At 40.3% G+C, this 61,457-nt stretch overlaps 2 protein-coding genes across 4 annotated transcripts; one reads left to right on the top strand and one right to left on the bottom strand.

The window, feature by feature from the left end:
* Nucleotides 1-9,113: 9,113 nt before the first annotated feature.
* Nucleotides 9,114-19,934, top strand: LOC131440391 (uncharacterized). Of its 3 annotated transcripts, none has more exons than XM_058611650.1 (7): nucleotides 9,114-9,341; nucleotides 9,400-9,518; nucleotides 9,750-10,182; nucleotides 10,236-10,618; nucleotides 17,273-18,971; nucleotides 19,029-19,132; nucleotides 19,188-19,934. In XM_058611650.1, the coding sequence occupies exons 1-7, from the start codon at nucleotides 9,270-9,272 to the stop codon at nucleotides 19,792-19,794; spliced, it is 3,417 nt and encodes a 1,138-aa protein (XP_058467633.1). In that variant the 5' UTR covers nucleotides 9,114-9,269; the 3' UTR covers nucleotides 19,795-19,934. The 3 variants fall into 3 exon arrangements, with proteins under 3 accessions (XP_058467633.1, XP_058467635.1, XP_058467634.1); XM_058611652.1 differs by having other exon boundaries at nucleotides 9,324-9,341; nucleotides 9,645-10,182; XM_058611651.1 differs by lacking the exon at nucleotides 9,114-9,341 and having other exon boundaries at nucleotides 9,575-10,182.
* Nucleotides 19,935-24,148: 4,214 nt separating this feature from the next.
* LOC131440392 (uncharacterized) lies at nucleotides 24,149-60,646 on the bottom strand. Its single transcript, XM_058611653.1, has 9 exons — nucleotides 59,803-60,646; nucleotides 51,829-52,142; nucleotides 51,167-51,755; nucleotides 49,812-51,098; nucleotides 49,044-49,749; nucleotides 42,216-45,896; nucleotides 41,527-42,117; nucleotides 41,024-41,468; nucleotides 24,149-25,309 (listed from the first exon to the last, which is right to left on the bottom strand). Exons 1-9 carry the CDS (start codon nucleotides 60,339-60,341, stop codon nucleotides 24,609-24,611), a joined length of 8,853 nt encoding a protein of 2,950 aa, XP_058467636.1. The 5' UTR covers nucleotides 60,342-60,646; the 3' UTR covers nucleotides 24,149-24,608.
* Between the last annotated feature and the right edge of the window lie 811 nt (nucleotides 60,647-61,457).

The raw sequence follows: 61,457 nt of genomic DNA on the forward strand, positions 1-61,457 counted from the left end.
ATGAGCCGGGACATCACACGAATGAAATCACGACCCACATTCATCCCTCTGAACCAAGGTTTCGTCGATACCTTCGGGATAATGGAGTGTAACCATCGTCCCAGCTCCCCATTACTCCATGAAGTTTGCCAACTTTCGAGAGTCCTTCGACGAGATATACTGAAAAATTCGTTGAAGCAAATTGGTCTTTCGTAAATTTCACCATCTAATGCTCCCCAGGAAATATGGGGGATGCTTTTCTGGCTTCATTGCCCGGAGAGCCTCTATTGAACTTAAACTGTCCGTGACAATGAAGTAATGGTCTTCGGGCAAAGTTTCAATGATCCCAAGGGTATACTGAATAGCAGCTAATTCTGCGACGTAAACTGAAGCAGGATCACTGAGTTTGTATGAAGCGGTGATGTTTTTGTTGAAGATACCGAAGCCCGTGGACCCGTTGAGATTTGATCCGTCAGTGTAGAACATCTTTTCACAGTTGACTGCTCTAAACTTATTGTAAAAAATATTGGGGGCCACTTGAGGGCGTACGTGATCCGGAATTCCACGAATCTCTTCTCTCATGGATGTGTCGAAAAACACAGTTGAATCAGAAGTATCCAAGAAATGAGCACGGTTAGAAGCAAGCGAAGAAGGATTAATATTCTGAGCCATGTAATCAAAATACAAGGACATAAAACGGGTTTGAGAATTAAGCTCGACAAGCCTTTCGAAGTTTTCAATCACCATCGGATTCAAGATATCGCATCGGATTAACAATCGATATGAGAGATCCCAGAATCGGTTTTTCAACGGTAAGACGCCCGCCAGGACTTCGAGACTCATCGTATGAGTCGACTGCATGCAACCTAGGGCAATTCGCAAACAACGATACTGAATTCTTTCCAGTTTAATGAAATGGGTGTTCGCGGCGGATCGGAAACAGAAGCATCCATATTCCATAACGGACAATATCGTTGTTTGGTATAGCCTGATCAGGTCTCCTGGGTGGGCACCCCACCATGAACCAGTTATTGTACGAAGAAAGTTGATTCTCTGTTGGCATTTTTGTTTCAGATACCTAACATGACATCCCCAGGTGCCTTTGGAATCGAACCAGACCCCGAGATATTTAAATGTGAAGACCTGAGCTATGGTTTCACCCCCTAGTTGAAGCTGTAATTGTGCTGGTTCTCGCTTCCTTGAAAATACAACCAGCTCAGTTTTCTCCGTAGAGAAATCGATACCCATTTGAAGAGCCCATGTTGACAAGTTGTCGAGAGTATCTTGTAATGGTCCTTGGAGATCGGCAGCTTTGGGTCCTATAATAGACACAACGCTGTCGTCGGCAAGTTGCCTTAGCGTGCAAGGTGTGTTGATACATTCATCAATGTTGTTCACGTAAAAATTGTATAAAAGGGGGCTTAAGCATGAGCCCTGAGGAAGACCCATGTAACTGAATCGTATTGTCGACAAATCACCATGCGCGAAATACATGTGTTTCTCGGATAATAGATTAAACAAAAAGTTATTCAAAACTGGCGAAAGACCATGCTGATGCAACTTCTCAGACAGGATATTTATAGAAACTGAGTCGAAAGCCCCCTTGATATCTAGGAAAACTGATGCCATTTGTTCTTTACGAGCAAATGCCATTTGAATTTCTGTTGAGAGCAACGCAAGACAATCGTTCGTTCCTTTGCCCTTGCGGAAGCCAAATTGTGTATCTGAAAGCAAGCCATTAGTCTCCACCCAATTGTCAAGACGAAAGAGAATCATTTTTTCGAACAATTTCCGGATGCAGGAAAGCATAGCAATCGGCCTATACGAATTGTGATCGGAGGCTGGTTTCCCTGGTTTTTGAATGGCGATCACTCTCACTTGTCTCCAGTCGTGTGGGACAATATTACCCTCTAGAAACTCGTTGAATAAATTCAGCAAGCGTCTTTTGGCGGTGTCAGGCAGATTTTTCAACAAGTTGAATTTAATTCTGTCTAGCCCCGGGGTTTTATTGTTACACGAAAGGAGCGCAAGTGAGAGCTCTACCATCGAAAACGGTGTTTCGTTTGTATTCGATGTCGCGACGCGGGAGATCTTCTGTTCCGGAACAGAATCGGGGCATACTTTTTTTGCGAAATCGAATATCCAGCTGTTAGAATATTCTTCGCTTTCGTTCGACTTGTTTTGGTTGCGCATTCGTCGAGCAGTGTTCCAAAGAGTGCTCATCGATGTTTCTTTTGTTAATCCGTCAACAAACCGTCGCCAGTAACTTAGTTTCTTTGCTTTAACTAAGTTCTTCATTCGCTTGTCTAGCGCCGTGTATTTCCGATAATTATCAGATGTTCCGTTTTTTCTGAACTTTTTGAATGCTAGAGATCTTTCCGCGTTCAGAGATGAGCACTCTTTGTCCCACCACGGGTTGGGAGGACGGATGTTAGTTTTCGCGCTTGGTACACGTTTCGTCTGAGCTTGAATCGCAGTATCGAGAATCAAGCCAGCCAAAAACGTGTACTCTTCCTCCGGGGGAAGTTCTTGTGTTGTTTCTAGTTTCTCAGATATCAAGATTGCGTAGCATTTCCAATCAATATTTCGTGTGAGGTCATACGAAACATTGATTGTCTCCAATGGTCTCAATCCTCTGGCGACTGAAATTACGATAGGTAGATGATCGCTACCGTGGGGATCAGGGATTGTCTTCCACTTGCAATCTAGCCGCAACGAGGTCGAGCAAAGGGATAAATCCAGCGCACTTGGTCTTGTTGGTGGTGGAGGAATCCGTGTCATTTCTCCCGTGTTCAGAATAGTCATATTGAAGTTATCGCAAATATCATAGATCGCGGTTGATCGGTTGTCATCGTGAAGACAACCCCATCCCGTACCGTGAGAGTTAAAGTCTCCTAAAACTAACGTCGGCGCAGGAAGGAGTTGCATGATATCGCTGAGCCATTGGAACCCAACCGAGACTCTTGGGGGAATGTAAATGGAAGCAATGCAAAGGTCCTTGCCTTTGATTGTGATATGACTTGCGACCACTTCAATACCTGGTATCGAGGGAAGGTTAATTCGATAGAAAGAATAGCACTTTTTGATCCCTAAAAGTACTCCTCCGTAGGGGTTATCTCGATCCAAGCGAATAATGTTAAAATCGTGGAAGTTGAGGGAAATATTTGAAGTCAACCAGGTTTCACATAATGCAAACGCGTCACATTTCACACTATTTATTAAAATTTTGAAGGAATCAATTTTCGGGATAATACTTCTGCAATTCCACTGTAAGACAGTGATTGAATCCTTAACCCCGTTCGATGAGTTAGCCATCGAAGGATACAATCACTGAAAGGAGGGGCCATGTAGCAGTCAACTGCTTCAAAAATGTTCTAATTGTTGGCATAAATGTCATCATCATACTTTTAAGAGGATCAGTGATATTGAAGGTTCTGAAAATCCAGTCCACAATATCAGAGAATTTCAGTAGTCCAGCACTTGATTGATTCTCTAGTTGAATTTTGGGGGTACTGGGGGTTTTTGTTGTACCAGGAAGTGTTGGAAATTCTTGGTCTGATCTTAAGTTTGCCAGACCAGGAGCCTTTTGCTTCGGTTTCTGTGAAGCACTTCCCCGTGTTGTAACTTTGTTGATCCCCGCAGAGGACACCCTTGGGCCTTTACAAGGCAGTTTAGGAGATGAGGTTGGCTTTCTTTTCCTAGAACCGCTAGGCATAGCAAAGGATGTTCCCTCTTGAGGGTCATCGGAGTCAATCTCGTCAGAAGGCAAACAATCATAAAGGTTTACCGATTCGACAGGTGGCATGGCGTTCTTCAGCATTTCTGCGAAAGTGCGCTTGGAGCGTTCCTTAAGAGATCGCTTCAATTTTTCCCCGCGCAGTTTGTACGTGGGGCAAGAACTCAATTCATGTGGATTTTCCCCACAGTAAAGACACTTTTCAGCTTTTTTACCGCAGGAATCATCCACATGGTCTCCTCCACATTTAATGCATCTCTGTTTATTGCCGCAATAGGTGGCTGTATGGCCCAACTGCTTGCAGTTAGTGCAATTCATCACCCGCGGCACAAAAAGTCGAACCGGTAAGCGAACTCTGTCCAGAAGGATGAAGTTAGGAAGAACAGATCCAGCAAGAGTCACCCGAAACGAGCCTGATGGAGAATATGTTTTTGTATTATCCTCTGCAATTTTTATTGAGTTCAATTGCTTGCAGTCCAATATTTTTACCTTCTGAAGTGTAGGGTCCCTGAAACAACCAACCCCATGCTTCAGAAGGTCTTCGCAATTCAGGCTCGCTTCCGTGACCACGCCGTCAATTTCTACTTCTCGCGCTGGTATGTAGACTCGATAGCTCCGTGTAAAAGCATCGTGGCGAGCAATCTTATTCGCCTGCTCTATAGTTTTTACAACCACTTTCAATTTTTTTGCTCGAACCTTTGTTATCTGAATCACGTCCGGATAATGTTTAGCCAGTTCGCGCGATATTTGCATCAAATTAAGCGGTTCATCTTTTTTGGACCGGAAATATACCACATAAGGCCCAGCAGAACCGATCGGCCACACGCGAGTACGAGATGGATTATCAGAGGGAGGAAGATCATCTATACCATCCATATTGATGAGGGGTTTATCATTTGAGGGGGAAAGGCCTCCACCCTCGCTCATAATAAGGTGAGGGAAACGCTTTACAAATATATACTAGCGAGAAGGAACAGAGAGAACAAATACTACAATAATACTTAGCTTGATATAACACTGGTTCACTTCAAGGTCAGCAAAATAATCGTCTCTGCTGCTGGTGTGCAGAACGCTACTCAAGGTAACATATAATCTGCACAGCAACCAATGAACGCTGACCACGTGTTTGGTTGCACGATGGCGGTGGATGCTAAGCAGTATCTTCAGGCACACTACTACTATCACACACGTCTTCACTGCACATATACAGTATTGCCGATAGGCTATCAATTTATGTCTGGAAGGCTAAGTCCGAGCTGGCTACCGTCCGGGAGGCAGAGCTCGACCTTGGCAGCCAATATGCAGATTCGTTGCTGTAAGCACGTGTTATCACGATTTTTGTGGTATCGAATAATGCACTTTTTAACCGTACAACGGATCGAATTTCACTTGATCGAGATGGATTAGCTCCGATCCTAAACACTGGTACTGAAATTACCCGTAACAAAAGGTTGCAATTCACAAATTGGCACTCTACGCTTGGGGAGATTCTAACGAAGCGACCGATTTGAACGATTGTTCGATACGAACTGTATAAAATAAATCGGAAATAATAAAGTATCAAGACGCATGTGAAATCTGTTGACCTTTTTTCGGTGATTTAAAATGATTCTATAATAACTGTTTGGACTATGTCAATGCAATGAATCAACTATTTTGTCTAAATCCTATTCACTCGTTTATTTTGTATCACATAATTTCATTTATAAAAAATACGGAAGTATAGTATTGAAAATTTTTCTTCAGTTTCGTCGAACAAGAGATGTGAATCAAGACTTCCCGGGACTTCAATAGGATATAGGATATTGCTGAAACGTTCACTCAGGAAATCAGTGAGTTTAGTGGTGCATCCGAGCATCTCGAAACCGGAACATACCGAGTCGCGCCCAAATAATACAAATACTGAATTTCTACTAACAAATATCCTTCTCCTGTGACACTTGTGGAGTGCGCAGTAGTATATACGGCCTCTAGTAACAACAAGTGTTGGACTAACATCCCTTCCCATTCCTTAGACGATCTACGTTCGGGCCTTGCCGGCGCCGATACTGATCAATGAATTCTGGGATTACTAAAAGATGTACATTGAAGGATGATTTACCAGTCCCGATTACATTGAAGAAAAATGTATTGTAATATACTTGAATGGTTCGGAATAAACAAAACTGATTAATTTTACCAAAAATACGTTTTTTGAGGGACTCAAAATGTGACGAAAATCGGTTGAAAAGTTTTTGAGATATCACGTTCGCTGCACCAAAATTTTTCAAAAATTTCTGTTCCGAGATAAACGCGATTAAAGTTTTACCCTGCATATGACTGCGGATGAAACCAGCGCGCTAGAAGCTGCTGTCACTTAAAATATAGCGCTCCGATCTGGATGACAGCTATTTTCAAAAATAAATACTTTCGGAACATGCAGTGAAAAAATCGGACTTTGTAAATAATCTTAAATTAGAACTTTATACGAAAAAAAATCGATTCGAAGATGATCACCAAAAATTTTGTGTGTTATTTCTGTTCAAACTAGAAAGTATAATATTGTGATTCCTCCATCATTTCTTCATGAAACCCCTTCTTCATAACCTAATGAGATCTGAACATTGGATTTTTATACGCATCATTGGATTTTTGCCGTTCATGGTGCTGACTGTCCAGATACGCAAATAAGCAGGTTCTAATAGGGTCCTAGGTTCCAAGTACCGAGTTTCTAATCAGGGGCCGCATTAAGAAACTCGAAACTAACGTTTTTTTGTACGAGTGCTTGTACAATAAAGTCTATTCGAGTAGGTTCCATAATGCCACCCCAGATTTCTTCAAACATTCCCGTGTCGGTTGCACACTTTGTGCTTGTAGGAAATACGTACAGCAAATAAAAACACTCAACTCTCTAGATAACGGTAAACATTCATTATTTCGGTTGGCATTCTCATTTTCATGAGAACACTTATCGAACTCGAATAAACTGCGTACGATCCTTAAAGCAATCAATATACATATAGAGAAAATGCTTCAAATATTCAACGAATGAAAACATATATCCACACAGTCAAAAAATTATTTTAAAACCAGTGTAAATGCACAAATACGTTATACTTTGAAAATATAGGGTTAATCATAGTCCGCATTAAAAAAACACACATATGATTATTGTAAAAAAGCTCAAACAAACAGAACAGAAACAAATATTAATATTGAAATAGTTTGATCTCAATGCTGACTTAAACAGTGAAGACAGAAATCTGTATTAGACAATTTTTTCCGTTAAATGTAACACAAGTTTCCGAAAATTCATTCGCATATTGATGTTAAGTATGTTTCCAATCAATTTTCCATGCAGCATAAACTTTAAAATAGAAAAAAAACTCATTTCTCTGTCCATCAACTGTATTTTACGTCATGACTGATTGATATTCACATCTTTAGCATGTAATTTTCACTTACCGCTTTCATACGGCTAACGAGAACGACTGTATGGATTTATATGTACCGTTTACCTGGCCAGCAGATATATGTTTCTGTAATTCAATGGGTACACGGTAGAGATGGTCGGGTAAGCAATTTCCAAAGCCCGAACCCGACCTGTAAAAAACTTTTACTCGTACCCGACCCAACCCTGAGAATAATTTTCAGAACCCGACGCATTCCCGATAAAAAATAAATATCTTTACCCGAGTAACAATTTTTGTTACGCTAGCTTATTTATGACTAGTTTACAACCAGAAATTTGAGTGATTGTTACTAATTGACTCCATAGTGTGTTCGCAATATTCAAGCCAACAAAAGTTTTTTAGGTTACATTTTCGTTATCATTACGTTGCGAAAACCAACCGATAGCTATCTGAATCAATGAAGAAATTGTATGTTATAATCTTGTAATATCTACGTAACTACTATATCAACTCACAGTAACGATTTACATATACGCTTACGTGTTTATAATTGATTCGTAACGAAAATAAACCTTTTTTCAATTAGTAGTTAAAAGCATAGCTGTGACTAAAGATATGTTAGAATTGAGTAACGATAACTTAGAAATGATAGTTAGTTCAATGTTTATCTGCTGTCTATATTTATATTTAACTAGTGTAATATAAAAAAAACAGGTTCGTGCTCTTATTGCAACATAATTGGGTTAAGTGGTATCAGAACTAGTTACATGGATGCTACTAATGAAGTCAAATAAACTTATTTTCAATAAAAGCTAGAAGCATAGTTGTGATTGATGATATGTTTGGATTAAATAACGATAGCTTATAAATTATAATTAAATCAATATGACAAAAATATGTGGTGATTGAGAACTCAACCAACTATTTCGTAACTGGTTATGTTATGAAGAGCATAAAAAGCATGTTCGTGCTCTTGTCTCTTGAAAACACGTGTAATCGCATCGAACTTTCACGTCACTATAGCAGAAGTATTGCACAATTTTACTATCGATTCATAGAGGAGATCGGGGTTAAATCGAACACTTTTAAGAAATTAAAAAAAAAAACATCATTAAAACTGGGTTTTACCCTAATTATCTCTACCGCGTCATCTCAAAGCGCTTTTACAAACAGTCATTTTGGTTTTTGTACCGATTTGTGCAGAAGTGCACATGACTGTTTTGATTATTTCACGTTTCGCATTCAGCTCATCAGTGCATTAGCTGATTATGTTGACTGCTAATGCCACCTCGCGGATCAACATAATCCGCTAAGCAGACGTAAAGTCATTACTATTTACAATGCACTTATTTACACCGAAGCCATAAAGTCGTAAATTCGTTTTCGCCTGGGATGTCAGGATAGACATAGCACTTCGGTGTAAATAAGTGAGCTGAATGCTTTTACAAAGTTAATCCATGAATCGAAATAATAGCAGGTTTAAAAGATATTTAATCTGTCCAGTTTAAATACATATCCGGTGTAGCCTCTGTCTCTCCTAATAATTGTAGGCTGAATCCCGGTTGATTGTGGGCCGAGTAACAAGAAAAATAATATGCTGACTCGGCTAATGAGATGATTATTGGTGAAATTTCCCTACAAGTTTGCTGTACACTGTATGGTGCTATCTTTTGACAGTAGCGAGATAATCGATCACAGTCTCAATTAGTCAAAATTCCTTATTCTGTAGATCGCCTTATTGACGGATACCTTTTTCGCGCCCTCGGTAAACCGCGTTGTAGGAGATCCTACTGTATTTGAATCACATGATTTTATATAATCATTCTGTTTCCGAAAGCAATTGTGTCATAGAATTTATGCAACTTCAGCAGATCAATACTATGAATCACTAACTATCATCACGTGACTACTTCGTATTGGGCTCTAACAGGTGTTACGTCACCGTTTGCGTTTACTGTAATTAGTAACCTGGAAGAGGTAAAAGTACACACCCACAGAAATGATATACATATCACAATGCTAGGGACCTATAGTCAGTATTCGTGGATAGAATTTCTCACTAGGTGTCCAGTAAAAGTTTACACTCTGACTAAAACGGATGTAAATAGGTATCGTTTTGTACTACAGCTCTGCGAAATAAGCGTTGAATAGTAAACAAAATAATGCTTCAATATTCGAATACTGTTATCGTATTTGTGATACTATTTTCAATATTCATTCAAACAACGATTACGGTGAGTGCCGCCAAATATATCAATAGATTCGAGAAGTACTTTTAATCGTTTTTTTTAGCTGGAACCAGAGTTTCGCATCCTTGCGCCTAAATTCATATGTGGTCAATTACAAAAACAAACTACATCAAGCAACCACTCGAAACCAAACAACACCAGCTATCACCAAATAACAATTGGGTAATATTTAATTCAACAAAATAGAAAAGTATTTGATTCCCCTCTTATTTCTCGAGACTCGAATAAGTAGTACGGCACACGCATAGGGTTATCGATTTTTAACTTCTATGATTTATTCACATTCAGTAATAATTACGAGAAGCACGTTATGAAAGTCGCACCGTACCTGTCCCAGTTAGTGATGGGAAATATGGCATAAACATTCCGTTTCGTTCTCAAACACGCACGCAGCCTCCAGACAAAGGGTGGCCAACGACTTCACTACCGAGTAAGTGTCATGTTCAACCTTCTGGATGGTTTCATTAGTCAAAGACACACGCTCCAGCTCTGGCGAAGTGTTCGACTGCTAGAAAAACGGTTACACAAAGAATCGGACCAGATCTCGGATAACAATCGGATCATTATTGCGGATGGAGAACTGGTTGCCGCAGTAATCTATACGTTCAATATAGTTGGTATAGATGCCGACGGAACGAAGAGTCAAGGTCAGAATTTCACGATAATATACCGAGGAAAGAATGCTCGATCTTCTGTCGATCGACCGGGATCATCGTCCAGTAATGACGTGTCATTGATTCTGCTTGGCGCAGAAGTTAGCTATTCGGATGTGCCATTTCTGATGACTGCAAAGCTGATTTTTTGTAACCCTAGAAACAACTACAAGGTGTGTATCTATCGGTTTACATTAGATCAGTTTAAGAAATTTAGTTATTTCAGGTTCAATGGAAGATTCCCGGAGTGATAGATACCTTCAAAAGTCTCGAAACACAGTCCAATATGCTGGAGATCCCTGCTGGAATACTGTTTCCGAACTCAAGCTACGAACTGATTGTAACGATTTTCGACACAGACAACGGTGAAGAAATTATCGGAGCCACAATGAAGCTATCTATACTTAAACGCGCTACAAAAGGGTTTCTATATCCCGTGGAAACTCTTTCCGGATATGCTAGATCAACAAAAATTAATTTCGCCTTCAACAGGGCCTTTGATGGGAATTTTTCATTAAACTGTGTGGATGGTAGTGGAGATGATAGTTGTTCTAAGGATCTGGTAGTGGCAGGAAATTCAATTCATTTGCCATTGAAGAAAGTAACAAGGTTAGTGGCTTTTGAAGTTGATTTGGTTCGGAAAAAGGAGAAGAGCAGGTTAAAACTAGCACGTAGCATGGCAAAATGGCATTCCTTTGAGCTGATTTTTCACACAAATTTTCGAAGATCCTATTATTTCCTGATTGATACGAGTAATTATATTCTTCTTATTCCCAAGTCAGGGCCGGTGAAAGAGGTGGGTACGGTGGGTAGTACTACCCACCCGAAAATGTTTAAGAAGGGTAATTACCCCCCTGAAATTTCGAGCAATCCATTTTTTTCAGAAATAAATATGTAACGTCACTTATATGTCGGTAGGTACGATTGACGAAAAAATTTGACATGTTGGTTGGTACTTTCGAAAAATGAGGTTAGTTTGACATTACAAACGTCATCTCTGGCTCAATCCCGGAAGTAAGTTTTGAACAATGTGTTCAGCGGTTATTTGTAGATTTGTTTTGTGCGCCGTTCGATTCTCACCAGACACATTTTGATCGAAAATTCTCAAAGAATGATTTTCGAAAATTCGCAGACACAAATAAGTTTTTGCGGAATACAAAAGGCTGCTACCTTAATATTCAAAACAAATATTGGCAGTGATTTTGAAACTATGTGGATAGTCAACGTCAGCAGTGAACTATGTGGCAGTGATTTTGAAACTATGTGGGTTGTCTACGTCAACATTTCGAACAACCCCACAATAGTTTTATGTCGTATTTAGCCCTTAAATACGCAATTTTGTTTCGAAACAAAGTACGGAAAACGCTTCGAACTTCTAATTCACGCGATTTACGCGTAAAGTGATGTCGAAACAAAACAATATAAAAATCGACCTTGCGCTTTTAAGGGATAAATATTATTTCAATAATATCGTTCCTCCCGGTACGAAAAATTACCCACCTGGGCATAACATGTTTCACCGGCTCTGTCCCAAGTAGCACCTGTAATGAATAAGTTACAGGTGCTACTTGGGAAGAAGAAGAATATAATTACTCGTATCAATCAGGAAATAATCGGAAAAAGAAAATAAAACATATGCAGAAACAATTGGTTCAAGTTGTACGTTCCGCTAGTTATTTGGGGAATTGTACCTTGTCGTGACATATCATCATATTTCTGATGAGAAGGGAAGGGAAAAAGGAACATGGAAGGAAATTGTGAAGTGGAGAGCACAAAACAAAAATAAACAAATCGTGCTGCATCCCAGTAAAGGAATGAAATGCTGAATGATCTGCAGATACATATTAAATAAAACCGTCAACCTTCGAGAGGATTTAGAGATTTTACAAAATCGACACTGTTCTGCATTCCTGGAACAATATGTAAATAGATCAGTCGGTGTTGAACAGTCGTTCGCACCACACGCATATAGCTCCTGGCTCCTGGAATTTTTTTCTGGCTAGGTAGAGTTTCATTGATTCAAGGCTTCAGTCTTTTTCAAGGCTACCTGAATCACTAACAGTCTTTTTAAAGACTAACAATTAGTCAGCCTTTCTCAAGGCTATACAAAGAGTGATATTTGAGTGACTAAGTGATACAAAGAGTGATATTAGAGTGACTAAGAAATTAATCAGCCTTTTTTACGGCTAGCTATTCAAAGAACTATTCTTCGAACTAATCAGTCTTTATTAAGACTACCACAAAATCAGTCTTTATCAAGATTTTTCTAAACTAGGAGTCTAATCGAAGACTAATTTAGCCTAGTTAATTTAATTTAAAATTTCATCCATTTCAAAAATGCCTGCGTCCAACCGGAAAGGCAACAAGTCTAAGGCTAAAAATAATTCAATACGGAATAAATCACAATCCGTTATTCAACATTTTTCTAATAACATTCACGATCTTATAGAATCTGAATGTAAAAATAAAAGACAACGGACGACTTTCCCTTCCGTTGATTCTATGCCGTCTAACAATATTTACGAGATTCTTCCTGAATCCGATTGTAGCGACATAGAAGAAAATTCTTCAAAAATTCCCAAAATGGACGCTTGTCGTTCTGGGAAGAAACAACAATCTATGCCACCAGTGACGGTGATGATTTCCGACTTTAAAGCATTCCGCACTGAGCTTTCTACTTTTCTCCCGGAAGTAAAAGTCTCATTTCAAATCGGAGGAAGAGGAGAATGTCGAGTCTTGGTTGATGGATTGGAAGATTACGAACGTTTTATTCGATATTTGTCCGAGAAACTTCATAAATTTTATTCATATGATATAAAATCAGACAGACCCTTCAAGGCTGTCTTGAAAGGCTTATCAAATGATCAAAGTATTGATGAAATTAAAAATGAACTAAAAGAAGTGCTTGGTTTTGCCTCTTCCCAAGTAATACTTATGAAAAAAAGAGCGAATGGTACTTCTAAACCACGCTCTGGAATTTCCCATGAACTTTGCCTAATACACTTCAATCGAAGTGATGTAAACAATTTGAAAACTTTAGAAAAAGTTCGTTTCATTTCCCACATTAAAATTCATTGGGAACATTATAAACGGCATAATCGTATTGCAAACTTAACGCAATGTCGTCGTTGCCAAGGCTTCGGTCATGGAACCAAAAATTGTCATATGGATTTACGGTGTTAGAATTGTGGTAAATCGCATTCAAAAGACGTTTGTCCAATGAAGAAAACCACTGATAAATTTTCATGTTCAAATTGCAATGGAAATCATAAATTCAATTATTTGAAATGTCCTGTCAGGGAAAAAAATTTAAACGCTCGTTCGCTTAGACAACAAGTCAAATCAACGACCTTAAATTTACAGAACATACCTGAAAATCAAAAAACCGTTACAAATGCCACGCCTAATTCTTCTAAGGCACTGATTTCTTCGAATTTAAAACAAAAAACAGGTACGCCTTCCAATTCGTCTTCTAACGAAAACAATTTATTGACAGGTAGATCGACCTCGTCATCATCTTCTTCTAATGTCAGTTATGCCAGTATAACAGGTATAAATCTACCACCTATTTCTTCTAATGTAAATAATCAAAACACAGGACCGCCTTGCAGTTCATCTACTAACGAAAACAATTTATTGATAGGTAGATCGGCCATATCATCTTCTTCTAATGGCAGTCTACCTACAAATATTCCTTCAATGCCATTCGCTTCTTTAAATGAAGTTGATTTAGGCGATATAACTGAAAATAAAATGATCTACCTACAGGATCAACTTTTTCAAATGATCATCCGAATGAATTCGACTTCATCACTTTTTGAAGCATTTCAAATCGGATGGCAATTCGCAAATAATATTATAATGAATTTAAAATTTAACAGAGATGTTAAATAATTATTTGAATATTTTAAATTGGAATGCTCGATCTTTGAAATCGAGTGAAGATGAATTTTATAATTTTCTCAAAGTTCACAAAATTCTTATTGCCATTGTGACAGAAACTTTTCTTAAACCTAATGTCAAATTGAAAATTAATCTACATTATGTGGTTCATCGATTTGACAGGTTTACTGGAATGAGTGGTGGAGTTGCCATTTTTGTCCAACGGCAAATTGAACATCGAATTTTACCTTCTTTCAATACTAAAATTATTGAAAGCATGGGAATCGAAGTTGAAACCATTCATGGAATTTATTTCATCGCTGGAGCATATTTGCCATTCCAATAATTGGTGAACAATTAAATTTCTTTAAAGGCGATTTGAAAAAACTTTCAAGATATCGATCGAAATTTTTCGTAATAGGGAACTTAAATGCTAAGCATGTCCAGTGGAATTGTAGGCAAAATAACAGTAATGGTAAAATATTTCATAATCAACTCTCAGCTGGTTACTTCACAGTTCTTCATCCCAGTAATCCGACTTGTTTCTCTTCCGTGAAAAACCCATCTACAATTGATCTGGTTCTAACGGATCAAAGTCACATTTGTAGTGAACCGATTACACATGCTGACTTTGACTCAGATCATCTTCCTGTAACATTCAGACTTTCCAACGAGGCTATAAATAATCCAATTAGTTCTATATTCAACTATCATAGAGCTAATTGGTTGGATTACAGATCTCACATTGAAAATCATGTGGATCATGAAACTATTTTAGAAAATTCTGCGGACATCGACACAGCAATTGATCATTTGAATCATTACATTATCGAAGCTAGAAATTTTTCAGTTCCCAAAGCTCAAACTAAATTAAATTCTCCTATCATCAATGACAATCTTCAACTGCTCATTCGGTTGAAGAATGTTCGTCGACGACAATATCAACGTTCTCGTGATCCTGCTATGAAAAACATAGTTAAGGATTTACAAAACGAAATTAAACATAGATTTACTCTTTTGAGAAATGAAAACTTCTCTAAAGAAGTTGAACAATATAAACCATATTCTAAACCCTTCTGGAAACTTTCTAAGGTTCTTAAGAAACCTCAGAAACCAATTCCTGCTCTCAAGGAAGGAAATCAAATACTTCTTACAAATGGCGAAAAAGCTCAAAAACTTGCTCAGCAGTTCGAGAGTGTACACAATTTTAATTTGAACGTTATGAGTCCTATTGATAATTAAGTCTCACTGAAATATGATCATATTTCAACTCAAGTGTTATTACAAGATGACATTATTGAGACGAATTTGGATGAAATTAAATCAATTATTAGGAAACTTAAAAACATGAAGGCTCCTGGTAATGATGGAATTTTTAATATTCTTATTAAAAATCTTCCCGATGTTGCCTTGAGACTCCTGGTTAAAATTTTCAACAAGTGTTTTTCATTAGCTTACTTCCCAAAAAGATGGAAAAACGCTAAAGTAATTCCTATCCTCAAACCTGATAAAAATCCAGCAGAGACATCAAGTTATCGACCAATTAGCTTACTTTCTTCTATCAGTAAACTTTTTGAAAAAATTATCTTGTTGAGAATGATGTCTCATATAAATGAGAATTCAATTTTTTTACCAGAGCAGTTTGGATTTCGTCATGAACATTCAACTAGTCATCAACTTGTCAGAGTAACGAACATGATAAAAGCAAATAAATCTTCTGGGTTATCCACTGGAGTTGCTCTTCTAGACATAGAAAAAGCATTCGACAGTGTTTGTCACAAAGGTTTAATAGCAAAAATGTCTGATTTCCAGTTTCCATGTTCCAGTTCAAAATGATTCAAAATTATTTAATTGATCGTACTCTTCAGTTTAGCTATAAGAATTGTAAATCTGAATTGCTACCCGTACGAGCCGGTGTTCCGCAGGGTTCGAGCGTAACTCGAATCTTGTATAATATTTTCACTTCTGATCTTCCAAATCTACCCGTTTGTTGTCAGAAATCTCTATTCTGTGACGACACAAGTCTGTTAGCCACAGGTAGAAATCTAAGAGTGATCTGCAGTCGCCTACAAAGAAGTTTAAATATTTTCAGTGATTATTATGACGCAATTAATTATCTTTCTTCATAAGCCAAGAGCTTCTTTTCTTAAACCAAACAATAATCACATTCTCAAATTGAATGGCTTGGAATTGACATGGTCTGATCAAGCTAATACTTAGGTTTAACGTATGACAAAAAACTCACTTTCAAGGATCACATTGAAGGAATCCAGGCAAAGTGTAATAAATATATTAAATGCTTATATCCTCTTATAAACAGAAATTCTAAGCTCTGTCTAAAAAACAAATTGTTAATTTATAAACAAGTTTTCAGACCAGCTATGCTTTATGCAGTACCAATTTGGTCAAGTTGTTGTTCCACCAGGAAGCAAACGCTTCAAAGGATTCAGAATAAAATTCTGAAAATGATTTTGAAGCGTCCTCTCTGGTTTAGTACAAATGAGTTACCCAGACTCACAAATATAGAACCATTAGATTTAATGTCGACGCAATCTTCAATTGAATCGATTCGCTCTCTGTATTAGTTAGTAAGTTAGTATATAAGTTCCTTTTCCCCATTACACAATACAAATAGGTTTAGAATTTTCCCTACACAAAAATCTCAGAATTGCGGAAGCAAATGATGTCCTCATGGTAATAACTAAATCATATATATAATAGGGCTGAAAAGTCACCACTTGGGGCTGAACACCCTATTTAAATCTCAGTAGTTTAATTTTAACTTATATTTCAATAAATAGTTATTAAAATACACACAGTACTACCCAGTACGACTGCATTGCTTAAGCTCTTGCAGCCACTCAGTCGTCGGCACGGAAATACACCTTGATTTGGGAGCTCCTATTTTTGTGGTCTTTTACGACATGGAACTGGAAACCAGCGGATCAATTTTTGGTTGGAAATACTTCATATGACTTACGGGACAGGGGACCATAGTGTTATTCTTATCCAGTTGGGAACCACTACCGACAGTACACGGCTATCTAGGCTGCTCAGAAAGGGAAGTTGACATTGATAGTCAATTTCCATGGGTGGCCGAGGAGCCGGTGAACGTTCTTTAACGCTTAATCGGTTGCGTCATTTATTCGAATATATTCGCGAAACCGAAAGTGTCCGACAAAATCTATTTACACTTGATTCATGATCACACTATAGCTTCCAAACAAATCTTAAGATTGTCTACACAGGTGGAACTTATCGAGAAAATTGTACGGTTAGAAAAAATGCAATTTGTCAGTTACGTCTCTTATACACTTATTTTGAGTTTTAAATTTTGGCTATAACGTGTTATCAAAATTGATATATTTTTTCAATTCTCAGATATACAACTACTGTTTCAACTGAAGATTTCAAAACTTTATCGATCATTGTGATAGATCCGAAATCCACAATCAGTGTAACACTCCAGAAACAGCCCCCTTTGTATCTGATCCCAGGGCAACGTTACGATATCACTGCTGAAGTTAGCGGTCTGGTACCGAAATGTTCTTGCAACTGGACAGTAGTCAACGAGAAAGGATACGCTCATTTTGACGCTGTGTCCGTAGATACTCTAGGAGGCATTATCATTAACAATATTGAGGAAAACTTTCTCTCTGAATTGGTAGACTACGGTAACGACACAGTGGAACGAGAAGTTAAATTGAGCATTCCTGCAATGATAAACACGTCCAATCAAAGCTTGTTGCTACCAGATGCCCTTTATAAATTCAGACTGATTACCAAATGTCCGGAGCCGATTGACGACAGCGTCAACAATAGTGACGTAAAACCAAGCATGGTTAATAGTTATTGGGATATTATACTAGAAACAAATGCACCTCCAAAGGGTATTCATCTAGAAGTAAGTCCGATTCATAACGGAACAGCGATGAGCACTTTATTTACCTTATCTACAGGAACTGCTAAGGATTTAGATATGGATTACCCGCTCAGATATTCCTATTGGTATACGGTGGAAGGAAATTCTATAAACATTGCCGATTACTACGACGTAACGTCCACGGAAACCAAACTACCTTATTCGCCGGAAAAAATCGTTACATACTACATAGTTTGTGATTCGCGAGATGCCTGTTCGAGAGTCAGCGGCCCCTTAATCGCTACTAATCCGAACCTCTTTTTGGACGAACCACAAATACAATTTTGGATGGATGAAATACAACAAAATTTCAATCGAGGACATTTTCTGGAAGCAACGAAGATTGCTTTTGAAACATTACTCACACTGAAAAATCAAGAATCAGTTATTTACGACAAAACTTATTCTGATCTAATGATCATCCTACGGGAACAAATTCCAGCGATCCAAAAGGCATTTGTTGAAGGCTCGTTCTACATAAAAGAAGAGGCTATACTCCGATTTGCGCAACAGGTTAAGTTTATAATCGAATTTAAACATGGTAGCCAAGATCACCTTCTGGGACAACTGCTGAAACTCGTCGATTGCATTGAGCGAAAGACCAAGCGTCAAACTCGTTCCGCCAGCCCCAAACCGATTACAAACATTGTAGATACAACCAGCACTAAATTTGAATTGTATAAAAGTCTGATAAAATCACCAAATGGAACAAGAGAATTAAAGGGCATAGCAAAGGTACAATTATTGAGTTACATTCCAGAGGCAGCACAACGTTACTGTTCTAACCAACAAACCGGGTACTCAGACGAATGGTTTTCATTGGAAACCACAAGACTAAAACCCAGCATCAAATATCCTCCTAAAGGATCTATTCGTATACCTGGTGACACCATATTTCCACAACGCGCTGTTCTTAGTGGATCAGGGGGTCCAAAGATTGAAACTTTACTGGATACCGCATCCTATCTCTGTCTAGGTACGGTAATATTTAATGTAGACTTACTATCCACGGAGACCCCAAACAGCGAGCTCAGTATATATCATGTATTCATGATGGTGGTAGATAAATACGAATTTGGAGTGCTTGTGGAATGGACAACGGGCTCATACCTTTGGAACATTACCGTTGCATCGGATAGTCCGTCGAACGGATATCGGGTATGCAATGCAAACAAACATTTAATCATTCAAGCTAGATATTTTGTTCTATTGCAGTGTCAACTTTGGTCTGAAGGATACGATTGGACTGACAAATTTTGTTCAAATTCTGTTAGCGAAAATTATGTGTTATGTAATTGTAGCCAATTGAGTTATCTAAGGTAAAACTAATTGAACTTGTATTCATAGTTCATGTTTACCAATTTTGTTTTGCAGGATAATTTCACGTAATATGACCAATCTCACGAGCATAGTTCAAATCTCTACTACGACAACTGCTCCTGCAAAAGAACAACCAAAAACCACGCACGTAATTCCGCCAACAGTAATTTTTAAGACTACAACTGACACCGATATGATGACTTTCGCTCCCTTACACACGACATCTATCACAGGAGGAAGTATTTCAACGCCAACCTCAAACAGTTCATCGAATAATGCATCACAAGACGACACACTACCTGAATATGCTATCAAACCTTCATCAGCTGTATCGGTAGTCAATAATACATTTGTAAATATTACTCTAGAAAACATTGGTAATTTGAGGGCAAATCTAACTCGCCACCAACTAATAGGAGGAACATCTGGTCCTCTCGGGTATTCAATTATTGCTGCACTAACGTTGTGTGCAATTCTGACGGTGGTTGCACTGGTACTCTACAAAAGACGTCGTCGGACAACTACACTAGCAGAAGAACTGCAGGTCATAGCGTCCAGGGTACGCAGTCAATCACTGCCAGTTCGGTATGCGCGTTTTCAGGACGAGCACAACATGAGTGGCGACAATGTGTCTACCATATCGGACACAATTACCGTCTAACTATGAATTCATAATTAAATTACCTCTGAAACTTACTTGATTCTGTTTTGTATAAAAGCCACTCATCAACGATTGTAACTGGGTTTCATCCGATTATTTCATTAAAGCATTTATAAAGATCCTGTCTATTTTATCTGAAATTTAGATTCTCATCAATCTACACTAATACGTAGCACGAGCACAACTCCTAGTTAATATTTCTGTTCGAAGTTATCAACGCTGCTGTGACCTGTAACAGTGTTGTTACAGTGCTGCATTTTAATGGAAATGAGCCAATAGGTCGGTTTTGTTTCACTTTTAGATCGTTAACCATATGAAATATGAAAGACTACACATCCACATATACGTACACATATCCACGCGCAAAAATTTTCGCAAGACGATTTCGATTATAGAGGTTTTAACTTTTAGCCGGCTTAAGGGGCGGGTAGAATTTTTGAAAAGTCATGTATTATTTTCTTTATATTTTCTTATAGTAAAACATTTGAAGAATTTTCTGTGAAATTTTCAAGCCTATTGGAATGAAACTCTGGATATTATGGACCTTTATCTATAGCTATCTCATTCTACGAAGAAGCAAGAACTCGGCGCACAGACCTAAGATTTCTACTTCGATTGACTTCAAAACTTGACAAAACATTCTTGAAATGCTTCGTTATAATAAATTATAAAAGGAAAAATATGATTTTTTGAAATAACTGGTCTAACATGACCCTACGGGCTCCATTCAAAAACTACTGCGCCAATTTTTTTTCAAATTTTGCACACACTTTCTACATATAAAAGGTACGGGTGTGTAATGTCAGAGACATAACTAGATGTCGTGAATACGAATATGACACGCTTTATTTATGCTTCCGAATTCGAATTGGTAGTTGGTCGATTGTTTGAATTGTGCAACTTTCCCCTATTTCATTACTAGAATTTTAAACGATGTACCTAGACTAAATTACAGATTAGTTACATTAAACATTCTGTAACGCAATTAAATATTATGATATAAGCAGTATAGTTCTTTATAATAAAATAATGGTGGCTCTGAAAAGAACTTTTTATGAAAGCGTTCGTGGAGAGTTGAGTTAGTTCAGCACGCAGACTCTGAATTCTAAACCCATATTCCGGAACTAAGCTCTGAAACTTGAAGACGATTTTTCGCCATTCCGCATAATTCTTTAGGAGTATTATTATGGTTCCGTCTGGAATAAATAACTGGATCCTGAGTTCAAGAACTAAATTTAGAACCAATAACAGACTCAGAATCCAGTTTCAATTCTAGAACTGCAATTTCAAAACTCAAATCAGTTCCAGAATACAGTTTCAGAACGCAGGCTCTGAATTCTAAACCTATATTGCGGAACTAAAATCTGAAACTTGAACTTCTCGTTACGACTACCGAAAAAAAATGAGAGTTGCGACCTGAGCGTTTGAAGTTTTAACCACTCAGAAGGTGCACTCTCCGTCGCTGCTGGTTCATGGTTTAACTCCCACGACGTCTGCTTCCATCGAACGCACGAAAAGAAATGATCGATTTTCACCACGGTTCCCCTTTTATACGCATTCAGTTGAAGATATGTGCCTGACTACCTCAAAATCGTCGTCCTTGCGCGAAAATCCCAAGCGAAAGTAAAGAGTTTTCCGCATTGTTTTCAAATTTTGAGAATACTTAATTTTTGAGTTGTTTGTGGTTATCTTACACTGTTCGAAATATTATCCTAAATTCCTGATCATATTTTTGATGAAATGGTGAATGAATTATGTGGCTACCATTAATACAAGTCGAGATATTCACGATTAAGTTCTGCCCATTCTTCCATATGGCTAATTTTGAAAAGGCACCCCATAGTAAAGTAAGTCGTATTCACGACAAAAACCAGACCCCAACGTTTTCCTTTTTGTTGTTTGTTACTTTGGGTAGGTTTAACAGCTACAAAATGGCGGATTTTTTCGTGAAAAATCGTAGTTTTCACTTTGAACAACCACCAAAAATTTAAAAAAATCAAACAGAAACGTTGGGGTTTATAAAAACTTCTACTCTAACTATGCTGCGTTCATTTGTTCACATCTGATTAGTCTGCGCTGAGATACAGTGGATACCGAAAATCACGATTTGTAAGAAGCGTCTTCAAAAATACCTCTTCACTGACTTATTTCGCAATATTTTTCCACGAAAAAATTACAAAATGTTCATCGAATGATGCTTCTTATCACGCAAAACATTTGGATTTATTTTGTTAAACGATAGTTCTGGAAAAATTCGCAAAAATGATGATTTTTTTCATCGTTTAGACCCTACCCCCCTTAAGTGCTTTACGGTATTTGATCATCTTTTAATCTGCACTGCAGAAATTACTGAAAAAAATATATACAGAATTCACCAATTTTGGAAGAGCAGCACGTTGAAGATATTACTTGTAGAAAAAAAGAATATGAAATCGAATTTTTGACACGTTAATGAGCATTAAGTAGTGGCTAAGGTATTGGGGGTCGTCAAATGGTGAGATAACTAAGTCCTCACAAGTTCCTATCTCATGCCTCCCCGAGCGTCTATGATGACATTTGGTCAATAGAACGGCGTCGACTGGGTGCTATCGCCTTCTGCGTTAGTAGCAGAATGAGAGGGTGTGAAATGGATTGTAGTTTGAAGCCCATCCTAAAGTGCTATATCATAGTATATTGCAACATGTTGTTTGTTGCATTATTTGTTATATATTGAATTGAATTATATTACATTGTATTATATATTGTTGTTGTGGTTGTTATTATTATTATTGTTATTATTATTATTATTATTATTATTATTATTATTATTAAAAAGAAATATATTTCCTGCAAAACTGCGACGAAAGAAGAACATAACTTACACTGCGAAAGCAACTGTTATAGATTGTATCATAGCATATTATTTCATATATTATCTTATTATATTATATTTTGTTATGTTGTATGGTATTATACTGCATTGCATTATATCATATTACATTGTATTATATTATATTATATTATAAGTGTAAGTATTGTGTTATATTGTATTATGTTATGTTATATTGTGCTAAATTATATTATATTATGCTGTGTTATATCATCTTAACATATATAATATTATATTATTTTTTATTATGTTATATCACAGAGAACAGATATCCAACAGACATTCATACGTGCAAAGTCACGTGCAACGGTGATTTTTAATGGATTTTCACTTGTATGCTTTACACAGCTTTTTAAAAAAGTTTGTACTAGCTTGGATGTGATATATTATATTGTATTTTATTATATTATATTTTTATATTATTTTATATTATATTATATTATATTATATTGTATTATGCTCAAGTATATCGACAACGGGGAGGGGCAGGGAGTGCATCAGGGTATCTTACAAGTGAATGACTGGATGATGGAGTGGTTTGTCAACCTGAGTCACGCGGGGGAAGCTTTGTGTTTCTCCCAGATGGTCTCAAATGAGTAAGACGCACCCTTCTAACAAACAACCCATCAGGCGGGTTTAAGCTGGTACAGCGAAATTCTTTATTATATGGCCGGATGTTCTTGCTGGAAGGCACCGGGCCCTCAAAACCCATTTTGGCCTTCTTAACAGCAGTTATATGAAAGCTATCTGATAATCAAATTCGGATCTACTGTAAGTCTACCCGCACTGGTAATGCCTTGAACTGATGGTGGCTTCACACATACATACATACATACATTAAGTAGTGGCTAAGGTATTCAATCGGATCCTGCAATCCGACAATCGCACTCTCGTTCGGGAGCATTTGAAATTTCGAACACTTACCATCAAAGCTGTCAGCACTACTTACACGTTTCAAGTCGATTAGAACAAAATTGACGAAATTACGAGTATTTTTAAATCTGTCGGATTTTCATACATACCCGTCCCAAACGCGCTATGGTTACCTAATAGATGTTGCCCAACTTAGCTTTAAAGTTATATTTATAGAAATTTCAACGCAATTACTAATGTCATACTTCTTAAATTGTATATATTGTCACTATAGGGTATACAATTTGGTATAGCAGTATATGTATCAAGCAGACGTTCCGAGTATAAAGTGTTTTCCCCACAATTCACATTTTTAAAGCCGGTACCCTTCATAACTTTATAACTGCTGTACCGATCCTTTTGATTTTTTATTTCAGATGATGCAGCACCAAATTATGTGGGAGACCGCGATTCTAGTTTTTTTTCCGAGCCGTCGCAAAAAATCGCAAAATATGCCATTTTTCGTACGAATTAACCTTATTCCCCCCTTAATAACAGAAACCGCGGTTAGCAATTGAAGAACAATTGGACTAGTTTTATTGTCATCATTTACAATGTAAAACAAGAGCTAACTTCAATTGGTATGTGGTGTTGTTTAATAGATTCGTTCGACCGACGATTACTGCTGTACTGTTTAACCTCTTGTGGGAGGAGACAAGCTTTAACATTTGTTTGTTTGAAGATACTAAATCTTACTAGTCTGTGACACAAAGACCCTTCTTCTGCAAGGAGTAATGCTGATCTTTTATTCAGTGGCAGTCGACATTTGTGTGCAGGAATTGATTCCATTTTCGAGCAGGAAGAGGTTTCCATTACCTGATACAGGCTTGTGTGTGCTCTTTAAGAGTAACGGTGTCTGCATAATGGGGAAGGAAATCTATGGCACTTCTGTTTGAAGGCAACTTTGACAATATGGTAATGTGTTGGCTGTTTAATTAGAGCGGCCTAAACCGACACATAAACAGTATACGCAGCATTAGCACTTGTATTTCAAACCTGAATCAGATAGGAACATTCCTAACTTATCACCTGTTCAATTGCTGATAATACTTTGGGTCAGCTCACTTGCCGGTGGCTTACCCCCTCCACTGCCGCTGGTGGAAGAACTCCCTACGCTACTTAAACTCGGTGCCCCACCGCCGACACCGAAACTATCGTACACAATGGGATCCGAGTTGGACTGCTGTAGCTGGGTTAAGTTTAAATTTAAATTCAAGCTTAGATTGCCCGTCGTGGTGAGCAAATCGTTGTACAAATCATCACAGGAGTGCGCATGGCTGCTCATCGATGACGAAATTCCGTCAAAAATGGAGGCTGATGACGCCGGACTATCCGAAGTCGCCGGGTAGAGCATCGTAGAAACTCCTGTCCCAACGGACGAAACCGGCGTACTCTGTTGCTGATGATAAGCTTTCTGTGAGGGCGTTCCAATCGGTGCTTGCGGCCGGATCGGTTGTATGTCCTCACCTATGCTGACACCACCGAGATTGTTGTCATTGCTGACACTACTGCTGCTGCTGCTGCTACTATTGCCGCTCGAACCAACGTGATTGTTGCTGGGTGCTTCACCCGGTTTTTTACTATTTACCACAATATCCTTAACGTTCAAATTGATCTTGGGCTTATTCTTCGGTGGATCGAAGTAATAGTTAAACCGTTTGAATGACTCAATATCGCGCTCCTCCGATTCCAGCTCGTTGAGGTTGACCATTTGATTGGGAGCGAAAATGTTTTCTGAAATTGAAAACAAAGTTCATTGTGGTTTTTGTATGCGGGATGAAAAAAAATTAACAAAGCTCAATGATTCAGTTCGAAAAAAAACTGTCACCAAAACATATAGTCAAGAGCATAATGCATTCGAAAACAAAATACTAGTGAAGCAATCACCTGTTTCCTTCACGAAGGAAGAGCATTTAAATAATACAGGGTTAAGTGTTAAGCGCATATGAAAGCGTATCAAACTATTGAGTAAATAATAAAGATTTAGTTATTTGAATGGTGATTTTCAGGAAGCAGGAAGTGTTCCTGCTATAGCAAATTTTTCAATCACAGTTTTGTACTGAGATGTTTTCGATTATGCGCTTTTTACCGGCGTTTTTAACAGACACTTTAATCTTTTCCACTGGAACTATCATTATTAAGTATTTAAATAAAATTTGTGACAGTCACCGAGAGAAGGTTACTGTATTACATTTCTTAACGTTTACTGTCATGCCATTTCAGTCGCACATGTCTAAGATCTTCTAAATGCCCATTCCTAGAGCACAAAAATCCACTAGACTTGGGATAGATTTTGAGAAGTGGTCCGAGATAGCTCCCTTATTTCGATTCATGTAGAACGTATAGCATCTTCTAAATTTGTATGCCATATCAGTTGATGGCCATACAACTTTACTTTGGCTATACAGGTTTCGGTATCAGGTTCCAGAAGTAGCGGTCTAAAATTCCAAAACGAAACTCACATCGATTTCTCAGAGAAGACTTGAGGTTTGGGAACAGACAATAGTTCGAGGAGGACAAATCAGGTGAACAAGGTGGATGAGCAATTAATTGAAATCCTAAGCCTTTGATTTTAACCACGATGCTCATATGCTTCATGTAAGGCCCTTTCACAGCGATTTCAAGCGACTTTAATCGTTCCATTAATGCACGTTAATGCTTGCATTGAGATAGTCCTCCGAAAGTATACTATGACAATCCCAGAAACCCTTACGAACCTGTATGTATGCTTACACACTCACCCGTCTGCATATATGTCGATATATTTATACATATAAATGATCGCTTTCACTTCACCAATATTTATATGTATTAAGAAATACAAATATTTGCACACACGCCTACGTATATTAATACATATAATGTACGTAAATGGAGGTTGGGGTGTATCACGATCTTTCCGACCTATTGAGAAATCCTTCCCGACATTGCTTTTACTATTGTCGTTTATGTTACCACGCATTTAACAGACAAAATTTACAATATTTATAATTCATTACCATAGAACGTTACCAATGAAATTCTTTCAAACATTTTTGTGATTGTCATAAGACTATTTAATGAATATCTAAAGTAGAAATCTTCAAATCTTGAAGAATTTCTCCTTTGTATCGTAAGACTAATTTATGAAATACATTAATGATCCTTATGTCTTTTTTTTTTACAAGGTGAAATGCATTTACGCACGGAGTGTGGGACCCTCCCCAGGACTACCCAACTGTTGATTGGAACTACCCACTAAAACACCTTGGATCTCCAACCCTACCTCCCCGGCACCACCGCTAGGTATTACTTCGGGGTGGAAGGCTATTGGTGCTCACAGCACCCTCCCCAGATTTATGCAGAATGGGGATCAGCATCCTGCTCTCGAGGGATCGACCAGTTGGATGACGAGGTCGGTCCAGTGATGCCGGCTGGAGGGTAACTTCCGGTTCACTGGCGCCTCGACGACCCAAAACTGATCCTACGTCGCGGAACTACTCGACTAGTCTCCGCCAAAAGATCTAGTCTACACCGACGGAGGGTTCCCCGACGAGGGAAGTCCTCCCGAACCGACGCTTACGGTACGCGTCTACGACCCGACCGAAAGGATGCCTAAGTCGATCTAATGATTCCGGTTGGAGCGTGACTTCCGGTTCACTGGTGCTCAGACGATCCTAGCGGTATCACGCGACGATCTACTCATCTAGTCTCCGACAAGGGATCTAGACTACTCCGACGGAGAGTTCCCCGGCGAAGGAGAATCTCCCGACACCGAGTCTCTTACACCACACGGGACACCCGATGGAGTGCCGAGGTCGGTCCCGCGATTCCGGTTGGAGCATGGCTTCCGGTTCGCTGGCACCTCGACGACTCGAATCGGTGTTGTGGCGGCTACTCGACTAGCCCCCGCCGAAGGATCTAGCCTACACCGACGGAGAGTTCCCCGACGAAGGAGGCCCTCCCGAAACCGACGCTTTCGATTCCCGTTAACGCCCGACCGAGAGGATGCCTGGGTCGGTCCAGTGATTCCGGTTGGAGGATAGCTTCCGGTTCACTGGCGCCCTGACGATCCTAGCGGTATTACGCCACGATTTACTCGTCTAGTCCCCGATAAAGGATCTATACTACTCCGACGGAGATTTCCCCGGCGAAGGAGAATCTCCCGACACCGAGTCTCTTACACCACACGGGACACCCGAGGTGCCGAGGTCGGTCCCGCGATTCCGGTTGGAGCATGGCTTCCGATTCGCTGGCGCCTCGACGACCCGAATCGGTGTTGTGGCGGCTACTCGACTAGCCCCCGCCGAAGGAACTAGCCTACACCGACGGAGAGTTCCCCGACGAAGGAGGCCCTCCCGAAACCGACGCTTTCGATACCCGTCAACGCCCGACCGAGAGGTCGATCCAGTGATTCCGGTTGGAGGATAGCTTCCGGTTCACTGGCGCCCCGACGATCCTAGCAGTTTTACGTACTACTCGTCTAGTCCCCGACGATGGATCTAGACTACTCCGACGAAGAGCTTCCCGGCGAAGAAGGTTCTCCCGGACCGACGCTTATTCGCTGATCCCTCTTGAGCCCACTACGGTTGCACGCGGCTAGCGGTCGCGGCTGCCTGTTGTTGATCCGCACTCCATTTCCGCTGCAATATGCCCGCAATTTGGGATGCCGCGGTCGACACTGCGTTCCAGTTCTCTACGCAGTGGCACATTCTCTGGATCAGGTTTTCCGGTGTGGTGTGCATGCCACATGCCTCCAGTAGCTCACTCCTTTGAGCCGCGAACGGGAACATGCGAACAAGACGTATTCAGCCGTCTCGATCTCGTCTGGGCAGCCAGGACATACAGGAGATGTCGCGTGGCCGAACCTGTGGAGGTACCATCTGAAGCACCCGTGGCCTGTGAAGAATTGCGTCAGGCCGAAGTTCACTTCTCCGTGAGGTCTATCTAACCAACTCGAGACCCTAGGTATGAGCCGATGTGTCCACCTGCCCTTGGTTGAGCTGTCCAACTCTTGTTGCCATCTGCGTAGAGAAGCGGCTTTGGAGGCCCTACGGGCGTTCCTGTCTCCTCGCATGCTGTAGCGCTCCACGTCTTCCTTCACTATCAGACCGATAGGCATCATACTTGCAACCACGCAGGCCGCATCCCTCGATACAGTGCGGTATGCACTGATTACGCGAAGACACATCAGTCTATGCGTACTCTCCAGCATCTGTGCGTTGCGTTCCACATTTAGTGCCGACGCCCATACCGGGCTGCCGTAGCTGAGGATCGAAACTGCCACTCCTGCCAGTAACCTTCGTTTACTGGAGCGCACAGGCGAGCTGTTGGCCATCAAATGGGAGAGCGCCGCGATCGCTGTTGATGCGCGCTTGCAGGCGTATTCAACGTGCTTGCTGAAACTGAGTTTGTCGTCAAGCATCACACCCAATTGCTTCAGTGATCTCTTGGAGGGGATCACGCAATCTCCGGCATGTACCAGCGCCTCCTGTTCCGATTTGCGGTTGTTTACCACCATCACCTCTGTTTTGTGGTGCGCGAGTTGCAGTTTCCTGCTACGCAGCCAGTCCTCCACCAAGCAGATTGAGTGTGATGCACTCAGTTCGACCTCTTCGATGGATTCGCCGTAGACTGTCAGCGTGACGTCGTCCGCGAACCCGACTATCTTGACACCCGGAGGGAGCCTCAACCTTAGTACTCCATCGTACATTATATTCCACAGGATCGGGCCCAAGATAGATCCCTGTGGTACTCCAGCCGTGATTGGAGTGCTACGTGTGCCTTCGTCGGTCTCGTAGAGCAATTCTCGGTTCTGGAAGTAGCTTTCCAGAATCTTGTACAGCCCTTCCGGTACTCCTAGTCGAAGTAGGGAATCAGCAATGTCTGCCCAGCAAGCACTATTGAACGCGTTCTTGACGTCTAGCGTTACTACCGCACAGTAGCGGATCCCTCGTCGTTTGCGCTGTATAGCTACCTCCGCCCTGGTTACCACCGATGTTATGGCGTCCGCCGTCGACCTGCCTCTGCGGAACCCGTACTGTTGGCTGGACAGTCCTCCTGCCTCCTCTATGAAGGGGACTAGCCTGTTGAGGATGATTTTCTCAAGGAGCTTACCCACAGTGTCGATCAGACAGATTGGTCTATACGCCGATGGATCCCCTGGGGGTTTTACAGGTTTCGGTAATAGTACCAACCTTTGCCTTTTCCAAATGTCTGGGAACATACGCTCGTCCAGACATCTCTGTATGACCTCCCTGAACATGTCCGGTTTTGTCATTATAGCCGCCTTTAGAGCCACGTTCGGGATACCGTCTGGCCCCGGGGTTTTCTTTGTATCGAGCGATCTCGCCGCAGTGAGCAACTCCTCGTTCGTCACCTTTTCAACTTCGTTCGCTGGTAGCGGAGCTGGCTGCCAGGAGAACGTGTCGTGGTGGGGAAAGAGAACCGTTATGATTTCCTTCAACCTCACCGGACTACGTTCAGGGGGTGCTAGCGCCCCTCTCGTTTTGGCCATTACCATCCTGTAGGCATCGCCCCATGGGTTGGAGTTGGCTCCCTCGCATAGCGTGTCGAAACAGGCTCTTTTGCTTGCGCTGATGGCCTTGTTTAGTGCTAACTTCGCCGTTTTGAACGCCGTGTTCCATCCTCATCTCCGCTGATCGAGCTCTTTGCATCCTTCTTCTAGCCCTGAGGCAGGATGCGCGAAGACGTGCAATTTGCTCGTTCCACCAGTAGACCGGTGGTCTGTTGGTCCTCGGTTGAGCCTTTCTAGGCATCGTCGCGTCACACGCCCGTGACAAGATAGCGACCAACTCGTCCCCTCCTAGGTTCGCGTTGTGCTCCTCCAATTCAAGGGCAGCGCAAAACGTTTCGCGGTCGAAGTTAGCCACCTTCCACGCTAGAGTTTTGGGAGTATTACTCCTCCTTGTGCTACTCGCCAATTGGCCGATCGTGTAGCGAATGGCTAGATGGTCGCTATGGGTGTAGCCACCATCAACTCTCCAATTAAGATCTCCAGCTAAGCCAGGACTACAGAAAGTCAGGTCGATAAACGACTCGACTCCGTTCCGCTGGAAGGTACTTTTCAGTCCATCATTCGCTAACACGACGTCCAGCTTGGCGAAGGCCTCCAGTAACGTCTGTCCTCTCCTATTGGTGAAGCGGCTGCCCCAAGCCGTTGCCCAGGCGTTGAAGTCTCCGGCTATCACCACCGGCTTCCGACCCACCAGGTCTGCAGTCAACATGTCGATCATCCAAGTGAACTGGTCTATTGACCATCTCGGTGGAGCGTAGCAGCTACAATAGTAAACTCCGTTTACCTTAGCTATGGCTACTCCCTCCGCTTGTGTTTTCACCACCTCTTGCACTGGGTATCGACCAGTCGTCAAGATCACCATCGTCTTGGATTCGTCCGACACCAAGTTCCCGTTATCTACCGGTGTGTGATAGGGATCCGAGAGAATCGCGACATCAATGCCCCATTCCGTCACTGACTGGTGCAGCAATTGCTGGCCAGCTGCACAGTGATTTAGGATCCTTATGTCTGCAAGTCATAATTCGTTCTTATGACTTTAGCAAATCATTTTGTCTTAGTGGTGATATTGGGGGTCGATGAGACTCACAAATAGAATTCCAGACTTCTGGCGGGAACTATCAAACTGTTGGGGTTTTTGAACTTCTCATAAAAGAGAATCACAGTTCCTCAATGATGAAGTGGTAGCGCACCGTACTTGCAATGCACACTTTGTGCTAGGCGGTGGAGTTTTCTTCTTTCATACCAGCTAGTACCGATGCGTACCGATATTGCATCATTTTGTATTACAGTTTGAAAGTTTTGATACACATTTCCCTATAATTTCAGAACCGGAAGTCAGATCTTCGGAAGCGGAAACCGGGCTTTAGTAGTCCCAAATAATATAACCTATATCAAAGACATCATATTAACAAGATATCCAGCTCTCACATTTCCCGAACAAATAATTGGCAACATCCTTTTTTGCGAACATGGTGCCCTCAGGCGAGTCCGCATCGAATCTCGTACATAGAAGCAGGGAAGAGAAATGTCAAATTCGTGCGCGCCAAAATAGCAGCACTGCGCGCCCATACAATTGACATGATATGTTGAATGTGATGCCGTGCGATTACCAAGGTCTGCCAACTAGATGAATTTATCAGTAAGTTTTATAAAAGTGTGCACCTCGCTTGTGAAAAAATACTCATGGTATTGAAATTTTTAATAATCACATTGTAATACCGGAACCGAAAGTCGGATCTGGATCAGCTTTTCGGGGACTTTTTGAAAAATTTCAAGATCTTTCATTTACATCTTAGTTTTTAGAGAAATTTCCGACAAAATTGAGTACGCATTTTCACATTTGAAAATCGGTCACGCCATCTCTGAGAAAAGTCTGAGAAAAGTGAAAATTTATTTCATTTCATTCCTGACACGGTTCAACAGACGGTTTTCACAGTGATTGTATAGTCTTTCTAATGAGAAAGGCAGAAAGAATTCGGATGAAAGTTATAAACAATCACCCCTATTCTGAACGTCGATCGATTCGAAATATTCCGATCGAATGTGCAATTTCCATTCTGCATTCCGTTCGAGTTGGGTGTGCTTACACACTCGAATATCATTCGTTCGAGTTGTTCAATTTTCGAACACTACTTAATGGACTTGCGTACGTATTACTTCTGTTCGGCTTAGAATCGTTCTAATTTATTTATACAAGGTTGACGGTTTCGTTTACTAAGGAATGAATAATATAAATAATATAGAACGTGTAAGTAGTGCTGACAGCTTTGATGGTAAGTGTTCGAAATTTCAAGTGATCTCGAACGAGAGTCTATCGAATCATACAACTCGAACGGAATAAAGAATGCAAAATTCGAACTCGAACGAAAGTGTACATACGTTCGTATCACAAATCCGTCGGATTGCAGAATCGAGGTGAATGACAGTAAACCGGGCAGCTTGTTGGGCTGCCGGGCCTAGCGAAATCCGAGTGATGAAAATGAAACCTAGTATATTGATATTAATATTTGAAATTATTATAACGACATGAAGTAACAAAAGTAATCCATTTGAAATAAACCCATAATTCACATTTCTAATCGTCAACAGCTTCATTGCTGTTTCAGGTTTCAGTTTTTCTCAACTCATCCAACAACAATCAGTCAACTTCCGTCAACGTTAACGAGACTCGGCAGTTTATTTAAAGTGTGAATCGTACTTTAGCCCTACAACATATGATGTTTTTTATATCGTTTATTTATACCCGACTTTAACCTAGTTATGATGTTTGTTTACATCACGAAATATCCCAGCCATTTTGAGTTCTAGGCCGTTTCTCTCTTAGTGTCAATGATTCACCATAAGAGTACAGAAAGGTCTATACTCTTTTGGCAACACCACATTTCTTTCTTAAAATATTGCGTACGTTCAATTGAACAATAACCATAAAGCTGAGAGAAGAGATGCCCTGTTCGAAATAATGGCCATACGGAATGAAACCAGGATACGATTGAAGAATGCGAACTGTTCCTGGAACGAAAGTGATGGTAAATGTGATAAACGCATCAATTATGGCAACCGATCATACCATAAATGATTGGATGTTGTACATTTATCGATAACATTAGAAAAGGTCCCAAATGCAAAAAACATTTTCTCTTTGTTTACTTTCTCTTTCAATCATTATGGCATATTCCTCAATTTTCCAACAAATCCTTGGAAAGTTGATGTTTTCCGTCATTATTCTATGTAAAGTGTTAGAGTGTTGAAAATTGTTCGACTGGTGTAATTGCTCCCTTTTGTCGACTATTTCGGATGTCACTCTCTAAAGAAGTTTTTCCCAACTTATGAAAATCTTCTTTTATGTTCCCAGTGTATGAAAAAGACGTGAACAATTACCGTGGCATCACATCGCTTAGTGCAGTTCCTAAACTGTTTGAAAAGGTTATTCTGGCACCGATTTTCATCCACTGCAAGCAATATATTGTTGACACTCAACATGGTTTTATGCCTAAGCGCTCCACAACCACCAACCTATTGTCATTCATGTGCTACGTGACTGATGGTATGTCAAAAGGTTTACAAACAGACGCTATTTACACCGATCTCTCTGCTGCCTTTGATATAATAAACCACAATATAACAATTGCTAAATTGGAAAGACTTGGATTCGGCTCTAACATCCTTCGGTGGCTGCAGTCATATCTTATAGATCGTCGTTTAGCAGTGAAAATCGGCGATCACGTTTCCAATGAGTTTATCGCTTCGTCCGGAATTCCGCAGGGTAGCCATCTCGGGCCTTTAATATTTTTACTGTATTTCAACGACGTCAACTTTACTCTAGAGGGCCCTCGTCTATCGTTTGCCGATGACGTTAAGATCTACTATTACATTCAAAGCCCAGTAGATGCAGGTTTTCTTCAACGACAGTTGTTGAGCTTCGCCGAGTGGTGTAAAGTAAACCGTATGAAATTGAATCCTGACAAATGCTCGACCATCACGTTCTCGAAGAAAGAAGAGCCATTTCATTTTGATTACTTTCTGGAAAGATCCCCGATAATCAGAACGACGTGTGTTAAAGACCTTGGTGTCTTTCTCGATGAGCAACTGACATTCAAGCAACATATCAGCTATATCGTTTCTAAAGCTGCTCGCAACCTAGGATTTGTAATGAGGATGGCTAAACATTTTACAGACGTGCACTGTTTAAAATCTCTGTTTTGCTCGCTTGTTCGTTCATCCCTGGAGTACTGTTCTGTCGTTTGGAACCCTCACTACATAAACGGAGCTCATAGAATCGAATCGATACAACGCAGATTCAGTTGCTTCGCTCTACGGCGCTTACCGTGGAACAGTCCTCACCAATTACCAAGCTACGAGAATCAGCAGATGTTTTGACCGATAGGATTGACTGCCCTGCTTTGCTCCGCGAAATTAATATCACCGTCCTACCCCGGGCTCTTCGCAACAGTGCATTTCTTCGACTTCCTTTACGACAAACTAACTACGGTTCTAGCAATGCTGTTATTGGCTTAAAGAAATCATTCAATCGTGTACCATTAGGATTCGACTTCAATCTATCACGCAGTAGGATACTTGGAATTTTTTTATATATTACTAGAAATTATCATTAGGACCATATTGTGTCTGTTGATTATACCTAAATAAATAAATAAATTCCAGAAATTCCAGAGAGGGGATTGTCGATAGGATCGTAATAATCGAAAGAGCAAGTAAAGTGTCTTCATTTGTTGCGCTTCCTTGACGTAGTGTATTGAAATCTTGAAATCTTGACTAATGGCAAACCTTGTAAGCTTGCGCAACGTCAGCAACGCCATCGCACGGCATCACATTCAACATATCATGTCAATTGTATGGGTGCGCAGTGCTGCTATTTTGGCGCGCACGAATTTGACATCTCTCTTCCGAGATTCGATGCGGACACGCATGAGGGCGCCATGTTCGCAAAAAAAGGATGTGGCCAATGATTTGTTCGAGAAATGTGAGAGCTGGATATCTTGTTAATATGATGTCTTTGCAATTGGCACAATAGGCCTAGGGTAAAAAATGTGTTGATAATGATTTATGTTACCAACACTTTACGTAATTTCATTCGTGGAATCGCATAGGGGCTGTCCATAAAAGACGCTTTTTTTGACGATTTTTGACTCCCCATCCCTCCTTTGTCACAAATTGTCACAGAAGCAAAGACCCCCCTCCCCCCCTATGTCACATGTCACGAATTCAAAATAAATAAAATCCATCTCAATACATTCTTAATATGTATGACAAACCATACAAACATGAGGGAAAATTTGGGGAAAACCGATTTATTACATGCTGTCATTAGATTAAAAAATATCCCTAAAACTACAAAATCATCGGAATTATTTTATTAATATCAATTATATTAATTAACAAAAGTATTTGGTTGGAATTGATGAAACATTTAAATCCTTATAGTTTCCTTATATTACATTTTGGTGGGGAAAGGGTTCCAATCAGCTTTTTACAGCCCTGTCCAAAATGTATTGCCCTCCCCGTTAATTTGTATCAGGCCGAATTAGCGCATGCGCGCCATATAAACGCCTCTTTCAATATGAGGAAATTACATTGTTACCCAGCAGTTTCTATTATTTCTTCATGTTGGTTTTCTTACCTTTGTTCATAGTTTGTATTCTGTTTTACCTTAATTCCAGTGTTCTATTCAGCTGTGATTCGTGTCTATTGTTGTCATTTTTCACTCCGTACTTTTGCTGGCATGTTATGTTGCTTCCTTAAATGTAAAAGTTAGTTGTATGCAATGGTGTTTATATTCTTACCAATATTCCTTTCTAATTCTTTCAGCATTTTCGTATTTCTTGTTCCTCATCCAGTCATCCGTTTCCAAAAAAAAAAAAATTTAGTGTTTCATTGATCTTTGTAGAGCAGCTCATCGTGGTTTGACGGATAAGAACTGAGGACATGCGTTTTTATTTAAATGATAATAACACTTGGGTTTAATAGTATTGCTACAGCATGTTCACATTTCGTTATCTTCGGTTGATTCTTGACAGTATATTACCATCCGCTCAGGCACTTTTGAACATCTGGTACACTGACTCGCAATCGAAATGTGTCACAACCAATTTTATACAACACACCCGAGGGAACGGTATAATGTATGTTGTACACACAAAAACACATACATACACACAGGCACATACGCATACACACATGCATACATACCTACATGTATTCCACAAGCAAGCATCACAACATTGAGTTACTATTTCTATTCTAATAGATTCTAACTAAAATTTGTGTGCCAATAGTCATCTCATTAGTAGAGTCACCATGTTATTTTAGCGATCACTCGACTTTCAATAAATTTATTGAGATAAAATCGAATACAAAATCTTTGCCTCGTCTGTAAGAAGCAATGGCACATAAAAGTAGTTCAGAAATGATTCAATACTGCTGTTTTAACGAACAAAAAAAAAATGCTCCAGATTTCATGTTATTCTTGAAATTAATCTATCAAACAGAGATAACAGATCTCACTCTAACTAATGGTTTTCGTACATGAAATGACTAATGGATTTGAGATGAATGGGGGTACCGTTACCCAATTTCTATCTCTTCTATTGGTCGATCGTTAGTCCTGAGCTGAAACGGTGGCCTTTATTACCGTTCTTGCATGCACTCACTCTTACATTTCATTCACACATCATCTCACCCATCAGGTCCCAAACGATACATCCTCACAATATAAACTGGATGAACATCGTTTGACAGCTATCAGTGGTTTGCTCATTGGTTCGGTCATTATTATTTTATTATATTCTACAATATTCTATTTCATTCCACAGTATTCCATGGTACACAAACCACCAATAAACGTCAAAGATGGATTCGATTTACCGTTCATTTATTGTCATCGTGTGAAACCCAATTGGGATACGTTTACTCTACTTAATTTTCACTTCACACTGGTAATAAGGGCCGGTAGTATGAAAATAAAACATAAAAAAGAGCTCAGTTAAGCCCTACCGGCCTCTCCAACCCCGGATGTTGGAGCGTAATGCAATCAACATCTTATTCAAGTCGTTCCATATATTATTCATTTAATTCAATTATGAAACTAAAAACTGTAACGCATATCTTTATCAAATTGTAACGCTAATTGATTGTATGTGATGATGTTTGCAATACCGTCAAGCCCACCAACCAAAGGGAGGGGGAATTGATGAAACATTTAAATCATCTGTTTTATTCTCCTAGGGGTACACAGATATATTATTGTTTTAGGTAAAGAATAAAATTTCCTTAGTGTAGCATCGATCAATATTGGTACTGATCTTCTGTCACACAACGAGTAGTGATTTTGAGCTAAAATGATTCTTGATTTATGTAAGTTTAATCATTGGATGATTCGATAAGATTCGATAAGCTTTGATGCTGGTGGAGGAAAATCACATATGATCAAGATAAGACATGACATGATCTACGTCTGAAATCGTTGATCTATCGCTCTTTTTCAAATGGAGTACAATTTATTTATTTATTTATTTTGTTATTTACTATCAAAAGACACAATTTGGTCCTAATGATAATTCCTAATAATATTCAGAAAATTTGTACGTATTCTGCTTCGTGACACATTAAAATCATACCCAGATGAAACGTGGTTGAACGATCTCTGTAAACCAATAATAGAACCGTTTGCGCCATAGTTGGTACGTCGTATAGGAAGTCGAAGAAAAGCACTGTTGCAGAGAGCTCTGGGTCGCACATTAATATTAAATATATCTGCTATTATCGAAGCGCGTGATAATTCTCGTCGCACTTGTAATGTGTCGAGACCGATTAATAACCCGCGACTTTCTAACTAGGTAGTTGATGTGGATCGGTCCACGGCCATCGGCGAAGAGCGAAGCGAACAAATCTGCACTGTATTTCCTCAATTCAATGAGCACCGTTCAGGTAGCATGAGTTCCAAACTGCCGAGCAATATTCGAGAGTTGAACGAACAAGCGAGCAGTAAAGCGATTTTAGACAGTGTATGTCTGTAAAGTGCTTAGTTATTCTCATTAAGAATCCTAAGCTACGAGAAGCTTTAGCTACAATGTAACTAATGTGATGCTTGAATGTAAGTTGTTCATCGAGATGGACGCCAAGATCCTTAACACTAGTAGATCTTCTAATCAAGGATCCATCCAGAAAGTATTCGACATGCAATGGCATTTTTCTCCTCGTGAACGTAATGGCCGAGCTCTTGTCTGGATTTACAATCATACGGTTAACTTTACACCAATCTGCGAAGATTAACAATTGCCGCTGGAGAAAGGCTACGTCTTCTAAGTTGCGGAGGATGTGATAGATCTTGACATCATCAGCAAACGATAAGCGAGGACCTTCCAAGGCAAAATTGACATCATTGAAGTACAGTAAAAATATTAACGGTCCTAGATGACTTCCCTGTGGTATTCAAGATGATGCGAGGAACTCTCCGGAAGTATGATCGTCAATTTTAACTGCGAAACGACGATTCCTAAGATACGACTGCAACCAACGAAGAATGTTCTAACTGAATCTAAGTCTGTCCAACTTAGCAACCGTGATGTCGTGGTTGATTATATCGAAAGCGGAGGAAAGATCTGTGTAGATAACGTTCGTTTGTAAACCGTTAGACATTGCATCAAACACATAAGACAAAAACGATAGTAAGTTTGTGGTTGTTGAGCGGTTAGGCATGAAACCGTGTTGAATATCGACGATATATTGCTTGCAGTGATTGAAAATTGGTGTCAGTCTAATCTTTTCGAACAGCTTTGGTATAGCGCTGAGGGAAGTGATACCGCGGTAGTTGTTTATATCCTTTTTATCGCCTTTCTTGTGGACTGAGAACATAAGCGAAGCTTTCCATAAATTGGGGAAAACTTCTGTAGCGAGAGACATTCGAAACAATTTGCAGAGGGGAGCGATTACTCCACGCGAGCACTTTTTAAGAATAACTGCCGGTATTCCATCAGGGCCTGGAGAATTTGAGGCTTTCATTCCTACAATTGCCGTCCGTATTGAGTCTTCGTCAATATTGATGCAGTTCAATGAGTTATTAGACATGGAAACGTTAAGTGCTGCGGCAGCAATTTGCTGCTGAGTGAGGATTTCATTTGAAAAAACCCTAGACAACTTTTCCGCAAACATCTGGCTGATTTCCTGTGTGCACGAACCAGTACGATCTCCAAAGCTCATTGACGAGGGTAACCCGAATTCTTTCCTTTGCTCATTCACATGTTTCCAGAAATACCTTGGATTTGATTTCAATTTTCGTTGTACGTTGATCAAGTAGATGGCATGGTAGCGCTTAACGGTTTTCTTGTACAACTGATTTATCTGCACGTAGTGATTACGCAGGGAAAATCCTCCATGTTTAGAAAACCTCTTTAGAGCGGCTCTTTTGGTCGTTTTCAGATGTCTCACTTCATAGTAGTCGATTGCGTAGCTCATAACATTAGAAAACGTCTGCACAGCAGCATTGACATCATCGTTGTCGAGAACTTCATCCCAGTCGATTTGCGTCAAGAAGTCGGTCATATTGGTGTAGCCGGTTCTACTAAAATTTTAGCAGATGATGTTCGTTGGAATGCAGGCGTTCTGTATGCGATTCGAATCGAGCACGATATGTAATGGAGGATGATGACGAACAGAATTCACCAGAGGGAACGGTGAAGCACTAATCTTTGGTGCAACATCTTCTCTACTTGAAAAGCAAAGATCCAACATCCGGTTATTTTCATTAACGACAGGATTCGACTGTCGAAGAATGTTGAGGTTGTAGCCGTCGAGTATGGTTGTAATACCAATGTGGAAAGTGGAGAGCACCGGATCAGGAAAGAAGAAGCCACCGGAACAATTGAATAAACTGCATCAGAATCAGATAAGAGAAATTCTTATTATATACTATTATCAATGCTAGAAAATCATATTACTGAAAACATTGTCAGTGCATAACTTAAGTTAAACCGTTTGAAGGCATCTTTTTCTTTTTTACTCATATTAGGTAAAATTTATTAATATTGATAATTTACTCGCTCCTCCGTGCACTTTGGCTGATCACAACAGAAATGATTTCCTGCATCATTCATTTCCGAATTTACAAGAAAAAGCTTTTACATCAACGAATACACGTTTTCCTATAGAATGTAAACGTTTATTGTAGAGATTTTTTCAGGAAATAGGGCAAAGCAGTAATATAATTAGGTATTTCAAAAATGCCCTCATTGAAAATATTGGACGTCACATTTCAAACCCCCCCCCCCCCCCCCCTTCCTCCTGTCACAAAATGTCACGTTTTATGAAACACCCCCCTTCCCCTTGCGGTGTGACGTCTTTTATGGACAGCCCCATAATGGAATTTCAACTTCGACTATCAACCATACAAAATAGCATTATTTTGATACACAACTTAGAAATTATGGGATTATTGTCAGGATTGCTTATTTATATATTATTGAAAATCAGTAAACACAGATGAAATGAATCGAAACCAATGCAAACACATGAAAATGGAAGTAAAACAATTGGAAATAACAATACATGTTAGTTTACACTGAAACAAAGATAAATTGATAGCTATCACACCACAACATCCGGTAGAAACAAAAAGCATTGCTCTTTAACTATGCTTTCCACGATCTTCATGCTAGAAGAACTACAACTATTAAAGTGGACTTGGAAATAAAGAGAAAAAATAACACAAATTGCTCACAATCCTTGTCGATCAAGTATTTTATTTCGTATTTACAAATCCCGATATTTACACCAATACATAAAAGTGAGAAGAGGCAACAAAAAAATAAATGATTTTCTTCAACAGAATATCATTTGAAATCTTCCTACCAAAGCGAGCAGAATACATTATAGGATAAAGTCAATATCTTTAGTTCAAAAAGCGTTCAATTACTGACCTCCGTATTCTCCAATCAATTGTTGCTGCTGCTGTCGACTAAGAGGCTGCAGCTGGAGTTGTTGCATTTGCTGCTGCAACTGTTGCTGCAGTTGCAACTGTTGCTGCTGGTACTTTTGCAAGAATAAGCTAGTTTCGATATCGTTCAAAGCAAGAAGGCTAGCCGCTTGGGCTGCACTTGCTGCACTATTTGAAGTACCAGCGATTCCACCACTGCTGCCACCAGTGATCGAAGACACTGAGGCAGCCGTTGCTGCTTCGCTGCTGATAGTGGAACCAGCCGGTGACATCAGCAGCGGATGCGGCACGGTTTGTGATGGGTGACTTAAACCAGACGATGCAATCGAACTACCTGGAGCTGATATTCGAGTAATCTCAATATCGTTGGACAAATTTTGTCCCTGCTGGCGAAGGAACTTTGACTCATTGATATTATGAATAGTGACCTATAAACAAAATAGTATCGTTCATTTGTACGTGCAATGTGAAATGATTAATATTTACCTCACTATTCAATCGCTGTCCGGGTTGCAAATTCTGCAGAAAAGATAAATCATCATACTTATGATTGGCAGCAGAACAATTTGAAGCTAGTCCTTCATAGTAGGTACCAGCAGGCGAATCGTCACAGCAGTGTGCACCAATCGTTGGGCCACTAGTAGAATTGAACAACCTCCTACAGCTCGGATTAGATGTCGTTGACATGACAGCGGCCGCGTGGGCCCTTGCTTGCGATCTCTCGGATCCGATTGCACTCATCGTCGATGGAGAACTGATCGGGAAGTAACCCGCGGAAGGGCTTTGAGGATTCATGTAATCCTGACTTCCGGTTAATCCATACTGCAGACTCTCGAATGGAGAATAGCATCGCTGATTCGGAGCTGGTCCAGCTAGCGACAAAGGATTATACAGATCGGTTCCGGTAGACGAGCAAACACCAGCCGAACACGCACCGTTGAGCTGTTGCCACGAATTATGATGTGCGTGCGGATGATGTTGCTGTTGTTGTTGCTTTTGTTTTTGGGCATTCTTCATCTCACTGCCAATAACTGAACTACACTTGCGTGGTGGTTCAACTGTTGCCGAGAAACTCGCCTACAAATATTGAAAAAAAATTAACAACGTAGATAAAACAAAATAAAACGCGGAAACATTGAACACAACATTGATTGTTAGAATTATTCACTACTTACAGGATTGGTACCGAATTGTCCATCCACTAGCAGATTTCCTGCATGTTGCTGCTGCTGCTGCTGTTGCTGAAGATAATTTGCTGCCGTGGTTCCGGATGCAATTTGGGGTGGAAATATTCCATTCTCAACTAGGTAATTAGTGTTGAACGGTCTGAACCCGCTTGTTGACGGTGGCGTACCACCTGCTAGTGCCTGATGCAAAACCGGATTTCTTATGGTAAACATGCCATTATCGTTTTTGAAAATCGTTGCCGGCTGCTCGTAGCTTTGCGATGATCGCGCTCCGGATTGATCACCTGTAGGAGCAGCTCTGGACGAAGAACCCTGGAACATCGGATTCCGAAGTGTTACGAAATTATTAACTTTTTGATTTTTGTGGACATCGCCTTTGGAATGGGCATCTTTCGAGCCTTCGTGTTTGGCTTTGTTTTTATTTTTCCGTTTGTTCCTTTTGTTGGGCTTTTTCTCGCCCTCACCACCGGCTCCTCCCTTCAGCTTGTTAGTGTCAACCATTATTACCGCATCCTGAGCTGAAGCTGCATTCAGTCCTGGCTGAACCACCATCGGATTCATCATGAACATACCAGGAGCTGCTCCTTTAGCTCCCATGAGCATTTGGTGTGAAACTGCCGATGGTTGTTCGGATTGAACGGTCTTCATTGGTTCGCAGATTTTCTTTATCGATTCCCGTTTTGCTTTGATGGCTTCTGCCTGCGCAGCATCTACCCGAGTTAGTGTGATACCCGGTGGTAACTGAAGACCTTCGACTCGGATACCACGGCTTAGTTGATCCATTATGCTTGCCCCAAACGACGTATCGCCCGGCGGGAAAGTATTGGGAATTTTTGGCAGTGTTCCATTTTTGGGTGGAGCCGAGCCCAATGGAGATCCATTGAGTAGTTCCAAAGTTGTGTCGGTACCGATATTAACTTTGGACCTACGATCGTTAGAGGATTTTGCCATTCGCTCCGCTGTTCGGATTGCTTTGTCAATATGTCGGCCGGCACCGGGAGCAGATTGCTGTGACTGTTGTTGCGATTGTTTCTTCTGTTTAGGTTGGACAACAGTTTTACTCTGTTCCTGTTGTTTCTGAAGCAACTTCTTTTGGCGCTTGGACATATTTGGGTTCTCTTGAAATGGTTTGTCGGGAGGTTGCGTAACAGCTGGACTTGCTTTTTTAGTGTTAGCTGTTTGAATATTACTGACATTTTGAGCACTTCTCGTGTTCTTTTGAGTGGATGAGGCTATGACAGAAGGGGCAAGATTTTCCTTGTTTCTAATTTGTTTTACTTCCTTTACTGGAACAACAGGCGCAGCTGGAAGATCTTTTGGTTTTTCATTTTTCTTTTTCGATGATTTTTTATTACCGTTTGCGGATGATATCGGTAAGGGTGGCGTCGGAGGCCTTGTTTGTTGCTCAATTTTCGGTGAAAGAGGAGTGGCAGGACGCGGAACCGGTTTTGGTTGTTTGGCAGCTTCTAAATCAACTTCTGACAGCACCACAGTATCGTCCTCCTCTTCACCCGACTCTGTGTCTTCTAAATTCAACAGTTTGAATGTGTTGTTGTCAAATTCAGGATCAATATAAACCTCACTTTTCTTGCGGATCAAAACCTTCTTCTGTGCTTCCTTCTCCTTTTTTGTGGGTTCTTTACTCTCTTCAACCTTTGTTTTGTCTTTATTCTTCTGTTCCTTGATGTCCTTTGTTTTTTGTGCACTTCCACTGGAACTGATAGAATCTTTGCTAAGCTTCCGGTTGAGAATTTTACCCAGCGTTTTCTCGGCTGTTTTCTTGTCGCCTTTTTTCGATTCCCCACTAACCTCCAATCCATCCAACCAGGCTACAATCTTATCGATTTCGTCAATCTCCTCAGACACCTTGTCCTGTTTCTTTTTCTTCTTCTTTTTCTTGCCATCGTCACCGCTGATGCTTGGATCGAAATCCAGTTTTTGTACAATTTTCTGCAACATTTGCGCTGCAGCCTTTGCCTGTGCTTCACTGACAGAACTTTTCGCTTTGCTTCTAATCTGTGTCAATTTATCTGACAGTTTGCTAGTCAATGAAACAATATCTTCCTTCTTCTTTTTATCGGATGTACCAGCCACACTTTGCAACTGTATCTTCTGCATCAACTCGTCCACCTCCCGCATGGATTGCATTTGTTGCTGTTGTGACTGTTCTTTGAGACTCAACTTTAACAATTTTTCCGTTATCCACACATCGGTATCATTGGTAAACTGACTTTTGACGATCATATCGCTGATCTGTTTCGCGTCGTCAAACGCCATCTTCAACTTCAACTGATCCCGCAGCGACTGCTGTTGTTGCTGATGGTGTTGCTTTTTATTGGTTGCTTGTCCGTTATTTACTTTCATGTTCGAAGATATTGGTTCCGGTGGAACCAATTGACCATTGATAAACGTGTACAGTAACTGATCTTTATCGGGCGATGGTCCTTTCGCCGTCACTGTGACCTGTGGTTCCGCATGTGGTAAGAATGTTCGCTTTATTGTAACCATTCTCCTCGTAGAATCAATACTGACATTGTCCTGAGACTGTTGTGGTTGTTGTTGTTGCTGCTGATGCAGCTGCTGCTTCGGTGGCTGTTGATTCTGTTGGGCTTTCTGATGTTGTTGGAGCAGTTGTTGCTGTTGCCGTTGTTTTTGTTGCTGCAAAAGATTGATGTTCTGTTGCAATTTGGCTGGCAACTGCTGCTTTTGACTGGATTCAAACGATTGCTGTGTAGTGGATTTCTTACTCGAAGAGTCCGACTTGCCCTTAGGTGCATCTTTCGCACTCGGTACCGGTTTACCATCCAGTTTGAAATTAAATTCGGGATTATTGTTTTTTATGCTCGAAACTAAACTACTAATATCTGTCTGTAATTGAACTTTTTTCGCTTCGTATGCCTGTATATCCTCCAGCAGTTGCTTTTTATCCTTCTTTTTCAAATTTTGTTGAAATTGTAACCGTTTTTGAGCTTTTTGTTCCTCCAAATTAAATTCGGCAAACTTTTGATTAAGCTCTCCCAACTCGGTAATTTTTTTCAAATCTTGTTTTTTCTGTTTTTGTTTAACCTTTTTGGCAGCTTTCTTATTGTTCGCATGTTTGTCCTCGTCGTCACCCTCGATAAACCTCAGAATGTCGTCTAGGGATTTTTCTTCCATTGGTGGTGGAGGTGGTGGTTTTTTCACTAGAGGTGCGAACGCTGCACTCGGTGCTTGTAAATGCAGCTGCTGCTGCGGTTTCTGTGATAGTTGGGATGACTGTTGAGCCATATCTTTTCCATTCACGGGTTTCATCGAAGGTACCCCTTTTGTAGCCGCAATAGGTGCCGAAACCATTGGAATTTTAGCATTGACTGAAGTTGCCGCAACCGCTACTCCAGTGCTAACTGGACCCATCTGAAGATTGCTATTTTTTAAGGCTTCCACTTTAGATGTGATCGATTCCTTGGTAATGGCAGGCATTGTAGTACTTATGGCACCACTGTTGGTAACCACATTTGTCGAGTTGCTTTTATTAGTATTAATTTTCTTCAGCAGACCGCCGGGTGGAATTTTAATATTTTTCAAGTTCAACGATTTCAGCTGTTGATTATCCTTGTTGCTTTGAAGCTGTTTGATTTTTTTTCGTAAACGATCGCGCGTTTCGTTCGTTCTCTGGTTGTGATTACATTCCTATAAGAAAGAAAAAGTAAATAAATTACAATAACTATTTCACAAGAAACGATTAAATCTTGCATGTTTCCATCACTAGTTTCGCATAAAAACAGATCCAGAAATGATGTTATAATCCTGCGAAATAATTGGATGATCTTTTCAGGGAAGATTAACATGCCTAGCACAAATTTGGATAGAAATCGCAATCAATCTTTATAGGATATAGGCATGAATGAATATATCGACACTCGGAAGCTTTCCAGACGAGAAAATAATAAATTCTCAATGTATAAGGAAGAAGCAATAGGAGTACTCTAGAGTACAACAGACGACTGTGCAAAAATAATATTGTAATTCTAAAGTTCGGAACTTAGCATTTGGTTTGTAAATAAGCGTCTTTCAATAAAGTGATCATTTCGAAATTCTTGCCAAATGAAGAATATTTGAAAAAAATGTTGATTAATAACTTTGTTTTGAAAAAAATGTTTTTTAATCCCATCAAATTTTTGTTAAAGCTTACGAGGAACATAGTCTATTGGTTGCGCCTTGTGAACGTTGGTTTTAAACTCAAACACAAATGACGAGGTGGTTAAATGTTTGTCGCCAAGCCATTTCTGATCGTCTACACGTCTACACGTCATACGAAAAATGTAGAAGATGGGAAAATTGGTTCCTCATGAGTTGAATGACAAACAGCAGGAAAAGCACTATTTTGTGTTTTCGACATTGAACAATAGGGTTTTCTGCATCGAACCGTGAAGAGATAAGATGTGGGCTTATTTTAAGAAGCTCAAGCGCCGAAAATCATAGTTCGACCCGGGCCAAACATCTACTTCAACTGCTAAACCTAATTACTTCGGAAAGAAAACTATACTATAAAGTTTTCAAACCAGAGGAATCTGTAAATACTAATCGCTACTGACAACAAATGATGGAATTATATCAAACATTTTGCAGCGCGACAACACAGTAAAAGCGCACAAAAACATCATTTCTATATTCAGCTGGGAAATTCTGTCTAAACCAACATATTTCCCAGACTTGGCCCCTTTTGAGTATCATTTCTTTTCGTCGGTATCACACGCACTTACTGAGCATTACTTCACTAGTTATGAAGATGTGGAAAATGACCAAGCAATAACAGGTACGCCACCGCACGAAATTGACCATCCCATCGTTTTCGCTTGATGCCAAACCTAATCCAGTTTCCACTCGAACTGCTGTCAAACCGTTTGTTTGAAGCTAGTTTCGAATCTAGTTTCAACGTTGTTGAACTGAAAATAGAGTCAATTTCGAGCCTGGATTTTATATCGGGTTTGCTCAAACCCCCGTTGCTATGTGCAAACTCAACACAGTTTCGTGGGAAGTGTTTGTTTGATGATGGGTCAGTTTCAGTTTCAAGCGAAAACGACAATTTGTGCAGCGAACCCTAATGGTAGAGTATAGTTGGACGATTGAACGAGGAGATGGCGTATGAGCCACGGAATGCGACAGCTTCTTGGAGACCCTATCGTACGCACAACAAGAGTTTGACGACTCGAAGAGAGGCTAATAGCCTATTTAAAGGACACTGACTTGTTCCACCGAATATAGCCACGGGCCATCTGCCTTACCAACCGGTAAGGGGATTTTTTTCCCCGGCCTAGCTGAAGTGAGCACCCAGGATACCACAACACGCACAAATTCAACGAAGGAGAGATAGACTAAAACATACCACATGTAGCAGCAACAACAAGGTTAGATAATCAAGATGTAATGTATTTTAATATTCGCGATAAGACTCCACTCCAGAAGTGTCGTGAATACAACGTACCCACGCATCAATACGGTTTCCCGGATAAACTGACGCGATTGGCCAAAGCAACGATGGATAGAGTGATGTGCTACGTCCGAGTATCTGGGACGTTCTCGAGTCCCTTCGAATCTTGGAGAGGGCTACGTCAAGGTGATGGACTTTCTTGTATCTTGTTCAATATTGCCCTGGAAGGTGTGATTCGAAGAGCGAGAATCGACACGAGTGGCACGATCTTCCGAAAGTCCGTACAACTTTTTGGCTTCGCTGACGATATTGATATTGTGACACGTAACCTTGAGAAGATGACGGAAACCTACATCGGACTGAAAGCTAAAGCTAGGCGTATCCGACTGGCCATAAATGCGTCAAAAACAAAATACATGAGAGGAAGAGGCTCTAGAGAAGAAACACTACGCCTCCCACCACGCTATCAATATTCGTGGTGACGATATCGAGGTAGTTGACGAGTTCGTGTATTTGGGCTCACTGGTGACCGCCGATAATGACACCAGCAGAGAAATTCATAGACGTATTTTGGCAGGGAATCGTGCGTACTTTGGACTCAGAATCACGATTTGCAACAGCTGCTAGGAGAACCACATATCGTACGGACAGCTAAAATCGGACGTCTACGATGGGCTGGGCATGTCATAAGGAAGTCGGACGGCAGCCCAGTGAAAATGGTTCTTGAATCTAATCCGACTGGTACAAGAAGAAGAGAAGCGCAGCGAGCAAGGTGGATCGATTAAGTGGAGGGTGATCTTAGAAGCATCCGTGCCTTGAGTGGCTGGCGACGAGCAGCCATGGACCGAGTTATGTGGAGACGTATGCTTGATACAGCAAAGGACACCACAGGCCTATAGCTGTTAGGTAAGTAGGTAAGGTAATGTAATGTATTTTAGTTATCAAATCAATACCCCGGCGAATGACCAATTGGTTAAAGCTGTGGCTAAATAAACCAATAAAAAAAGAGTTTGACGACTGCGATGGGCTGGCCCTGTCATTAGAATGCCTGACGGTTCCAGAATCTTATCCTTACCTTACCTTACCTGATCTAATCCGGTAGACACAAAAAAGCAGGAGCGCAGCATGCAAGTTGGATCGATCAAGTGGAGAGGCGAAGAGCGGTAACGAACCGTGCTACGTGAAGCTAGATACAGCGAAGAGCAGAACTAGGCTGATAAGTGAAGTGAGTGAGGAAAACAAACCGCAAAGGAAAAATCATTCTCTATCGCGACAAAGCGAGCGTCAAAGCGTCAAATCACGTTTTTGTTGTTCAACATATCGAATTGATGGGTCATCCACCGTATTGCTCTGATGTTTTCAAGTATATTTCGAAAATATATAAGTACCTACATACAATTACTTACCAAACAAACACTCTGTCCGAATAGTGTACAGTAGTAGCACACGCAGGAACCGTCGCCTTTTTCGCCACCATTCGCGCCACCCCGATGACAAGTTTTCTTGTGGTCCTCCTTGGACTGAATAACATGCGAACTGTGTGTCGCAGCGGACCCACTGTTGGTGCTAGTGGATGGTGCAGTCGTTGCCGGAACAGTGACCGTCGTCCCTGAGGAAGAATTAGTGCTGGTGGCTTTGGTAACTACCTTTCCTACTGCAGTGGATGTGATTATAGTCGTTGATTTCGTCAGACTCGATCCTTTCGGAGCGGTAGCCAAGGGAGCAGATTTTCCTATGGCATGTTGCTGAAGATTTGTCAGTTTAGAGGGAGTATTTGTTGCTTGATTAGACATGGTTTTTGCAGGACTAGCGATATTGACTTTTGAAACTGACGATCCGCTGCCAGACGGCGACGCTACGTTTCCACCACTGTTAGATACGATACTTTTCGTAACAGTACTAACAGTGGCATCATCACTAGCACCGGCATTGGTACTGCCTTTGAGCATGTTGTTGGATTTAACATTGTTAGTACCACTAATACTATTGCTATTACCGCATTGTTGGGTAACCGTGCTATGTTTCTGCTCGTGAATTTGCTCCAAATCTCGCACCATATCCTTTAACATACTGTGCTCCTTTTGGAGCGTTTTTAGTTCCGTTTCGAGTATTCTGAAAAAAATACAAAAATATGTGATGAAATCAGCTGTGCACGAATAGGCATTGATACTTACTTATTACTCGCTGCAAGTTTCAGCGCTTCAACCAACGGTTTTTTTATTTCTTTTTCAAAAATTTCTGATTTAGTAACCGTGTCGGTAAAGCACTCTTTGCAGTCCTTACAGATAGTACCATCATCACTACAAAGCTTCACAATCGGTTCAATCACAGCAGCAGCCATTGCTGTCGAGCTGGAATTAGAAACACCCGTGGTAGCCGATGCCACTAGGACGCCAGCTGTTGCTGCTACACCATCAATTTTAGCAACCGAAGTCAGCTCGTCACCATTGATATTTGCCAATGCTTCCTCGGGCAGAATTGTGCTCCAGTTCACTCCCAGCAATTTGCTCTGCATGTCGTCAGCAATCATCTGCCGCAATGGGGATGCCGGTGTGCTCCAGTTGAACAACCGCGACCCGCTAACATTTTCAAAACATTTCATGTCAAACTCTATGTCAGTGCCCTTCGCCAAGAAAAACTTGGTGAAATACTGATAGATGACATTACGCTGGGGAAATTGGAAATCTATTAAAAACCATTCGGCGAATGCCGAAGCCATATCACTTAGAAGTGCCGACTCGGAATCGTCTGATTCCCACAGCAGATCTAGAAAATGCAAAGGATGAATCCGATCAGCCACCTCCGTTCGCCAGCGTTTGTTGATGTCATCGCAGAATCTTTGCATGAAATTTTTCACGTCGATATTCCAGTTCTCAGCCATCTTTTTGCGTTCCTCTTCCTTCAATGGATGATAGGATTTTATCAGAAACTTTGACAAATTTAACGGGTACAGCATAGCAATAATGTTGATCGCTACTCGGCATGCATTGATTTTACATGGTTCACCCTGGAAGATGCAAAATCGTTTAGGCTCAAGCGTCGTCCAAGTGTACGCGACCCGTTCCGGTAGATGTTTGAAAATAGCCCATGAAATGTGATATAGACTAGTATTGTCAACCAAACCCACGACCGGTGACACGGTTGTGACGGTAGAACCATCCTTTCTGGGTGCCCCAGTAGATGGATCATCCTGTAAGTCAGTTTCAGTTTGTTCCGGAACCGCAATTTCCATTGTCGAGCTGGATGATGAGGACGATTGAGATGGAGACAGTATACCATTGAGCTGCTTTCGTTCTTGGAACTGTTTCTCACTCAGTGGTTTGTTAAAGAACTCGCCAATGTAGTCCAGATAATCTCGATCCAGTTTTTTGAAAAACGAACACTTAGCACAGTAGAGCTGTTCCTTCGATATGCCCAAACAGGTACCGCCAGCAATCAAACATGTGCGACAGTCACAAGCACTAAAATGAACAAAGAAAATTTTTTAATTCTCGACTGCAACGTACCATCTCTATGTTCGTTTACTTACACATAGTGTGTCGCCAGAGCAAAGTTGCACTTTCGACACTGGATATTCTCAATAGAAGCATTCAATCTTGGATTAGTGCATGCAATCCACTTAATCTTCAGATTATGGATCACATATTGCCACACCAAATTGCGATCCTCCAGCGAAAGCCACTCAACAATTGGTCGTTCTTTCTGCCGTTGTATCTCCGGAATAAAGTTGAATTCCGATTGTTTCACGGCGAGCAGTAACGAATGGGCCGAGCTAATCCTCTTTCTTCGAGCGGAATCTTCCTTTGCCTTGTGATAATCATGCAACAGTGACCACACATCACGCCATATCTGCGAAGTAGAGTTCATCTCGTCGTCAAATTGGATAAAGCGATAAACCATTGTCTTGTATTCGTCGTCAAACAGGAGTTCTTTCAGCTTAAGAATGCATTCCGGAATGATCTTCTGCACCTCTAGATAGACAAATCGTTGATACATGCGCTTGTTGATCAAACACCATGTCAGCGAGAACTGCTGCAGATGACCGCGTTGCAATTCGAACAACAGCGGCGATAGCGCCTTAGCCGAATGACACAGCTTGTCGTATCCATCGAGAATATCTGCACGAATATGTAAGAGATAAAACAGTTTAAATCGGTAAACAAAATTAAAACATCCATTTCTTCTAATTACAATTGAGCAACTCCGTGGGACTATATTGCAATTCGCCTTCGCTGGATTCCGTGATCAGATCCTGAAGACCTTGACTGTATGCTCGCACAATCGACCGCAATTGCAGACACAACAACTCGAACAGCTGGTGAGGATCGCGCGTGTACAACATGCTGAACACCAGGATGAATGTCATCTCATTTGATAGCGGTAAATTCGAGCCGAGCGAGATTTGTATGTTCTTCTTGGTATTGATACGACCATCCGTCAGCCATTTGATCGACGATTTGTCCATCAGTTGCATATAGCGACTAAACAGCTGCGAATCATCTTGCCTGGAAAGGGAGTAGATAGCAAGCGCAATGTTATTAGGAATATCGACTAATTCTAAAACAAATCCGGCTAATTCTAACTTATTTTTTGTTATTGATATAGTGATAATAACAATTTTGGTTTGATTCAACAACCATATTGTAGTTTGGAGCAAGCATATTTTGTTTAATTCTACGATATCTCGATTTGAAAACTATTGTTTTGATTTGTTGGGCATCTAATCGTTTTGTTGTTTATTTGTTTATTTGTTAAAATAATTCATCTGACAAATAATAGAAAAAGGTACAAACGGTCAATTTATAAAAAAGAAACACTTGATAACTTTTGTGCAAACTTATGCGATGGTTCCCCAAATTCGAACAGATGCTCAACTTTGGAAAATGCACGTATACATTCTGTCATTGGTTCATGTAGTCCGAAAGTAGTACGATGAAATCTTGGTTGAAGTAGACTCGTCGAGCGTAGAGATCGCTGAGAAGCACGGAAGTCAAGGAGAGATAACAATTTTGGTGAATCAATATCGCCATTGATCACTTTAGCCACAAGTAACGCTTGCTGTATTTTTCTACGTCGCTCTAGTGTTTCCAGTCCAATCAGGCGACAACGGTCAGGATACGGTGGGAGATCCAGTGGGTTCCGCCAGGGAAGGTCCCGCAAAGCAAATCGAATAAATCTCTTTTGTACACGTTCTATCCGTAAATTCCAAACCAGTTGGTAAGGACTCCAAATTAAACACGCATTTTCAACTAGTGGAGGCACCAATGAGCAATACAACGCTTTCAAACAATGCGGATCCTTGAAGTCCCGACTAATTTTTGCAATAAATCCGAGTTGCCGCGTTGCTTTGGAAATTAAAGTTGATCGGTGTAGATTAAAGGTGAGTTTAGCATCAAACAAAACTCCGAGATCATTGACAAATTCGACTCTATCAAGCGTTTGTCCATCAATTTGATAGTCAAATACTATTGGATTTATTTTGCGATGAAAAGTTATAACTTGACATTTCACGGTACTGATTATTAAAAAGTTTCGTCGACACCAGTCTACGAAAATATCTAGGAGCTCCTGAAGATGGACACAATCTTCAACAGCACGGACTGCCAGGTACAGCTTTAAGTCATCAGCGTAAACCAATCTGCATCCGACGCCAAGTAGTAAAGCAGCATCGTTGAAGAACAGCACAAACAGTAGTGGACCAAGGTTACTGCCCTGAGGAACACCCGATTTATTCGTGAACGGAGAAGAAGTACAAGAGCCAAGCTGCACACGTAGTACTCTGTCGCATAGATAAGAGCTCAACCATTTTACAAACGTTCTCGAAGCGCCTAATCGAGACAATTTTCCTATTAGTATTCCATGATCTATTCGATCTATTGCAGCTTTTAGATCGGTGTAGATGGCATCAACTTGTGACTTTTCTTCGATCCGCGTAATACATGTCGATGTAAAATCCAGTAGGTTCGTATTCACTGATCGTCCAGGCATAAAACCATGCTGGTCGGTGGATATGTATGTCTTCGTTTGAGATAATATGGAAGCGCTAACTACTAGCTCAAATAGTTTCGACGCTGCTGGCAAACTAGTTATACCACGATAGCTTCGAACATTCAGGCGATCACCACTTTTAAAAACTGGAAACATAAAAGACTGTTTCCAAATTGTCGGGAATATACCATGCTCAAACGACTTATTAAAAATTGCACATAAAGGATCGGTCAGGACGTGGGCGCAACGGCTATAAACTGCTGCTGGAATACCGTCAGGTCCCACAGAGTATGACTTTTTTAGCTTTTTTGCGGCGGTAACGATCATATCAGGAGTAATTGTAAATGTACTTATATCCACTAAACTGTCAGGAACATCCAGCGCAGCGGTCTCTGCCTGGCTGGCAGATGCGGTGCTATCAGCAAAGACAGAAGCGAAAAATCTCGCGAACAATTCACAAGAATCTGATGTACATGTTGATTCTACCCCATCAAGACGAACGTTTGGATGCGCATTACATAGGCTTTATATAAACCAGCATTCAATAACCTATATTCATCACTGGATTTCTTGAAGTTTTGCTTAGTTACAGAAGAACGCCATCGACGGTGTTTTCGCTGCCAATGATTGCGCTCTCGTTTCAATGCACGGAGACGAGAATTCGCCCACGGAGGAGAAATGGGACGCTTCACGAAAGGCAAATTAGAATTGAACCACTCCAACAATAGGTTTATAAACTGCACAGCCATATCATCCACATGGTCGAGCACCTTTATTGTTTAAAACAATAAGGATTTTTCTTTGTATATGATTAGAAGTCCTTCTGTAATGTTTGAATCCATTTGATGCACATTGCTTTGAAGCGAAACTGATCGAAGGAACGGTGATCTCGGGACACGATTTGCTTTGTATACAAAATGGGTCAGTATACAAATGGGAGTTAACACCTTCCTGTGTCCTGGACTAAAGTTTTTATTTATTTGTTTTCAATCAACAGACACAACTTGATCCTAATGATAATTCCTAATAATATTCAGAAAATGTGTACGTATTCTGCTTTGTGACACATTAAAATCATACCCATTTGAAACACGGTTGAACGATCTCTGTAAACCAGCAATAGAACCGCATAGAAAGTCGAAGAAAAGCACTATCGCGGAGAGCTCTGGGTCGCACATTTATATTAACTTTGTTGATCAAAACGGGACAGTCGATCCTACCATTCAATATATCTGCTATTATCAAAGTCGAGAGCGAATAATAACCCGCGATGAAGATCGGTCCACAGCACGAAACGAAACAAATCTGCGCTGTATTGCCTCAATTCAATGAGCACCGTTCCAAACTGCCGAGCATTATTCAAGAGTTGAACGAACAAACGAGCAGAAAAGCGATGTTAGACAATGTACTAAGCACTCCACAGACGCTTAGTCATTCTCATTAACAATCCTAAGCTACGGGAAGCTTTAGTTACAATGTATCTGATGTGACGCTTGAATGTAAGTTGTTCATCGAAATATACGACAAGATCCTTAACGCTAGTCGATCTTCATATATGCATTAAAAAAATATTACAATGCCAAGAGAACAGTGGAGGAAATTCAGCAGCTGCAAGATTCATATGTGGTCTATAATACAGGGTCCGCATCTAACATTTTTTTAACTAGCGGTTATTTCGACATTGGTAACCTTAATGTCACTTCTGATTTGACAGAAACTTAGTTTTATCCTTCAGCTGAACGAAAATGGTTGTGTATACGCTTGAGGAACGCGTGAAAATAGTGCCAACTGGGCTTGCGATCAGCTTGAAGAAGACGCCGATTTTTGCCAAAAAATTATCTTCTCGGATGAGGCATGTTAATAAGCAAAATTGTATCATCTGGGGGACGGAAAACCCGCACGTTATCATGGAGAAGCCGATGCATCTTCAGAGAGTGGCGGTTTGGTGTGGATTTTGGTCTGGCGGCATCATTGGGCCATTTTTCTTCGAAAATGAGGTAGGAGGCGCCGCCACGGTCAATGGCGAGCGCTACCGCGCCATGATTAGCGATTGGTTCTTCCCGTTACTTGAAGAGGAAGACTTTGGCACCATTTGGTTCCAACAAGACGGCGCTCCGTGCCACACAACCAACGCTACGATCGATCTTCTGCGCACAGCCTACGAAGATCGAATTATCAGTCGAAATTCGGATGTCGTTTGGCCGCCTTGGAGCTGTGATTTGACGCCGTTAGACTATTATCTTTGGGGGACTGTCAAAGATAAGTTATATGTGGACAAGCCAGAGACAATTCAAGCCTTGAAGAACAACATTCGTGCAGCCATAGCTGAAATAAAGCTACATACTATCGAAAATGTACTAAAAAACTGGACCGACCGTATGGCGTACTGCAAGGACAGCCGAGGCAGCCATTTGAATGAAATTATATTCCACAATTAACCGAAAGGATTGTACTTTAATATGAAAAACTAAATTTTGAAATCGGATGAAACGTTTGTGTTTTATTGCATGTTTAAAAAAAAGTTACATGGCGGACTCTGTATAACTGAAACTGAAACAAACGTATCCCCAGCAAGCCGTTCTATTTTTTCTATATTTGAAACACTGATAAATCGTTGCTGGGGCTGCCAGTTTATTTTGTTATAAATTCTAGATTTAAATTTCAAAACTGACAAAAATTATGCATCTAGAACTAGAACACTCCTGAACATGCCCTAAATGGAGCTGATTTTTAATTGGCTAATAAGTTCATAGCTTAAGAAACTTTAGGTGCTTTTTCCAGAGAGTATAATTATAAAATTCTTGAATGTTTTTTCCTCAGTGTAAGATTGAACCCCGCAATATCCGTACATCCACTGGGTTACATGTCATTTCGCCGACGGTCATTAGGCATACGGTCAATAGGCACTATTTAGAAGGAATGTTCAATCTGCGTGAAAAGTAATGCTCGAAACCTAAGTGTCATACAGTATGCGACTCAATTTTCAGATTTGAATGTATACTAGAACGTAACCCTAGATTTAAATGGGTTCATCTGCTACTGTTAGAGCAGCTATGGCAGATTATGTACGAATACGGCTCTCCGGATAAATTGACGCGATCGGTAAAGGCAAAGATGGTTAGAGTGATGTGCTACGTTCGAGTTTCTGGGAAGCTCTCGAGTCGCTTCGAAACTTGGAGAAGGCTACGGCAAGGTGATTGACTCTTTTATCTCTTGTTCAACGTTGTTTTGAAAGGTGTGATTAAAAGTGCGACTATCGACAAGTGGTACGATCTTTCGAAAGTCCGTACAGCAGGGTGGCAAATGAATTGCCGATTTCAATTTCTCGGTTTTCCCGGTTTGTGAGATGAAAATTCCCGGTTGTTTTTTAAATAGGCTAGAGTCGCCTGTGTTTAGTTTGTTAAATATTTCTTTAATTTAAGTTCTGAACAAATAGCCCATGTCCAATAAAGAACATTTTATTAAGCCCGTTAATTGAAGATTGAAGTATTTTTCGGGTATTTCGAGGTATAGATAGGATATACACTAAGGTATTTTTATGCGAATTTTCAGAGTTATGCATTTTTTTGCGAAGTTTCAGAGTTATGCGGTTTCCTTCCTGCGTTTTTTATGCGAAGTTTCAGAGTTATGCGGTACGTAAACTCGCATAAAAAAAAGACTTAAGTGTATTCTTTATTACTAGTGCATATAAGAACAACGCGGCGGGAGTACTACAAAAGGCCGAAATACGAAAGGCGGAAAAACGAAGTGGATTACCGCTAAAAATGTAACTTTTTCGTGAGAAAATTATTGTAACTCACTTACTCGCCATTATTTATATTTCGGCCTGTTATGCTTCGGCTTTCCGAAATTTCGGCTTTATGTGGTAGATAAGAACATCGTCGGCCTTATGTATTTCGGCCTTTCGTTATTCCGCCTTTCGTATTTCGGCATTTAGACTCCCCGTGTATTTTTTTATTTATTTAGGTATAATCAACAGACACAATATGGTCCTAATGATAATTTCTAGTAATATACAAAAAAATTTCAACTATCCTACTGCGTGATAGATTGAAGTCGAATCCTAATGATACACGATTGAATGATAACTGCAAGCCAATAACAGCATTGCTAGCACCGTAGTTAGTTCGTCGTAAAGGAAGTCGAAGAAATGCATTCTGGCGAAGAGCACGGGTTCGGACATTGATATTAATTTCGCGGAGCAAAGCAGGGCAGTCAATCTTATCGGTCAAAACGTCTGCTATCAATAGAGCACGTGCAACATCTCGACGAACTTACAGTGTATCGAGACCGATTAGTAACCCGCGACTTTCGTAGCTTGGTAAATGGTGAGGATTGTTCTACGGTAAGCGTCGTAGAGCGAAGCGAATCGCGTTGTATCGATTTGTTTCTATGAGCTCCGTTTATGCAGTGAGGATTCCAAACGACAGAACAGTACTCCAGGGATGAACGAACATAGTATTGAATACTTATTCTACATCTTAATAAATCAAACAGAAGCATCCTAATTATCCTCATTTTTCAAAATGAGCTTCCATTATGCTGTTCTTGATAACAGCTGCTTTCCGATTGATTGAAAACTGCTGGTATACCCTTAAAAATCGTTGGACAAGACATGAAGCCTCTCGCAACTCAGAATTTTTGATGAGGATGGCTGAACATTTTACAGACGTATACTATTTAAAATCTCTTTACTGTTTAACTGAATAATGCTAAGTCGATTGATTGACTGCCCAGCTTCGCAAAATTAATATCAACGTTCGACCCCGTAACAGTGCATTTAGTCGACTTGCTTTACGACGTACCATATGGTGTTAACAATGCTGACTTCTACTACGCTATAGAGTACTTGAATTTTTCTGGTATAGAGTTAGAAATTATCATCTATATATCATTGTAGGGCCTTGTTGTCTATAGCTATAGCTCAATAAGTAAATACAATGATAGTTCATGCTCTTTAGTATTCAACCTACGCAACTATTTCAACTATTTCAGTGGAGAGTGGTGAACTTAGATCGAATGTCCTAAAAATCAACAATTCGTTCAATCCCCTATTTCGGAAACGAGATGTGCACCATTAAGATAAGTTTAATTAAGGAATCTTTGCAAATAATAGAAAATATCTGACAAGAATTGTTTAACGACTTGCCCGACTACAATATTCTACATTAATTTTGTACTAATAAGACATCTAAAATCATTAAATATATGATTCGCACGATACATTCTATTATTTTTGTTTATTCAAACCCTGTTTTAACTTAATTATTGTCTTTCGCCGGGGAAACATACAAATACCATACTTCTTCCTTTCAGTTTGGGATTCAAACACACGACTGGATTGTAAGATCATCAACCCAGAGATGACGCTAGTAGATAACCATAACAACAATCAAATCTGAACTGCTTTAAGCACTAATGAGCCGAAGGCGAAACGTAAAGAAAGCTGGAATACGTGCTTTTCTGTACAAATCCAAAAAAACCCTAAATGTTCACACTCTGCGGCGACCAGTAGTCAGTCGTCACTCGTTTTCGTTCTAGCTATCAGAAAGAATATAGCATCTCGGTGCAATATCCAAAAAGTCGTTACATAAATAGTGTACACTTTGCGTCTGCTTAGCGGTTTAAATTGAACTGTTAGGCGGAGATGGCAGTTCAATTTGAACTGCTTTAAGCACTGATGAGCCGAAGGCCGGAATCAAATCTCGGCTAAAAACTTCTTCATACAAGTGTTGAGCATATAATAGTTATACTCATATCTATTTGTGAAGATTCATATACTACTTATTCAAATTTAATTTTGAAAGGTATCCCCGAAAGACCTATTACACACCAGCAATTAATCATAACCGTTAACGAACGTTAGAAGATTTTTCTACTGTTATGACTAGGACTCGAATTTATAACGTTGATCCGGAATCATTTTTCAAGTGTATCTTGAGTTATGTATCATAGCATGAGCTTATGAAGACTTTCTATACCAGTGTAAAAACGTATAAATTGGCTTTTAAGATCATTTACTATCTGCATGTTTTTCTGCACTTTACCATTCCAAACTAGCTCGGACATGAAGATCCAAAATTGACAACCGTTTGTTTACATTTTACTGGCAACACAGAATAGAAAATGTCGGTTTATGTAGCAAAACCCACTAATTATAACGTCAAAAATACTCACTCCGGTATGAAATCGTAAAATTTCTTTATTAGTAACTGCAACCGCTCCCAGAGCGTATTATACTCGAAATCCTCTACAAACAGTTGGATAATAGTTTCCCGATAGTTTAGACAAGGCCTACAACAGCAGCTTAATCGGAAGAGATTGCAGTCGTGTTGTTGATCGTCTGCTGCTACCGAATCGTCATTGCCATCATTAGAATCTTTCATATCGCTATCCTTGATTTCCTCCTCAGGTGGACAACAATCAGTAACCCCAAGTGGGACAGCCGAACATGGGCTGCCAACACTTGACTGCTGTTTCTCATCCTTCTGCTCTGCCTCCTGGGATGAGGAAGGCGTTTGCTTCTTCTTCTTATTCGCAATAACTGTATCGCCAACAATCACTTTCTGTGCGAGTGCCTCCAGTGAGCACTGCCAGTAGGAAATGTCTTCGTTACAAACGGGCGCTTGTTGTGGGCTACCAGGACTGCCGTTGGACAGTTCCAGCGTCGTGGTCGTCGCCGCTGGTGAGGCTTCTTGCAGTAGGACAGAAGACATCTTTTTTACCACACCGCACTTCACTGTCCTTCTACACTTCGCGCAGACCACACTTTGCTGTCGCGAGTCGCGAATTTTTCCGCTGCTTTCCCCGTCGACACAATCGAATTAGCGAAGTTTATAACGATTCTCCCGGATTCTAGAACCCACTTTCACTTTACCCAACAATTACCCGTTTCGGGAAATACACACATCAAACTAACTAGGCGTAGATTGCAGAAAAAAAGGTTTTTTTCTGTTCTTCAAATCGCACAAGAACCTGGCACACATAAAAAAAACTTAGCCGTCTACGATCTAGTCTTTTTATTTTCTCGCCCGTGAACGCATTAGTTGGCAGCGCCGGCTGTCACTTGACGTGTACCGTCAAAGTATGATTTTAAAGTTCGGGCTTGAAATAAAAACACATGTAACAATTTTTACCCGAAACTTATGATACACTAAAAAGAATGTTGTGATGATAGTTAATACTTGAAGTGGTAAAACTTTTAACATTTCCACATAGAGATGAGTAAGAAGTACGCTTTTCTTTCTTCCTTTTCCCAAATATATTGAACAGTAAACCTATTTAGGCTCAATTCTGGCGGTCTGTTACTTTACATAACCGTCTCCGAAACGTTCATCGAAATTAATGTGAAATGCACTTTTGTGGAAACGCCAGAAACACACTTTATTGATACTGAATTGAAGAATCCAGTTAACTCTTCTGCGACCGCGGCGCTGCTCAAGTGGCGAGCTTTGAACTAAGCAATGGTGATAATTTTCAGATTTTGTTTGAAGATTCGAAAAAAATGACGTTGTTATTTTTCTTTATTATGAATTGAATACTAACATACAAAAACGTGTGAAAATGTGGTAAAAAAATTGATCATTAACGATTCAGTAACTTTCCGTGGTATGATTGATATTTATGGAGAAATCGTAAGATGAAATATCAGTTTCGAAGAAGTGAGGCTGGGTACTGTTTTCATATCTGGAAAATTCTTTGTTTTTATGGTTGGATTTTGAGATTAATTGATAAATTATGATCAAAAGTTTTATTACTCGTCTATTCACTCATGTTTTATTATCTAAATCAAATCTGTATGTGAACTGAAAATTTCAAATTTCATCCGAAAT

This window comes from Malaya genurostris, chromosome 1 (assembly GCF_030247185.1).
Source record: "Malaya genurostris strain Urasoe2022 chromosome 1, Malgen_1.1, whole genome shotgun sequence".
In the NCBI taxonomy this organism is placed as follows: Eukaryota; Metazoa; Arthropoda; class Insecta; order Diptera; family Culicidae; genus Malaya; species Malaya genurostris.

Coding starts and splice junctions, on each gene's coding strand:
- LOC131440391 (XM_058611650.1), top strand. CDS start 9,270: ATGCTTCAATATTCGAATACTGTTATCGTATTTGTGATACTATTTTCA. Junction 9,519..9,749: donor TATCACCAAATAACAATTGG/GTAATATTTAAT, acceptor ACACGCACGCAG/CCTCCAGACAAAGGGTGGCC. Junction 19,133..19,187: donor AGCCAATTGAGTTATCTAAG/GTAAAACTAATT, acceptor TTTGTTTTGCAG/GATAATTTCACGTAATATGA.
- LOC131440392 (XM_058611653.1), bottom strand. CDS start 60,341: ATGTCTTCTGTCCTACTGCAAGAAGCCTCACCAGCGGCGACGACCACG. Junction 52,143..59,802: donor TTTTACGATTTCATACCGGA/GTGAGTATTTTT, acceptor CTCCCTTTCCAG/GCAAGATGATTCGCAGCTGT. Junction 42,118..42,215: donor GACAATTCGGTACCAATCCT/GTAAGTAGTGAA, acceptor CAATATTTGTAG/GCGAGTTTCTCGGCAACAGT.